Source organism: Perognathus longimembris, chromosome 3 (genome assembly GCF_023159225.1).
Source record: "Perognathus longimembris pacificus isolate PPM17 chromosome 3, ASM2315922v1, whole genome shotgun sequence".
Lineage (NCBI taxonomy): Eukaryota > Metazoa > Chordata > Mammalia > Rodentia > Heteromyidae > Perognathus > Perognathus longimembris.
The window spans coordinates 83,889,684-83,960,992 of NC_063163.1; positions in this window are offsets into that span (position 1 = coordinate 83,889,684).

The following is a 71,309-nucleotide window of genomic DNA, read 5'->3' on the forward strand; positions in this document are numbered from 1 at the left end:
GTTAATACTCCACGGACATTTCACACTGGGCTGGTCACTGCTAAACACTCGGACCGTTTCCAGCTCTCTCTGCTCTCGAATGATGCTGGTATAAACTTCTACATAAAGGTCTCGTGGATATAGGCCTTGTTGCTCATGGATTATGCCACCAAATAGATTTGCCCAGTAGCCTGGTAGCTCACCTATGGAACAAAACTACCAGCCAAATGCTGATGCACATGCCTGTAGCTGCTTAGGAGGTTGAGGTCTGAAGATTGCGATTTGAAGTCAGCCCGTGCAGATGAATCTCTTAGTTCCTATTAACCACCAACTAGTCAGAGGTGAAGGTATGGCTTAAGTGGAAGAGTCCCATCTTTGTGTGAACAAAGTTAAGGGGCAGTGCCCAGAACCTGCCCCCAAACCCTGAGGTCAAGTCCCTGAGGCCATTTTGCCTTCTTAACCCACAGTGTAGGAAAGCTCTCATTTTCTCTACATCCTTGACAGCAATGGATGTGTCAACTTCTTTTCTTTTTGACATTTTCCCCTTTCTAGTGGCTATGTACTGGTAATTCCTTTCTGGTTTCAATTGGAATTTCCTACTGACTACTTGTGGTGAGCCTCTTCAATGGGCCTCTCTACCAAGCCGCCTTCTTGGGGGAGCTTTGTGTTTGGTGATGAGGGAATTGCAGGAGTGAGGACACAGTTTGGGGGAGCCCCCTGCCCGTGTGCTTAGCTAGGTCTGGAGTTGCACGGGTCTGTTCTGTTTCGGGAGTCAGGTGAACATGCACGGTGGAAGAAGCCGGAAGGACCCAGGTTGGCGTTGGCTCTGTTGTTTCTGTTTCTTTCCGTGTCTTCATTCTGTCCTTGGCTGGATGGTGCTGCGATGGGGCTCAGTTGGGCTCCCCCGCTGAGGAAAGGTGGGGTGCCAGCTGCAGGGAGCTCTCTCTTTCTGAGCCCAGGACCACGGGGTGTTCTACTTGCTTCTCTCCTGGATTCTCTACCTGGAGCTTTCTGTACCCCATCTCTGTGGCCAGGAGCAGGGGGACAGGTGAATGGAATACCTCTGCTGTATGTTTGCGCCGGAGCTGGGATCCCAGTGGCTCATGGACTGGGGGTGGGGGGACATCTTGTGCCAGGGACAGTTCCAAACCTGCCCTTTTTTTGCTCCCTCTGGATTGTGTCCCTTTCTGGTGGAAGGGAATCCATGGGGCCCTAGAGGAAGACTTCACTGTAGATGCCAGGATCTGAGGGTCTGAGTAGCTGGGATTATAGGCATGAGCCACCAGTGCCAGGAACTCGCCTGGGGATTGTGCTAAAGTGTAGGCAGGGAATGGAACAGGAATGGAGGTTGACACATGGGAGGCCACTGGGGCAGTAAGGAGAGAGAGACAGAGACAGAGACAGAGACAGAGAGAGACAGAGAGACACAGAGAGACACAGAGAGACACAGAGAGACAGACAGAGAGAGAGAGAGAGAGAGAGAGAGAGAGAGAGAGAGAGAGAGCGAAAGAGCAAGAGCGCCTGCCAGGGCCCAGAACAGATGTTTTAGCTACAACAGTCAGCATTTTGCCCTGTAGAGCCTTGGGGAACTCATTTACCCATCCTCCCCAAAACAAGATGGCTTCTGCAGAGTCCTTGCCAACGTAGGAACAATGAAGGGACACACGCTGGTGGCACGGGTGGAGGCGGGTGTGGGGAGAACCGGGCCAGCTGGGACGGAAGCGATCATTGGCTGGGAAGTCTCTGGGCTTAAACAGGATGCAGGCTAGGAGCCCCAGCCTGGCTCCACGGCGGCCTTGAGCCCCTGTACAGGGAGGATGGGAGGAAAGTGACCACCGGAGGCCGGGCCTCTCTCCGGGCCACTGCACTTTCCATTACAGGAAGCCCTGGCTGGGGGCCAGCCATGCCTGGAGGCTCACACGGCACCCCAGCGCGTGTAACTTCCGCCATGTTTGTTTCCTATGGCTGCTCTTACACACTGGTCAGCTTCAAAGCACAGACGCTTCTTGTCCCAGCTCTGAAGGGGCAGAGCCTGAAATCAAATGTCTCTCGGTCTCTATGGAAGGCATGGGTGCATCCCTCCCCTGGGGACCCCTGGGGACCCCTGGGGACCTCTGTCTTTATCTATGGCAGATCCTGGTGGGTGCCCACATTCATGTCAGCACCAACAGAGTCCAGCAGGCTGGATGAAGCCTTCAAATCTCTCTGGATTTCCCTCTGCACTCACCTCTTCCTCTCCGCCTGTTGCATCTCTCTGGCTCTTTCTCCAGCAAGCTATGGCCACCCAGATACCCCAGCAGGGCTGCTGAGCTTTAAGACCCTTTCTTACATTAGCAAAGTACTGTGTTTTGTTTTTCTTATCCAGGCAAGGCGCTGGAGTTGTAGATAGCATTGTGGCTGATTTCTTCTCTCTCTGCCACAGGACCTGCCCTCATCCCTGCTAGGATCTGTGTCCCAGGATGGCGGATTTTATCCGTCCTTCCACTTAGGACGTGGGCATCTTTGTTCTCACAAAGCCCTGTGGAAGGCCAAGACTGGGAGGTTGTGGTTCTGGGCTACCTTGGGCAGAAAAAAAAAAAGTCCCCAGGATCTCTATCCCCATAAAGGGAGCTGGATGCTGTGACGCACATCTGCCATCCCAGCAAGGGGAAACCTCGAGTATCAGTTATGCAACCAGTTATGCCAGTAACAAGAAACCCGGAGCCCATGCAAGACGGGGCTGGGAGGTGACTCTGTGGTTTTACAAGGCCCTGGGGTTCAAGCCCGCAGTACTGCCACACGAAAGTAAAAGACAAAGCAAATGAAAAGAAAGCAAAAGAAGTCAGGCGATGTGCTGGTTGAGGAAGAAGATGTCCCTACAGCTAGTGTTAAAACTTTGGGGGCTTGGGCAATGCCTGCACCCAGGGGCGATGACCAGATCAGTGGGTGAACCTTTAGGGGGTCACTGTGGGGTGGCATTATTGGGGGGGGGCGTAGCAGAGGCATGGCTGGAGGAAGTAGGGACACCAGCAGCAGTGTGCCCTGCAAAGGCGTGTCATGTTCTCTGTCTCTTCTCTCTCTGCTTCTCTCTCTCTCTTCCATAACAAGGATTCCAGAAGACGATGGATGCTGAAATTAACTGCTCATTCCACCTGCACCTCTGTGACGTTATTTCACAGTTGGCCCCGCTTCTTATTTAATGCCTCGGGGTGTCTAGTAGGCTGCTGTGTCTCTGAGCGGCACATCACCTTTCCAGGTTAGCCGGAGAGGGAAGATTCGGGAAGATCTCCACGGGGCCGCCTCCAACCCCATGTGCACCAGGAAAGGGAATGCTTTTCTAGAACCTTTTTGAGCAGAGGTCTGTTTGTGTTTCTTTTCCCAAACAGGGAAAGGTTGGAAATCCAAGTATTTGCTTTTTTAGAATAAAGCTAAACGTGTGTAGAAAGCCTGTGTGATAGGAGGGTTTGAAATAGGTATTGGAAATCAAAAGGAGGACAGGATTGGACGTGATGTCCAAGAGAGATGACTAAGTGATATGGAGACTGGATGAATCCCAAGTCTGCTTGGCAGGTTCTTATCACAGCCTGTCTCCTGACACCCAGCAAAGATGGCATGGATCCCAGAGCAAGGAGGACCCCTGGACACCACCAACACATAGAGCGCTGGTGCTGATGTGAATAAACACACTCATTCCTTCACAGCTGGCTCCCTCTTAGAGCACGCATCCCTTTTTCAACATGGACCAGCGAGTCTTGCTTTAGAACACGTGCGCTCTCTCAAAGATGCCACTGGGGCCGGGTGGGGGGCGGGCGGTGGTATCTGCAGAGAAAGAGATGAGTGCAAGATTCCTCGGGTCTCTGAAGTGCACGGAGGTTGTGCTTGAGGTCTGTGCCTTGCTTTCAATCTTAATTAGCTCTCCCCGTCCTTGCCCCAGCTTTCTGGTTGGACCAGTGTTTTGCCCTTGAGCCCCGAGTCCTTTAGAAGCGGGACGGAAGTTCAACTGGATTGAATTGGGACACGCTCTGGCCCCCAGCTCCATCTCCCAGGCCCTTGGGGATGCATCCTCAGCCAAGACCTCATGAGGCCAGGGCATCGTGGTCCAGCAGCCCTTGTGGAGAGCAGCCCAGGAGCAGAAGAGCCTGACAACTCGTCTGCAAGGGGAAATAGCCAAGTACAACCTTGGCCAAGTTCATGAACTTCTCTGAGCCTCCATTTTGTTTTTCTCCTCTGCCTCGGCACTAATAGAAAATGTGGGTCCCCTTTCTCTTTCTCCTCCTTCTCTTCCTCCTCCTTTATGACATGTGATAGCAAGATCTGGTTCTGAATATTCAGTCGCTTGCTTGTTCTTTAGCTATAATTTTCTCCCACATGTAACAAAGCAGGGAGGGGGTAGTGATAGATCTCCCCAATGTTTGAGAGAAGGGAGTTAGAAATCTCGTTGGCTGGCATTGGATGGCTTGAGTTCAAATCTAAGTTCTGCCTCCTACCTGCTGTGTGACCATGGGCCAGTGACCTCCCTCTCTATGAGTCAGCTTCCTCCCAGCTAAACAGAGAGGTAGATACTAGCAGCCTTGTAGTGACATGAGAATTACATGACTTACAACCTCCCCAGGGCTTGCAGCTGCCCCGGCCCATGGTCAGCGCTTGATAACCGGTTGTTATTGCTGTTTACTCAGTTGTATTGTTAGGATTGCCCAAGAGATGTGATCAGAGTCCACGTCATGCCGGCAGACTCGGGCCACAAGGATGACCCTGACTCCAGGAGTAAAGGAACAGGGGATTTCGCAGGGAAGCTAGGATACCTGGGAAAGGTCATACAGCTTGGCAGAGGCAGATGCAGGACAGACCCTCAGGTCCCTGGGCTCTGAGCTCTGTCTGCTGGGTCACTTCCCTTCACCAGGATGTGAGCTGGGTGTGGTGGTACACACCTGCAATCCCAGCTACTGAGAAGACTGGGCTGGAGGATTGTGAGTTGGAGCCCAGCCTGGGTAAAAGTCAGACAGACCTGTCAGGAAGTCCTAGTGGCTGTGCCAAGAAATAGACCCCAAATCTCCTTCACCCTGAACTGTGTTTCCACCTATCTTCCCCCAGATGACTTCTTAGGGAGAGCAGGGCTCAGGAATCACAGCGCCCAATCAGATGCTCAGGAATCACAGCGCCCAATCAGATGCTCAGGAATCACAGCGCCCAATCAGATGCTCAGGAATCACAGCGCCCAATCAGATGCTCCGGAATCCCAGTGCCCAATCAGACGCTCAGGAATCACAGTGCCCAATCAGATGCTCAGAATTACAGTGCTGTTTCTGTGTCCATAAAACTTTACTGGCACAGGTTCATGTGCACTCACACATGCTCTCTCATTTGCATTATGTCCATACCTTTGTGTGCACGTGCTCATTTGCATATGCAGCCCACACATTTGTATATGTGTCCCCTCCTTTACATGTTGCATATGGCTGCTGTACTCCTCCCCCAGCCCCCTCTTCCCTTCCAGAATGGAGCTAGTGAGACTGGTTTCCTGGCTCTGGCTCCCATGATGGGAATACTTGCCAGGACCAATGGTCCTTCTGCCTGTTTTCTGTGTAGCTAGGATGGCAGGTACACACCACAAAGCCTAGCTTTTCCTATTGAGATGGAGTGTGGCTGACTTTTGGCTTGAACTGGCACTGAACCGTAGTCCTCCTGATTTCAGGCTCCTGTGGAGGTTTGGTGGTGGGTGTGGGCCACGGTGCCTGGGTTCTGGGTGGCTATTGCTATGTGCCTCTGATCGTTCACTCTTCTGCTGTTAGACTTCCAGTGGGGCCCTGGGTCCTCAGATTGAAAGCCAGGATCCTCACCGTGGCCCGGAGCCCCTATCACATCCACCCTTTCTGCCACAGGGGTCCCTTGGATCTTCTTTGAACAAGGCAGATAGATAGGTCTGTGTCACAGGACCTTTGCGCTGGCTGCTTCTGATGCCTGAAGGCTCTTCTTCCAAAAGAAGTCTCCCTCTCTCCCTCTCTTCCCCATCCTTGTGACCTCTACTCAAGTTCCCGCCCCCCGCCTTTCACGGAGACCACTGCTAACCACGCCAGTTTAATCCTGGGCCCTGCCCTCTCCCTGCTGACCTCCTGACCCCTCTTTGCTCTGCTCTCCCATGTGGAATGTTGTGGAATGTTTCACCTTCTTGAGAAGCAACTACTTCACCAGCCCTTCTGTAGATCCTTGTTGCCTGTCTTCCTAATAAAATTCCAGGTCCCCAGCACCAGCCCCCCCGCCTCCACCCTGGCCCCTCCCCACCTGCCCCCCAGATCAGACATCACAAATGCCCAACGTCTGCCTGCCATACATACAAGGTCCCCCTTGGCTCAGGCGGGGGATGAGCCATTCAGCGACCACCACGGTGGAACAGTAGATGGAATCAGTATTGAGCCATGAGTCCCCTCATTTTCAGCCTGGACGAGACCTGTGCTGCCCATGGATGTGTGCCACGGGGGCCAGCCAGCCAGTCCTCTGTGGATATTGGTGCAGTGCATCCTAGGATGCGTCTCGTGGCTCGGCTCCACTGCTACTTAACTTCCTGGCTCTCTGGACAGGGCACTCCTAACTCCCCCCCACCCCGCCCAGCACCCCGCGCCGTCCGTTTTGAGGACATATGTATTGATGGGAGTGGACAGGAGAAGGAGCCAGTCTAGGGATGAAGGAGCCAGGCGAAGATTGCCCGCAGCAACGCAGAAGACAGAATTACTCCAGCAACTGTCCACCCAGCCGAAGCTCAGCTCGGAGCCCCTACTTAATGTAATTGAGTGTGAAGGCCGGCTGGAGACAGAGGCGCCCCGCAGACCCCTCTCCATAATCTAGACACTATTGGCTGCTAATTGGCGCCAGTGGGCTGGCGCTAATTGTCCTAATGCACTGGGTTGATGGAGGGCGAGCTGCGGCGGGGGTGGGGCTCCTTGGGAGATGGGGCGGCGGGCTGGGGCTGGGGCTGGGGCTGGGTGGGGGGCGGGCGGCATAGGCGCCCAGCACTGGCAGACACAGTTAGAATGGGCTTTGATTGTGCATCAAATATTTAAGCGGGTTTGGGATGGGCGTTGGGGGGTGGAGGACGATCCAGCTCTGTTTGCGGTAACCCACAGGGGCCTGGGGAATAGACCCCCGCCATTCTTATCAGTTACTCAGACCGGCTGTGTCCCCAGCACTGGCTAATTAATTGTGTGAATTTCTAATGACCCTTTTAGCTCTGCTCCCCCAACGCTCCACCCCCCCCTTCCCTTCTGCCCTCTCTCCCTCCCTCCCTCCCTCCCTCCCCTCATTCTGAGACTGGCCTCTCTCCTTCTAGCTGTTTCTGGCCCCTGCACTTCTGGGATGCAACTTGATGGCTTCCACAGAAGGAGGCGGCATGGAGCAGAGAATGGCAAAGGGGAGCCAGCGTCAGTGGCCTTGAACTCGTCACTGGGGCTCAGGGCTGACCTCCCTTCGGGCCTCGGTTTCCCTAACAAATGGCGGCCTGGCTAGCGAGTTGTTGAAGGGGGTACACACAGATAGATAGAGGAGGTTTGCATTTGTGCAGCCCTGGGAAGCGGATATCCATCTGCAATCCCAGGAAGCAGGGGCAGGAGGATGGTGGTCTCAGGCCAGGACCAACCCCCCCCCACCCCCACATGAAGTAGCCGCACATGGTGTTTGTTCCCGAATGACTCTGATCTGAAATGCTGGGGTGCAGAAGCGTGTCTGATTTCAGAATCTGGAACATCTGTGCAGACCTATTCAGTGAGATGTTACAGCTACAGGACTGAGTTGAAGCACCAAGTGCCACATTGTCACCAGCCTCCCTGATGCCCCCCCCACCCCCAGCCTGGTAGGGTCTCATACGGCACCTCTAGTGCCCCCTGCATGGTGCCCACGACCTGTCACACACGAGGTCCGCGTGGCGTTGTGAGAGCAATGGTCACTGAAAACGTTTTAGGTTTGGGGTGTTGTTTGCTCAGTCCGAGGTGGCCCAGGCACTTTGCTTCTGCAGTAGTGATCACGAGGCTGCGTCTCACAGGAGCGTGACTCGTGGCGAGCACTTCGGGGGCAGCGCTCGAGCTGCAGCGTGCAGCCACCAGGCCTTCCTTGCTGGAGGCGCGGGGTGACCGCTTCCGGCTCCTTGCTGCCGGGCTTGGCGTTGCTCTTTTACTGTCTCATTCATTCTTTCTGAGGTGCTGTCCTTAGCACTGGGCTGGTCAGCGTGGCTGGTGGCCCTGGTGGCACTTGGTGGCCCTGTGTCCTCAGTGTCTCCCCGGGGGATGTGTCCTGGGGAGAAAGCCTGGGGTGGGAAGGAAATGGAGGGTGCTGTCCACCCAGAACGCCACCCAGAGACCTGGGCCTGCCACTAGGGACCTCAGGCGGCTGTTACTTGTCACTTACAAATATGGGTTGGGGGTTTGCAGACTCAAGGGTCCATAAAGTGCAGGCAGGCACCGAAGATGCGGGAGGCCAAGGGGCAGGGAAACAGGGAGTCCACACGCCTTGCAAAGGGCTCAGAGGTCAGAAGTCCTCCAGTGTCCCTCCTCTTCCTCTCCCCCCTCCCTCCCCTCCCCTCCTCTCTTTTTCTCCCCTCCCCCACACCGTGCTTCCTGACTGCCGTGATGTGAGCCGCTCTGCTCCACAACCCTCCCAGCCATGCTGGACCAAGACCTCAGAACCGGGGATCCGGATGGATCTTTCCTCTGTTCTTTGATTTCTCAGGCCCTCTGTCATTCTAAGTTGTGTGGAAAAGAAGCGTGGGAGGAGAGTGCCTTCAATTTCCTGGTCCTTCAGCTAGTCAGATGTCAGTTCCTGGCAGAAACTCTCCCCTGGCCGGGTGTGTACTGTCCCTGAAGCTGCGTCGTCCCTCGCAGCTGTATCAAGGACCTGCTGAGTGCTCTGCCCGTGTAATTGAGAGTCCAGCACCCGGCCTGGGGCCTTCACTCACCGGTCAGGTATATTCTCATTCTGCTCTTATTACTGCAGCAGAAAAGCAAATATAACATAAACAGGGCCATCAGATGAATGTGGGCTTAGTGACTGCTGCTGTTATTATCACCCACTGGGCTCTGATGAGCCCAGCCAGGGGGAGAATTTTCCAGACTAGCTGGGGCTAGGAACCTGGGATGGGGGAGGTGGGGCTGGCAAGTACAGCAATAAAAAGTAGGAACAAACAAGGAGGGGACTACCACCACCAGGGTCCAGTTACAAGCAGAGCTGGAAGAGACAAACAATCTGATCCGGCTTGGAACCCATCTCTGTCTCTGTCCTAGCGGGGATTACAGATAGCTACCACCATGCCCAACATTCTATTACACACCGAGGAACCCATCTAGCTTAGTTTTTTTTGTTGTTGTTGTTTTGTTTGCTCAGATATGGACACTAAGCTACAGAGAGGCAAAGGAACTTGACACCCAAAAGGAGGGAGGAAGGTAGAGACAATTCAGGCTTCACTGAGGACAGAGTTGTGGGTGGGGTGGATTTGGTCCTGGGGTGGTGAGTCCGTTAGGGGGCTAATGGGCTAAGCATCCGCACTCCCATTGTTTGGGAAGAGAATGTGTGACGGAAGAGCCCAGCATCGGCCTCCCTGTCTGTCCCTGGACCGGGCCCGGGGCCACAATAACTGCCGGAGGAAGAGGCGGAAGTCAGAGGAGTCGCCCCAGCGCTGGAAGTTGGTGCTGACGCCTTGAAGGCAGGATCAAGTGGGCGGCCCAGGTGTCTCCTGGCCGGGCAGCTGGACAGCCGGACAGCTTTGCCAGAATGTGCCAGGATGTCTCAGCACCTGGGAGGGGGCATGACAACAGACAAAGGGTATCCCCACTGCCCCCTGCCTCCCTCCCCAGCATCCCCCACCCACCGCCCTGCTGAGGCAGATGCTCCGATGAACCAGCTTGGGGTGGGGGGAGCCTTTGAAATGACAGAGGGGTGCTCTGACCCCCACTTTACAATAAGAGCAAGCACCGGAGAGCCCGGGGCTCCTCCTAAGCACTTGAATTGCTTCTTGCCTGTCTTTCACAGCTCAGGCTTCTAACCCATCACAGCAGGCTGCTTCCCAGACCTGGGTGGGGGGAGCTGGTTCTGTGTTTTGGGGGCCACACCGGCTGGCCTTGGGTTCTAGATTGGGAGACAAGTTGTTGTACTGGGTTGATCCACAAAAGGGCAGGCCTCTCAGCTTACAGTGCGAAAATGGGGGACCGTGGACAGCAGCTTAGGACAGTGGGGTCCCCTAGCTCCTGGCCCTGCTGCTCCCATATCCTCATCTGTAAAATGAGGACAGTGAAGGGAGGGCTCTGTATGTCCACCATTGCAAAGCTGAGCCGAGGGGGCCGTGCCTGGCCGTGCTGGCTGGGAGCTGCCGGTGAAGAGGTGGTTTGGAAGCCGTGGTTAGAGACGTGCTGGCTGCTGACAGGCCTGCTGGGGGCGCCTGTTTCCTCTTGGGCTGGCTACGTGGCCTCAGAGTGGCGTGGCTCTGCCCTCTCCAGCAGCTGACATGCAGGCCGAGACCTGGGTCCAGCGTGCTTGCTTTCGGCTAGCATGGAGGTGCCGGTGCTCCCAGGCTAAGAGGCCCATCTGGTTTTGCCCTGGCTATTTGAGAAAGGGATTAGGGAGCTGCATTCTGGAAACGCCTAGACCTGCGGGCGAAGATTATGTTAATTCTCCATTTGGGGGCCTAATGGAAGTGGATCTCCTTCAGGACTAGCAAGGGGCCTTCCAGCCCCCGGGAGGTTAGTGTCTCCGTGGGAGTTGTTCATTAATTCATTTTCTCATTCAATCCCTCATTTTCATTCACTCATTTACTCAAGTCATTCATTCATTCACTCACTGGCCCAGTTACTCATCCCCCTCCCCCATGTGCCAGCCTTGCAGAGAGGCTCAGGGATTGGGGCAGATGAGATCCTTTCTACTTCACCACCATCTCCGAAGCTACTTTGAATGCCCTAGTTCCTAAGGCTACGGAGAAGAAACAATCGGTGTCTCAAGACAGGATTCAGGGTGCTCATTAGTCATAGAAAAACAACCTTTCAAAGCAGTTCTATGTAAAAATAGCACATTTATCTGAAAACATTCACCTCCCAACATTTCCAAAGCCTGTTTTCTTCCCAGCGCTTCCCAGAGCCTTCACTTTGGCGTCTTCTGTGGCTGGGATGGCTTTCCAGGCTGGGCAGCAGGCCTGGGGCCCATCGCCTTCCATTCCATCGGTGGTGTTGTTGAACTAATTCTGTTTGTTACTTTTCTCATTCTGTCCTCTCCACAAACCAAGGAGGCATGGTCTCAATTAAGCAAATGGTGGCAGCCAAGTTCAGAGAGGTGCAGCAACTTGCAAAGGACCACACAGCGCAAGTAGGGTGGAGCTCAGGCTCTGGGTCCCTCTGCTACACACCCTGTTTAGAGTGAAAAGAAGCCAGGAAAATACAGGCTTTGCTCCTGAATGTGTCTGGCTCCGCCCCTGGAGGTGAGTGGGTGGAGCCAGAGAAAACAGCCTCTTTGTTCCATCTAAAAGGCAAGTATCTTGGAGTTCCCAAATGTGGGCCAGTCAGGGCAAATTTATTCTGGCCATGTCACAGGAGGTTTAGTGGTTTGCCTGGGTCGGGGGCGGGGGTAGAGACGCAATGGGCACGAACCCCCAGAGTAGCTCAGGAGCATCCTAGTTGTGGCTCTACCATGGGTTTACACAGCTTTGAAAGTCCAGCAGGCACCAAGAGGAAACGGGAGAAAGGGGAGCATTGAAAATTCATTCCGGAAGCTAACTGCTTCTGTCACGCAGGAATCTGAGCCCTCCCCTCCACCCCACCCCCCATGCCCGAGTCCTTTGCACATGGCTCCTCTGCTCTCTAGAAGCCAGGTCCTGGCCAGGTCACACCTCGTGGGAACAGGGAAGCAAATTGCTGAGGATGAAGAGCCTTGTTTGGGGAAGTGCTGGTGGTTTCCAGGTGGGGGTGGGGAGGGTGTTGGAGCTGGTCCTGGGCAGTCTGTCCTGGAAGAAAGCATGTCTCCAGAAATCTCTGGTGCCCCAAGCAGGCCTATTTGCCCCCCTTTTATAAGGACAGGGCCTTGGGCATCTTGTGTCACAGGCTGGCCAGCACCTATGGCCAGAAGTTGGCCTGACTTGGACAGAGGAGAATACCAAATCCAACTTGGATAAACTAGATTGGTTGAAAACAAGAAGTTTGTGAGAACGGAATGGCAAGACCGGGACAGCTGAGACAGAGTCAGGTTTGCAAGTTAGAATGTTTCCATGGATCGGGACATGGGAGCTAGATGGACAGAGACCGTCGCCCTTACGCCCCCTTCAATCATCCATGTGAAGCAAGATGGCACCCAAAGTGGGGGAGGAGGGGAGAGGATGAACATTCTGGGGATTTTCAGGAGGCCAGAGAAGCAAAACAGAGCAGGTAGATGGAGGCAGGTAAGTGAGGGGGCAGGAGGGACGACGGGCGAGTCCTCCGGCTCTGAATGGGGTCGTCCCAGACACACTGGTACTCTTCCTTTGACGTGAGGGCCCATGGACAGGGCGTGACTTGGGGTAAAGAGGTGATGATGAGCTTGATCTTGGGCATGCTACATGCAAAGGATCTGGGGCACATCCAAAAGGAGGAAACTAATAAGTTAATGGGTTCCTTGTTTTGAGAGCAGACGAGAGGTCTGGATTGAATAAAGACTTGAGAGTCACCAGCAGCCCGTCACTGAATAAAGCCATGGGGTGCACAAGGTCTCTCTCGAAGAACAATTCACCTTCAAGAGAGGCCCAGACAGTGGACAGGAGGCCCCAGAAGAGGGCCACGGGAACCACCATGCCAAGGTGTTGGGGAGACGGACTGGAGGTCCCCTGCTGAAAGACAAATGTCAGTGCCCGTGACTCTTGGACCTTCCTTGTCTTTGATGTCTTCTGCCCCCACTTCCACTCTGCGGCCTTGTTTTCTGAATTACACCATCACCGATTACTTTCAGATGGCGGGTTGAGGAGAGAACTCTAGTTTCCATGGTCCCACTTCTCATGTCTGTGGGAAGATGGGGAAGAGCGGCACAGGCTAGGACGACAGGCCTCTCCTCTGTTCTGAGCGCCCCACACGCTGGTCCCAAGGCTGCTGGCAATCCTTGAACCTTGGATCTTGAAAGGCTTTGAGGAGCTGCTAGTTCATGGCCGTGGTTCACTGGTTCTTAAACTTGAGAAGGAATCTAGCCCATCACTGTGGTGAAAGCATGAGTCTTGGGGTTGCACGGGGTAGGTTTGGATCCCAGCTTTGGCATTCCCCTGCTGAAAAATTAACATCTCATCTACAAAAGGGGTAATACTAGAGGCTAAGACTTGGCCTTGTGTTGTGTAACACTTTTAAAATAAAAAGTAGACCAAGACCAAGCACAGTAAATGGCACCTTTTCAACTGACTGCCTGGCCCATAAACTTCCTTTGGAGAGCAGCTCTTCTTCTACTCTGTGGGGCCTTAGCAACCATGCTGGTGTCATGTGATCTTCCCTCGTTGGGCCAGGCGTAAGCTCTGGAACCTTGGTAAGCCAATAGTATTCTTTTTTCCAGAATCATTAGCTATTACCTGTTGGGAATCATTGTGTTCTATTTCCGTGGCAAAGTCTGGTCCGGAGTGATTTGAACAGTGCTTGCCTTTGCTCTCCCCTCTATTATCCTCTCAACGTCTTAAGGACACTACATCCCTCTGTACATTTGAATTCCCACCCAACAGTTCTATCTTCTGTACATTTCAAAGTGCAATATTTCCAAGAATTCCTTGAATGGAAAGTTGTTTGTTTGTTTGTTTTTACTGGCGTCACTTTCTCTGGCAAATTTTTGTCTTCTTTGTTCCTTTCTCCATTGATGTCTATAGTTTGCCTCCTCCAGTTCCTCTTGATGTCTGTCTAAAGTCTCTCACATATGGTGGCAATGCCCTTGTGCCCACAGCCAGCTGCTTCTTCTACTGTTCCATATACATTTATGCAAATGTCACTAACAGCATTGTTGGCCTTTCTTTCTTTCGTTCTTTCTTTCTTTCTTTCCTTCCTTCCTTCCTTCTTTCCTTCCTTCCTTTCCTTTCCTACCATCTTTCTTTCTTTCTTTCTTTCTTTCTTTCTTTCTTTCTTTCTTTCTTTCTTTCTTTCTTTCTTTCTTTCTTTCTTTCTTTCTTTCTTTCTTTCTCTCTCTCTCTTAAGCACATTTGTCTTTCTTGGCCAGTTTCTCCCTTTGACTGCTCTGTGGTGTAAAATGGCACATGGGTTTTACGCATGGCTTCGCTGCCCGTGTACAAGCAGAGTCGCAGGCCCACCGTGGCCAGCCACACCTCTGGAGTTGGAAGGAAGCAGCGACATGGGTCGTGATCGATGTGGCTTTTTCCACAGTGACTAAAAAGCGAGCAGCGAGGTTTGTATTTCCCCCAATTACATGCAATTAATATGCTGTGGTTACTGAAATCGGAAGCATGCGGTGGGGGCCTGGTGCTATTTAAGAGGTTCTGCCAGTCGCGTCTGCGCGGCTGGGACTGGTGCATCTGGAGCCATGCGTGCTGGAACTAACAACCACTTCCGTGCCCTAATTGATGCTCACTTGTTTGTTCCACTAAATTAGCATCTCCTTGAAGGCAGAGACATGCCTCCTTCCCCCCCTCCCCCACGGCCCCTCATTGGTTTCGTACAGTCATCTTCCAATGCAGAAGGAAGCCCAGAGATGCTGCCTTGGAGATCTCTGTTGAGTGAATGAATGACCTAAGCATTTGCCAGTAACCTCCTATATCCTCAGATCTGTGCGGGGACAGGATCCCAGCCAGGAGTCAGGAAACCTGGACTTTACTACCCAGTGTGCTATCCGTGTGAATCTTTCTATGCTGGGTCCCAATCTGTGTGACTGAGTACTACGGATTCCTTCTACTGGCTGTTTGTTTCTCTCCCCCCTCCCCAGATGATTCCCTGGAGAGCTTTCCCAAATGCTGTATCTCAGAAAAGATTCCTAGCCCAAGTCAGTTTAGTCTGCCATCCCCAAAGTGATTTGACTTGAAATATGCTTAGACACACCTATGCCCCCTCCCAGGTTCACTTCCAGGATTGAGGGTAGCTGGGGAGGTGGGAGAGGACAAGGGGGGCAGTCAGATGGAGTTAGTAGGAAGAGGGCAAGGATGGATTGATGGATCAAGACTGAGTACGTGAGCCAGTCATGTAACGCATCTGTAACCCCAGCACTCGGGAAGCTGAGGCAGGAGGATCTTGAGTTTAAGGCCACCTCGGGCCTTGTCAGTTAATCACGTAATCTTAATGAATTTAGTTTAGGTACAGAAGTTGAGTGTGAACAAGGAATGGGGGGTATGGTGAACGATGATGGAGTCTGCCTGCTGTTACCTGTGCTCCCCTCTGATTCCTACAGAGGGGAACGGGCCAGGTCTGGGAGACTGCAGCTGGAGAGACACAGGTTACAGTTGGGTTGACTTTTGCGTGGCTCATGTGGCTCTCATGTGTGGGTGCAGAATAGGCCACACTCGGATGCCTTCTGCCTGTGTGTGCATATGCAAGCATGTGTGCAAATTCACACATTTGGTCTGTGGTTCTTTGATCCTTGAGCTTGCACTTGAGCGCTCCTCACATATACGTTTCAGGATAAATTTTTCCCAGACTTTTCCAGCAAGCCACATCTCCATGCTGGCCACAGCTTGGAGACAGTGACTTTCAAGGTCTGGCAGTGGAGGCAAATGGTTTCTCAAGAGAAGGCTGGGGCTGAAGTAAATAGGAGTTGCAAAGGATCAGGATTGCATTGGCGTTGAGATCCAGCAGGGAAAGGCGAGCCAGAGCAGCTGCCAGCTCAGCTCAGACCCAGTATGGACCAGCCAGCAGCCACCAGCGCCTTCTACCTGCAAGGAGCCCCAGGCCCCCTGGGCTTCCCATGGCTGTCTTCAGGGGTGGACCTGGAGGTCAGCCTCCCCAGGGCCTGGCGAAGCCGATCAGGAGTCCATACTGCCCAAGCCTTCTAGGTTTTCTACCCCGGCCCGGTGAATCATACGATGACTCGGCCTTAGTCAGGATCAAGGGAAGAAAGGCACACCACACCCCTCATGGCCAGGAATAACCGGGGTCTCTCTGGGGATCGTTGAAAGTGAGGTCTGGGTTTCATCATCTAGGCTGGCGGCTTTGGGGGCCAGGCACGCTGTCCTGTCCTCCTCTCCTCTCTTTACATCTGTCTGGTCAGGCTCTTGTGGGCCCCCTTTGAAGCTGCTCCCCTGCCCTGGAATGTCCAGGGTCTGTACCAGAAGGGGGTATGAGGCAAAGGAGGCCGCAGGAGCGGTCGGCTTCAACCTGAGTCTGTCTAGACACCAAGCGGAGAGCGCAAGTTTCAGATGGGGTGGGGTGGGGAGCCACCCAGCCCAGGTGACTCCCCAGAGCTCCATCTCAGGATTTAGCACCCAGACCTCAGTAGATGACACCGTGTGGTTCCTGCCTTGTCTTCCTTTGCCTGGCAGTTTTCTGCGATGACATCTTGTCGGCAATGGAGGCCTGTCAGGGGACACAGGATATCTGATTCTTTGCCTGAGAAATATTTTCCAAATTTGCCTCCCAGGTCTACCAGCACTTCCGATAAAAAGGACACAGAGTGTGGATTTAGAAAGAAGAGGGAAACATTTGAGGACCTACTATGTGTTGGACACTTTCACCCCTCATTGCCTTCTGGCCTTCACTGTAAGCTTCTAAAGTTAGCATTTTTGTTTTGTTTGTGTGTTTATGGTTGTACTAAGGATGGAACTCAGGCCTTGCATTTGCACTGTTTTTTTTTTTAACATCGGGTTGCATTTATTAATTATTATTTATTTATTTATTCATTCATTCATTCATTTTTGGCCTGTCCTGGGGTTTGAACTCAGGGCCTGGACACTGTCCCTGAGCCTCTCTGTGCTCAAGGTTAGCACTCTACTTCCTGAGACACAGTGCTACTTTCAGCTTTTTCTGAGTAGTTTTTTGGAGATGAGAGTCTCACAGGCTTTCCTGCTCGGGCTGGCTTGGAACTGGCTCCTCACTTCTTAGTCTTCTGAGTAGCTACAGCTAAAGATGTGAGCCCCCCAGGCCCAGCTTGCACTGGTTATTTTTGAGGTGGACTCTTGCTTCATACCTTGGCCAGCTTGGTCTGTAATCCGCCTATTTGTGCCTTCCCTGGTAACTGGGATAATGGGCCCAGCCCAGCTGTTGGCTGCGATGGAGTCTCAGCAAGTCCTCTTTGCCTGGGCTGGCCTCCCAACTTTGATCATCTGACCTCTATATTCCAAACATTGCAAGTGTGGGACTCTGCCCTTCCTAGGTTAGTTAGCATTTTACTCTTGTTTCTAGAGGCAGGATCTTAAAAAATATTGGCTTTCAGGCTGGGAATGTGGCTTAGTGGTAGAGTGCTTACTTAGCATGCACGAAGCCCTGGGTTTGATTCCTCAGTACCACATTTATAAGAAAAAGCCAGAAGTGGTGCTGTGGCTCAAGTGGTAGAGTGCTAGCCTTGAGCAAAGAAAGAAGCTCAGGGACAGCATCTAGGCCCTGAGTTCAAGCCCCAGGATCCTTTCCTGGAGGGTTGGCAAATGGTGGAGGAGATGGGACTCTTGCCTAAAGAAAGTGGGGAGGGTCTCCTACATGCCCATTGCTCCCTGGACAAAACCCTCCTTCTTGGGGCCCGGCGGGGGATGGGAGCCTCAAGTCGGTGCCTAGCAAAGTGTGGTGAAGGGAGACAGAAACAGGGTGTGGCTCCGGTGCTGGGTTAAGTCTCACCACGACGGTTATGGCACGCTTGGCAAGGCTCTTCTCTCCATCCTCCTGCAGCCCAGCGTCTGAAAGTCGGATTAACCAGACCGCAAACTGACTCACGGAGGAATTTTTTGCAAGGGTGGAACAAAGAGTGTCCCACATGGCACAATGTCACCTGGTGTGGATACAAGATCTCCTCATCAGGAGCTGGGGGGCACCTGCTGTGGGCCGGCGGCTTGGGGGAGCTCTGGGAGGTGCTTGGGAATGTGGGTTTGGCTGGCGATGGCAGGATCTGGGTGCGGTAAGGGAGTGGGGTCACCTCCGGGCTATTGGAGTGTTTTTGAGTTCAAAGGCTGCTATTGTATTGTTGGTTTTTCTAGTTCTTTCTTCTCCAAGATCTTCCCAAGATGTAAGAATGCCTTTCGGCTCCTCTCCTCCCCAGTCAGGTAGGATGTGTGGATGTTTCTAGAAGGGCGTTAGGAGTCCTCTCAATGCTGGGAGAACCAGGAAGAGGTGGAGCTATCCCCGCCTTTGAGGATGTTGCTTTGGAAACCACCACAAACATCAAAGACCCATGGAACCATTTTGCCCGAGTGATTAAGAACTTGTGTTCTAACATGGCGCCCTTCCATAGAACCTTCTAGGGTGATGGGTCCAAGCTCTTTCTTCACTCCTCAGCAGGGCAGTTCCAGCCCGCTTACCAGCTCGTAGTAGGTCCTCTGGGATCCGGCTTGCGTTCTGCTGTGGTCCGGTCCTACCTCATTCCCCCTCCCTCTCGCCTGTCGTCTCTCCCCATGGTGGTCGTGAAATGTACTTTGCCCACGGGCATCTCAGGCCATGATCGGTCTCCCTTAGGATTGGAGGGGGTCCCTGCAGTCTTGCTGCTCTTCTGCTTAACAGCAAGGCAAGAATTGTCTATAGAATCATAAAAATGGGTTCCAGCCCCTCACAGGCCCCTGACTAGTTACCTAGGACTCTGGTTCCCCAAGGATGTCTGCAGCTGAGATGTCCCGTTCCTGCAGGCACAGGGTGGAGAGGACCCGGATATAAACCCCCCAGTGATGCAAGGAACATGCATTTCCCATCACACCTTCTCCTAAATCTCTCTATCTGGGTATTAAACTACAACAGCCTTGAATATCGATTAAACAGTATCCGGGCCCATAACTTAATACCGTGACACAATTTCTCCTGGTACCTTAGGGGGACATAATTTATTATTATTTTTTCTTTAGCACTCATACAAGGGGGAAATGATTTAATATGCGGAGTAGCAGTCAATTATTATTATTTTGAAGCGGCCGGTTTTCAGGATGTTTAAGATGACGCTGCCGTGTCTCACCTGGTCCCAATATCCTTTAGCACTCTGGAAAGGCTCTGGGCAATGTGACCGTGGAGAATGGCCCTGGGCCCCCGGTCCCACGCCATGTTTCCAGCACATCTGGGTTCCCGGGAGACTTGCGAAGCTGTGCCCCTCACTTCTGGGCCCTCTCACGGTCCATCCCAGAAACCACGCGGCCTGAAGCTCAGGGCCAGGTTTCACAGGAAAGCCCTTCCCACGTCACCCCATTCAGTACAGTTCTGTGTGACACGTTCAGCCCATTTTGCCACACTCCACGGGGAATAGACGTGACACGCAACACCCAGCGTGCCACAGGTGGGCACACAGACAGAGGGATTCTCAGCACCTTGCAAAGATTTTTTTTTTTTTAACATGTAGCCACTCATGTTCTGATAATTCAGCCTCGTGCAAGAAGAACTGTGAGGTCCTCATTCTGTAAAAACAAAACAAAACAAAAACAAAAACAAAATTAAAAAGGTACACTGAAGGAAATCAGCTACTGTTCTCAAGACCAGTAATAAAGCTTACTGTCTGGACATTGCTCAGGAGTGTGGCTGACGAAGAAAAGAGACAAACTCAGGATGGTTTTTGCAAACTCACTTTAAACCAGGAATCTTTTTTTATTATTATTATTATTATTATTATTATTATTATTATTATTATTATTATTATTATTATTTTACTGTGCCAGATCCACAGGTGGCCAGATAAAAAGGAAATCTATTTTAAAGAGCTTCCTGGCTCCTCCAGGTTGGGAATTTCTCCTCACTTTGGGCGGAAGGCTGTAAGATTTGCAGAGAGGCCTGACTGTGAGCTGCTGCTTACAGAGCTGTTTCGTAGATGCAGCTGAGCGAGGGGTCACTGCGGGGAGGTGGGTGGGGGTGAGGGGGTGGGTGGTGGTGGAGCCCAGGGCTTCATGGAAAAGACAGAGCCACCCAGGAATGAGGGGGTCAGACTTCTTCAGGGAAAGCAGCCTCCATCTGCCTCCGCCAGGGTCTTGCCAAACGGTGATGGAGTCCACGTAGCACATGGTGGCGCAGGCCTATAACTCCAGCGCGTGGGGGGGGGGAGGGGGATGGGGGAGAGGAGGGAAGATCACAAGTTCCAGGCCAGCCAGGCTGCATAGCATAATCCTGTCTCCAAGGACAAAACGAAATGAGACAAAACAAAGGTGGCTTTCACCAGCCCGAGGATACAAGTTAGGATTAAAGGCCCCGTACACAACAACAACAAAGGTAAAGTTAACCATGGGAGGAGCTTTCTCTTCTGTCCCTGCAGGAAGGGCTAAGGACATTAGCCACCGGAGATCTGACAGATCATTACTGCCATGCGGGGTGCTGGGACAGGCACAGGTGTTCATTCTGCACATTCCTGAGCACCTGCCTTCTATCAGTATGGGGCTGATACACTTATCCACTCTTTTTAAAAAATGTTTGGTCCAAAATTGAGTCTTGAACTCAGTACCTGGTGCTTTTACTCACTGGCCAACACTCTACCAACTAAGCCACGCCTCCAACCCCCATTTATCCATTCTTTTAACAATAACCTGCAGGGCCCGACATCTGAGACTCAGCATAGGGTCTCTCGTAAGCCCAGAGTTGCACTCTGGGAGACAGAAGCAACGACTGACTGCCTCACGACTTTTTGTTTTGTTGTTTTGTTGGTCCTGGGGCTTGAACTCTGGGCCTGGGCCCTGAGCTTTTGTACTCAAGGCTAGCGCTCTACCACTTTGAGCCACAGCACCACTTCTGGTTTTCTGGTGCTTAAATGGAGATAAGAGTCTCATGGACTTTCCTGCCTGGGCTGGTTTTGAACAGCGATTGTCAGATCTCCGCCTTCTGAGTAGCTAGGATTACAGGCGTAAGCCACCTGTGCCAGGCTGGTGTTCATAACTTTTTCAGTTTTCTTATTTCACTCAAGGTAACAAGAAGCCAGGCTCAAGAGAACAACCACAACGTGTTTGCCTCAATAGCAGAACAGCTGTCTCCTTGAGCCAGAGATAATACTGAGAGGGCATTATCCGAGTCACATGTGGCCAAGATGATGGAAGCAGAATTTTGATAAAGGCCTTCTGCAGAGATCTTGTACTCTAATGAAAGAAGTTTGTGGGGACCAAACCCCTTTCCATTGCCCTCCTTCTCCCTTTGCCCCTCCCCCCCGCCTCCCATAGGGATTCACCTTGTGAGGATTTACTGTGAAGAGTGACAGCAGCCTTTTTGGGGCCATGAGGACCAGTCCAGGAAAATATGGGTGAGGCCCTAATTTTGCCATCACAGACCCCTTCCAACAACCCTGGAGCTGCCTTTGATGGGATTGTTGTCCCACCAGAAGAGTAATCTCTTACTTTAGCAATCATCCACTAGATATTATTATTTTTTTTCCCCGGTGACTCCAAAGACTCTCAATTCCTGGAGGAGAACACATTTTTACTTGGACCCCCATGACCAACTGAAAACCCAACCCAATCTTGCCCCTCCGGAGATGGGCCTTCGAGACGTCCTGTCCCGGCTTCCTTTTCTGCGGCCTCAGCGACGTCTCAAAGAACATTCTTTTGTCGACCCCACTCCAATGTGGCTTAACAGTTCAGAATAAAACAAGGCAGAGCACAAGCCAGTGGGCTACAGCCTGGGAAAGCTTCAAAAGGAGAGAGGTCTGCTTCCCATTTACACCTCGGCACCTCGCGGGGAGCCGGGAGAGCCGGGCAGACCCAGGGGCTCCAGGCACGGGGGGGAGACCTGCAGGGCGGAGGCGGGAGCAAGGCCCGGTGATGCTGGGTGTGAAGCAATGATATCTGCTTGCTTCCTCCATCACTCTGTCACTAGGGAGGCATGCAGGCGTGGCCGGGCTTCTGTGTGCCTGCCGGAGCTCCTGGAGGGGGAGGAAATTGCCACTACTGCAGCTCCGCAAGGTGACGAAGGGCTGGTTGTGTGCAGAGCCGGGGCTCAGTGGGCATCGGGTGGCGGGAAGGCCGCCGTATTCCTCGCTCACCACAGGGACGCCTGATGGGGGAGGAAACGGGAGCTCCTGGCTGCAGCCATGATGATAGGAAGTGAGCAAGGTCACAGGAAGTGAGCGAGGTCACAGCACCATGGCGGCTATATGTCGTGCATGTAGCTCCTGCCACACACTGCTACAATCTCCCAAGGGAGTGGCGGGATCCTCCCACTATAGGGGACCCTAAGTTTTAGAGAGATGAAGGGGTGCCTGCCATTCACCCTGTGTTCATACATCTCCCGGCCAGCCATTTTCTTCTCCGACTCACGTGCAAGTTCACCCCCATACTCCTTTGCTTTGCCCTCAACGTAGATGCCAACTGGGCATGGGCATGGGTGTGTGGGTGCCAGCCTGCCCCTGTTTGCTCTTCCACGTGTGTCGTGTGCTTGGTGTGCTTTTGGGGTTCAGATGGGGGGAGGAGCTGAAGGTGCCTGGGGAGGAGAGAAGGGCCTTTCTAGAAGCCCATGTTAAGTGTGGTGAGACAAGAGGTCAAGTGCTTTCAGCCATCTACACCGGCTCAGCCGCTCTGCCCAGGGCTGAGGATTCGTAGCTGGGGATTTTTCTTTCCCCTTCTTCTAGGGAAAAGCCATGGGAAGGGGGAGTTGACGTTTGAAAGGAAAATGACAAAACAAAACCAAAAGACACAACCCTCAGGCCTCTGTGGTACCCTGCGCCGGCCCACCCTGCTCTTGGGGCAAGAAGAGTCTTGAACAGAGCCTGCTGCTCCTGAGGTCTAATTGTTCCTAAGTGAGGCGGGAACTCATCCTTACACATTGGGCTCTAGCGTCTTCCCCTCCCCGCCCCCAAATCATTGCTAAGGTTCCAGCTCCTTCTTTGTGTGTGCTTGAGAAAGTAGCTGTCTAGCTCCGAGCCAGTCGGGAGAGGGGGAGAAGGATGCAGCCCTCTTTCCATGGCTTTGCTGATTGGAAGGAGACTTGAAGTTGATGTCGTGTGGACGCCCTGACACACAGTAGGCACTCAGGTCAAGGCGGCTGCCCTGTGGTTGCACACTCGGGGGGAGAGAGGATCGTCTTATTGGCTGCCGTGGGGACCGGCTTCCGTTCATCTGGACCCTAGAGGAGTCCTGTGCACAGATCAAGATCTTGGTGTGGGCAGGATGTAAAGAAATGGCTGTGCATCGATTGGCATCGATTAGCATGGGTACCATCCAGCGCGGCAGAGGACAGAGGGACAATCATATAGGAGGAACAACAGCTCATATTCTGCCCCATAGTAGGGCAACTATGGCTGGCGGTCAATCAAATATTTTTAAATAGAAGGTAGAAGCTGGGGGGGGGGGTGGCCGGTGGCGTGGCTGTCACCTGTCATCCTAGCTACTCAGGAGACTGAGATCTGAGGATCACGGTTCAAAGCCAGCCCAGGCGGGAAAAGTCTGTGAGACTCTCATTTCGGATGAATCACCAAGAAACAGGAAGTGGCACGGGGGCTCAAACTGGTAGAGCATTCGCCTTGAGGGGGAAAAAAGCTCAGGGACAGCGCCCAGGCCCTGAGTTCAAGCCCTAGGATGGGCACACAAAATAAATAAATCAATCAAACTAGCAAGCCTGCTACTGGCCACGCTTGGGAAAGGTACAGATTGCAAGAAACATTTAATCCCTCCCTTCCTGTTGGGTCCGCCTTTAATGCATGAGTTGCCAAACGTTTTCCGCAAAGGGCCAGATAGACATCTCTCCTGCATTCCATCTGCTCTGGGTAGCAATGGCCCAGCTCTACCCTTGAAGGCATCCATGGATAAGATACAGAGGAATAAGAGCAGTTGCATGCCAATAAAATATAATTCTTTTAAGGTTTGAACACTGAAATTTCAATTTCATATCATTTTTCATGGATCATGAAACAGTATCCTTTTGGTTTTTTTTTTTTCTCATCCAGTCATTAAAAAAGAATGTAGCAAAGCGCTCATCATTCACAGGACATTGAAAGCCCTCAGAACCCCAGGCGGCCTAAACCCAGGGGTGTGTGGCCATGCGTGGAACACGTGAGACACTAACTGTGAGCACAACTCCTACAGTCTGGTGCCTGACACACTTTGTCTAGAAGGACCTGCCCATTGCCACCAAATCTGTAAAACCCTCCTTCTAATTGCTGCCCAGTATGACAGAATAGAAATGTTTTCATGGTGTATTTTGTCAAACAACAGCAACAGCAATGATTCTCTTGGGTTGAGCGTAGTGGCCCATGCTTGCAATCCTAGCTACTTGGGAGACAGAGATCAAGAGGCTTCCAGCTCAAAGCCAGCCTCCCACCTCAGTGTGCACTGCAGATCATCTTGGATCTTGGTTCAAGGCCAGCCAGATTGGAAAGTGTGCAACCCAAAATTAAAAAATAACCAAAGCAAGAAGGGACTGAGCTGCGGCTAAAGGGGCAGAGCCATCTATCCTGGAAGCAGAAGGCTCTGAGTTAAACCCTAGTACCACTAAAAAATAAAAAGTAACAAGTGACAAGTAGTCTCTTTAGTTTGCAATTTCAGTGATTTCCATTTCTCTGACTATTAGAAATAGACCTGAGGTAAAATGTAGCATGTCTTTTAAATGCAAAAAAAAAAAAAAAAAAAAAAAACACATCGATTTCAGATTCCCAGGAATAGTACAACATTTTCTTCATCAAACTCCAGAACAACACTCCATCTTGGCATAGCCAGGCCCGAGAGGGCTCTTCAGGCTGTACCTCCGTCCCCAGCTGACCTACCGAGTTTCTGGATGAGCCCAGGCGCGGGCCTGCAGGTCTGGACAACTGAGTCCTCCCAGCAAACACCTTGAGCCTTACCCAGCCTGACCTGCACACACTAACTCACCATCAGAGGCCACTGTGGGAAACTGAGGCTCATAGGGATGGAGAAATCTACCTAAGGTCTACTGATAAGCTAGTGGTGACCATAGAATTAAAGCTCATAGTGTGGGTGCCGGTGGCTCACGCCTGTAATCCTAGCTACTCAGAAGGCTCAGATCTGAGGATGGTTGTTTAATGCCAGCCAGGGCAGGAAACTCTATGATACCCTTAACACCAGCGACCCACCAGAAAACCGGAAATGGACCTGTGCTCAAAGTAGTAGAGTGCTAGCCTCAAGCAAAATTTTAAAAAGCTCAGGACTGGGCTCCTGGCCCTTAGTTCAAGCCCTATGACCACCACCAACAACAAAAAAGAATTAAAACTCATGATATCTTAGTTACGGAGTAGTTTTGGTCAAGTGCTTTGAAGAGAGAAATTCTATTAGTAGGAAAAAACAAGAAGAAACAATAACACGTATACATTCACATATACATGCAGACAACACACACAACACACAGACATACAGACACACATGTACATGCATACACAGGTACATACCTACACACACACACATGCACAATGCACACATGCATAAGCAGATACACATATATAACACGCCCATGCATGCATGCGTGTGCACACACACACAATGCCCACATCCCCACAGCACACACACACACACACACACACACACACACACGCGCGCGCGCGCGCACGAGAAGAAGGTAAAATGACGCCCAGCCCCGTGCGGCTTTCCCCTGTTGGGATTTAGCTTACTGCAGCCTTTCTGTTTGCTCACCTTGTCTGACAATTTCCTTCTTCCCTGGGAACAAATCGCGGTGTCTCCTGAACTCGTGGGACCCTCACGCCCCTCACCTTCCCGTTTAATGCTTTCCACATGTGGGCAGGCCTCGGGGGGGGGGGGACAGCAGCCCCTGTTTCCTGAGATATCCGATGCCTGGGGGAATGTTCTGGAGTGTTTAAACTTCAGCAGCATGAAAAGTCGCCCTCTCTCTTTCCCTTCTGCCCTTTCATAAACGAAGGTATTGCCTAGCAGTCTCATTTCCTTTGTGTGTGTGTGTGAGACCGATTCTTTTTTTTATTATTATCACACCTACGGCCGACAGCTCATTTGTGGGTCTCTGAAATGGCTCCATCTCTGGTGTGGGGTGGGGGTGGGGGGTGGAGGGAGAAAGAGAGAGAGAGAGAACATGCCACGGAACACCAGGGAACCCCCAAACACACAGGAATCTGGAGCTAAGGCTGGCAGGAAGTGGAGAAGCTGTCGATGGCAGAAGGAAGCATGTGAGACGGCTATAACCTCAGCAAGCCGGGAACTGGAGGCCCCCAGAGGTCACAGGGCAGGTCCTGGGTTGCATCGCGTTGCTGGGGTGTAAATAGCAAGGACCCGAGCCTCCCCCATAAGTCCACAACTGGCCATCTATGAGCGTTAGCAACCATAGCCTTGACCTTCGCAGTACCCATTTTACTAGCACTCTTCAACTTGGTGTTTTCTTGTGCGGAAGGCTAATAGTGGGTTTTATTTGGGAGGGGGGGTATTTATTAATCTCTTTATCTGTCCATATACTTATTTGTCTATATTGCTCTTGCACACATGAGCTTGGGGAGCCGTTTCATGTTCAAAGCATAATATGTGTCTACCTCCTCCCTACCCGTCTAAGTGATTCCTGTATTATTACCATTAACTCATCATAATTACCGACTAGGCTCATAGATTAATATGTTCTGTATCTGACATATTTGTTTATAAGAACAAGTAGTGAGTTAAAAAAGGAGATCAATGAGCATTAACTTTTCATACTTGAAGTTAAAAATAAACGATTTATCCTTACATTATCTATTGGGCCGGGGAAGTCGTGAATTAAATATTTGCATTACAAGGACTGTTGCTTTTCCAGGCTTGCATAGACACCCACCGGGCCTTGTTTGGGGGTGGAGCTCAGGCCTGGCCTCGTGACTTCTGCGACGAGCCCGGGGTGTCTTTGAGCTCCTGTGGGGTTTCCTCTGCACTTGGCTCTCTGTTACCCTTCGGGGAATCCACAGGCCCTAACTGATCCACCCCCTCCCCCACCCATGGGTCCTTCCATTCTCCTACTTATTTGTTTTCAGCATCATCTACTGTAAACGTGTCTTTGGGCAAAGACGGGGAGAGTGCTATGGCTCCCCGTTTCTGATGGCGCCTTGACTCCAAGAGGTGAAAGAAGTGAAGTCCCACTGGGAGCCCCACGGCGGGAGAGGAGGCACCACCGGGCGGCTGTCAAGGGCGAAGCCAATGACAACATCGACCATTCCCGTCTTCCCCAGCCAGACATTTCCACTGGCCACAGAACGACCCTCGGGGGCCTGGCCCGGACTTCCTTGGTACACCACTCCCTCCCCCGCCCTCATGTCCAGGTTCACCATCGTGGCTTGTGGAGCTTTTATTCTAGATACTTCCATGGGCCCCACGGACACTCCGCTGAGGCTCTGAGCCTCGGAACTGCAGCATCCTGTGCTTTGTGCTAGAGTTTGGCCAACGGTTGCGATGAAAACGGAAGAAACAAAACCTGCTGTCACTGGCAAACACCCATGCACGCACATGCACACGCACACACATGCATGTGTATGCATGCACACAACCCCAAGCCTTTGGACCTTAATGAAAACATGGAATTCACCAGGTTTGGCTGCAAAAATAAGCTCCCCTTCCTGCCACCCCATCCGGCCCCCTCCCAGGAGGTGATAATTGCCGTGGGCTTAGCGCCTCTCCAACAAGGCTCTGGGTGTAAGGCTGAATCCTGGCCCTGCAGGGCTGGAGTTCTTCATCACCAAGGGGTGGTGGTGGTGGTTGTGGTGGTGGGATGGACACCGCCGCTCCCAACCCGTGTCCACCATGGCTCCAGAATAGATGTCTGTGTTCTCGTGGGAAGCAACAATGTCCACCACGGTCGGTTGGTCAGTGTCTCTCCTTTCAGACAGCATCTGGAGCCCTGCTTTGCTCCAAGCAACTGCCACAAGTTATTCCTCTCAAAGTCATGGGCCTCAGGGCCTTTGCCTATGCTGTTGTGTAGAGCCAGACTCTAGAAAACAAAGCAGGGGACAAATAGTTCCTCATTTTTCCCATAACCTACCCACACTTGCAGAGACTAAGAGACTGGCCAAACAGTGACATACCTGGAGCCTGGTGCAATTGCAGATGACTTCTTTTTTTCTTCCTTTAGTACTCTGCTGGGTTTTCCCTCCTACCCCATTGAGCATATATTTTGTAATCTGAAACAAATCCCAGCAAAGCTCACTAAAACAAATCTTACCCTGCCAGTCAAGGGCACAGGTCCCGTGGCACATCAGGAGTCGGTTAGAACCCTAGCTGTACTCTTCCCTGGCTGGGTGACTTTGGGCAAATGTCTCAGCTTCTCTGTGCCTTCATCAGTAAAATGGAAGTAAGCGACCCACTGTGGCGTGTGGTAGCTCCCAGGGTTAGTGTGAGGACTGGAAGAATTTGCACATGTGTGCGTGCAAGAGCACCCTTTAAGTACAACAGCACTTGTTGGCTCTCATTCATTAGTTTTCAAAGAATGCAATGCGGCGTGCTACCCATGAATATGTGAACCAGCAATCCACGAAAGATGTGGACTAAGGTGAAATGCAAGAGCGCGTCTTGATGCTGATGAAAGTGCACTGTACAACTCGTGGGTGGAGACGGGACAGAGGGAATGGGAGGCGGGGAGCAGATGACGCGGCAGGAAAGGAAATGTACTCATTACCTGACTGATGGGCACGTGACTCCTCTGTGTACCACTTCTATAATAACAGTCAAGTCAAAAACTTTTAAGAAAAATACATCTTGAAATGGTTTAAAAAAAATAGCTACTATGTACACACAGATGACACCCGTGCAACCCGACTTCTCCTCCCCTCCCCCCCTCTCCATCCTGGCCTCTCTAGGCGGGGGGCGGCGGGGGGGAGCAGGCTCCATGCCCCCCAAAGCGTTTCATCCCATGCCTCTGGGCCAGAGGGGACCCCCCTCCCGGCACCCCAGGCACCGCGATGCTGAGAAAGGTCAGGCGCTGCAGTGCGCAAGCCAGCGAGCGCCCTGGATTCACAGTGCGGCTGACGGCCTGGGACGGGTGGGTGTCGGCGGCGGCGTGGGGGAGGTGGGGGGCGGCCCATGCACGCTGCCCCGGCCTCCTCTCCCCGAGGGAGCCTGGGTGCACTGACGCAGGGTGACAACTGGCTGAGCAGCTTTGATTAATTCAATATTTCACCCCGAATTTGCAAGCCGGCGTCTCCAGCAGGCGTGTGCGTGGTCACGCCTGTAACTCGGGACTAATTAACCCAGCAGGTCTCCCGGCTGGTGTGGAGAGAGAGGGTAGAACTCCTGGGCAGGCGGGAAGACACCGGCTTCCGGAGGGGGTGGAAGGGCGTAGCCATCAGGCTAAGGGTGGGTGTCACGGTGCCAGGCACCAAGTAGGAGACTTCCTTCCGGTCACCGTGAAAATACCAACGATGCCCGGCTAGGTGTGTGGTAAGGCTTAGCATCTCATTTTATTTCTGCCCTGTGAGTGATGGAATCATCAGTTCTGAGAGATGGCTTGTGGCAACAAGGAGCCATTGAAAATCGTGGCACTGTCCCCTGTAATTTGGCTTCAGGCTTTGAAACGGCGTGGGGCGACCCAGCTTCAGGAATGAGTGGATCCAGGATCTGGCTGATGACTTCAGACCCTGCCTGATTTTGTCCATCTACTGTGCTGGCCCTGTTTCATTGGTGATAAGAGTCTCCTCGTGGGGATGTTTTCTGCCCAGGGCTGACTTCAAATCAGGATCCTCAGATCTCAGCCTCCTGAGTAGCTGGGATGACAGGAGTGAGCCACCGGCATCTGCCTGGCTCCGCTCTTGGGTCTTGAGCGCGGCCTTGATCTGCTTTCTGATCTCACAATGCCATCTATGATGTCATCGACCCCTCACTTCTATCCTCTGCTTCCTCCTGTGGTTCTGGTGCAAGAACCCCGCTGGGAAGGGTTTCCATGGGCTGCCTTTGCCCTGCCAGTGGCCCGAACTTCACAGAGGGTCCTGGCTACTGTGACGAAGCAGTTCAGTCTGCTTCCAGCTGGAGACCTGAGGCACGAAGCCCATCTGCAGACAGAGGCAGAGGCAAGAAGAGGGGCCCCGCGGCCTGCCGTCCTGTTCCCGTGCTGATGGCCGTGTGGCCGGCGCTTTGTGATGACTGTCAGAGACCTGGGGAGGGTTTCTGCCGCTCACAGCACACTCTCTGCACTGTGCACCCGTCTCGGCCTCCGACGCCCAGCTCCTCTGCCCAGAGGGGGGCTCAGGAGAATGGGGCAGGAGAACGTTCCGGACTCCCATCGGAGCAGGCTTGGCCTCTGCCCCTAAGGCTCAGGGGCGCTGTGGTTTCTGGGCTCCCACAGAAGCCTTTACCAAGGAGCCAGCTGAATCCAGAGGTTCCTCTGCCTGCCCTCCCCCCACAAGGTCACGAAACCTGGCCTGGTGTTTTCCCTGCCCAAGCGATGCGGACAGCAAGCCGGCCTGGGAGAAGTCTGCCTCTGTTCCCAGAGGCCCTGGGGCCTTGTGAAGTCCACTCTGCAGCTGGAGGCAATGTCCAGTCTGAGCAACGGCCCGATCTCTCTCTCTCTCTCTTTCTCTCTCTCTCTCTCTCTCTCTCTCTCACACACACACACACACACACACACACACACACACACACACACACACACACACGGCAGGCCATGCTGACATCCCTGGTGGCCTCTGCGGAGTCTCGCTGTCTCTCGTCAAGGCTGATGGTTAAAAATTCATGGTGATTTTCAAAGGAGGGGGGAAAAATGCTTAAACTGCTTTCCTATTTGCAAACGTCCACTTCCTCCCCCCCACCCCCCGCACTTTTTTTTTTTAAATTCAAAATCAAACTTTCGTCTAGACAGGAGAGGGCGTTTTGCTGACATATCTTGAAGATTCAGAAACCTTGAGGTTTCCCAAATACCATCGTCCTGCCTCCCCTAAACCCTCCCCGGTGGAGCTGCTCAGGACTGAGCACCTTCCCCATACATAGAGTAGTCGCTCAGCCACTCTGGGCTCAGCTCATGGGGCAGGGAGATCCAAGATGGGCCCTGACCAGGGCCAATGGGTTCCATCGCTCTGGGAACACGGGGCCCACACTGGCAGCTAAGCCTGGCTTCGTTCCCATGTGTAAAGCAGCAAGTACAAGGTGCTCATTACCACTCTGCTGCTACCATGCTATTTCTCCTGGTACCATTCCTTTTTCTTCCCTGTCTTCTATTCCAGATAATTGTCAGTCGTGGAACAATGAGACATTGAATGATCATCAGGAAGAAAGTAAATACCTCTTCAAAAATCTTATCCTTCTATAAATTCTCTTTTCCACATGTAATTAGATATATAAGACTAATGTATGTGTGTATATCTATGCTATATATACAGATACAAAATAGATCTATCTATCATCTATATTTACGTATCTATGTATCTATCTACGTTTCTATGTATCTATCTGGGCTCATATTGGATACTTATGTGTGTATATATATTCATGCAAATGGACTGTACTTTTATGCGTATCTTAAAAAAATCCCTCACACTTTCCAGTTTAATAACATTCATTTTCTCACTGCTTCTGTGGGTGGGGACTGGAGGCCAGGGGACTGCGAAGCTCAGGGTCATGGGTGTCAATTGCCACTGGCAATGTCATGGCTGAGTTCTCATCTGCGGGTCTGACAGGGCTGGAGGATGTGTTTCCGAGATGGCCCTCTCAGATGGCTGGTGCCCTGGGCTGCTTGGGTGTGGCCTGGTGGGGGGCGGGGGGAGGCCCTGCTTTCTAGCCGGGTAGACCTCTGTCTTCTTACTCTGCTGGGATGTCCTCACACCACACAGTGGCTGGCAGTGTGCAAAGGAAACCACTTGAGAGTGAGCAGCGCAAAAGCAGGCATGGTTTTGATGTCGCCTCAAAGCCCTATCCAGCATTTCTGGTCTCTGTTATGCTCAGGGTTGAATGCTCAGCCCTAGACGGTGGTGTCATTTCAGGAAGTGGTGGTGATGCCATTTCAGGATGTGATGGTGATGTGATTTCAGGAAGTGTTAGGAAGTGATGGTGATGCAATTTCAGGAAGTAGTGGTGATGCCATTACAGGAAGTGATGGTGATGCGATTTCAGGAAGTGGTGGTGATGCCATTTAAGGAAGTGATGGTGATGCAATTTCAGGAAGTAGTGGTGATGCCATTACAGGAAGTGATGGTGATGTGATTTCAGGAAGTAGTGGTGATGCCATTACAGGAAGTGATGGTGATACGGTTTCAGGAAGTGATGGCAATGCGATTTCAGGAAGTGGTGGTGATGCTATTACAGGAAGTGATGGTGATGCGATTTCAGGAAGTAGTGGTGATGCCATTACAGGAAGTGATGGTGATACGGTTTCAGGAAGTGATGGCAATGCGATTTCAGGAAGTGGTGGTGATGCTATTACAGGAAGTGATGGTGATGCAATTTCAGGAAGTGGTGGTGATGCCATTTAAGGAAGTGTTAGTGATGCGATTTCAGGAAGTGGTGGTGATGCCATTACAGGAAGTGATGGTGGTGTGATTCCAGGAAGTGGTGGTAATGCCGTTTAAGGAAGTGATGGTGATACGGTTTCAGGAAGTGATGGCAATGCGATTTCAGGAAGTGGTGGTGATGCTATTACAGGAAGTGATGGTGATGCGATTTCAGGAAGTGGTGGTGATGCCATTATAGGAAGTGATGGTGATGTGATTTCAGGAAGTGATGGTGATGCAATTTCAGGAAGTGATGGTCATGCTATCTTAGGAAGTTGTAGGGACTTCTGGAGGTTGGGAAAGTAGGTTACTGGATGTATCCTTGATGATTGGCCCCTTCCTGCATTCTCATTGTCATTCTCTCTCCCTCCTCTCTCTCCTTCCTGGCCACCATGAGGTGACCTGCTCTTCCATGCCTACCCCACCACCATGGGCTAAACCCTTGGAAACTGTGAGCTCAACGAATCTCTCCTCCCTTAAAATGTGTCTGCCAGGAACATCACATTGGAATACTTTTCAGAGAGGGCATGAAAGAAAGGCTTGATCATTTTGCAAGTGTATCTCCTGCAGCGTCCCAGGCTTCCTGAAAGGCTCTCTTGCTGCGGCTCTGCTTCACCATCTTGGCTGTTGTGAATGAGTTGAATGACCGTGGGGAGAAATGGAAGTGGCTCCAAGGTGCGGACTGTCAGGATGTGGCCGCAGACTGTGAAGTCAAATGCATGCCAACCTTCCAGCTTTTTTAAATGGGTGAGAATTTTCTGGGGCAAATAAGGAAAAGCTTGAAACCACCATTAATGAATTAGTATAACCACATTTTCTGGAAAACATTACCAGTCAGCTGTTTGAAAACTTGTAATTTTTTAAAAATTTACAAAAGTATGATGTATGGAGACTATATATCCAACTACTGATTATAAATGACAATAAAATATTCTACCCTAAAAAAGGTGTCTGCCAGGCAGTTTGCCACATCCATGAGAAATGTAGTTTGTACTATCACTCAGACCCACCAGGGGCCGTGTGGAAGTGTAGAGAGGGCCATGCAAGGGTCAGCAGGGTGTGTGGGGGCGTCTGGTTACTATCATTCATCCCTGTGATAGCCATTTTACCTATCTATCAGCCTATCTATCTATCTACCTACCTACCTATCTAATTTATAAAACTAAAATGGCCCTACCGCACATGTACCCACTTGCCGGTCCTGTGAGTGAGTCATGTTGGAGCAGATTCCCCAGTCTGGGCCACCTGCAGGTGACACCTGACCCGACACCTCTAGGCTGAACTTCCAAGAGGACCTGAGCTGCCTCTGCCTGGTCACTGCCATGCAGTCCCACAGAGGCTCTGACGTGGTAACCGTACTGGCGTAAGAGGCTAAGTGTCTGACTTGACGTTTTCATGGTCCATGTTTTGGGATCCTCTTTTACTGTGAATGAGCACAGCATCCCTCCCAATGTGTCCCAGGGCAGTGTGTGTGGGGGGGAACATATGGAATCCACCCTGTGAGGTGGGGCTGAGGTCACCATGATCACTGGGAGACACTCTGGAACTGGGTAGGAGCATGGGCACGGGTGACAGGTGAGAAGGGGTTCTCACTCGGGATGAATCGTGACCAGCAAGTACAGGGAAGCGACAGAACTCATTCCTAAATGGAGGCATTGGCATGCAAGCAGTCAGCGCTCTGATGCATCTGGTCTCCCCCCAGGCAGGAACCTGCCATGTCTCTTCCCTCCTCTGCCTGCCAAGTGCTGGAGATTGTGTGTGGAGTACGCTGATGCCCAAGGCGGGTTTTCTCAGCTGGGGTGCCGTGGGCCAGGTCATCCTTGGTTGTGAGAATCCTCATGTACTACAGTTCACAGCACCCCCTGAACTTTGCTCTCAAGATAACCAAAAACACTACCAGACACGGCTAGATGTGCTGGCAGAGCTGGCTCAGAGAACTCAGGCTTGCTTATCACAGCAGCTTAACCTACCCTAATATGTCACTCCTATCTAGACCTCCTTGGGTCTGCCCTAGACTCTAGGCTTCAGAATGATCAGTCAAGGCTATGACAAAGAATGAAGCAGCCAAGAGGACCTGAGTGCTAGGAAAGGAACATAGGAGAGAGGAGGAGAGAACCCCCAAGGAGGCTGATGGTAGGAGGTTGGAGGCTGGCAGAGAGGCCAGGCTGCTGGGGAGGTTGGTAGCAGAAAGAAGAGGAAGCCAGAAGGGATGGTGTTCAACGGGAGCAATTTGAATCTGCTAGCTCTTAGGTGAATAGAGCCAAAGCCACAGAGTTCCAAATCAGATAAATAACGATCAGCATGGAACACAACATGGAAGGGCTCAGCTGGCTTCCAGTTGGGGCTGGTGTGAGCTCTCTCTCTCTCTCTCTCTCTCTCTCTCTCTCTCTCAGCTTTGTGTCTTTGTCTACTAAAGATAGTCATTTCCAGCTTTGCAGGCTAAAGGAAGCCAAATCTACATAAGGCTTTCATCTGGCTCCCCCGCCTTAGTACAATCCCAGAAGAAAGGTGTCATGTAAACAAAAAACACCATCCTTCCAGTGTTCTGGACAAGTGTTTGATAAAGATCAGAGACAGGCCGGGACCCCTTGGGGGCCATGCAGTGGGGGGTCAGGCACGACTTGCTCCTTGCCTCTCTGGAGAACACATTTGTAGAGGAAGCACAGACCAGAGATTCTCTGGGATGGTTTAAAAAGTGAAGGAAATTCCCCATTTCCTGGTTGTAAGAAACTCAGGGTGGGAGAAGTCTTAAAGAGAGCTGCACACAGCTCTGACTTTGATGTGGGATGAATGACAACGATCTCCAGGTCGGGTACACAATGTAATGAACTCGCCCTGGCTTCTCCATGCAAAACAAAAATCACCAGGGCCTTGGGCTAGAAAACAAAGGCTCTCTGACTTGCAGGTTCTGGGGAGGAAGGCTGGGTGTGTATGTGGAGGGGTCCCTCTTAGGGGGGCTGAATGAGTTGAAGGTGGAGGGCCCCTTGGGCCAAAGTGATGGGTACAGGCTGTTGGTTCTTGCTGATGCTATTGCTGTTGGATTTAGCTGTCACTTATAAAAGACCCACAATGTGTCCAGGTGTGTGACTGACAAGGCCTTTCAATAAGAAACCTTACAGTGAGATGGAGGAGTGGGAACATTGGATTGCTTTCTCCATTTCTTCTTTCTTCCTTTGTCGCCCCATCTACTGCCATAGAGTTTATTGAGGACCTACTGTGCACCAGTCATTGCTAGGCAACGGAATGATAAGAAGTATAAGGTAGATCTGTGTCTGTCTTTGAGGAGACCAAAGCTGGAAGGCAAAGTGATGTGAGCTACGATGGTGAGCACGTGAAGAATGGCTGACCTCGCAGGCACTGATTAAAAATTAAAAGGGCAGAGGAAGGCCCAGAGCTGGTGGGTCACACCTGTAATCCTAGCTACTCAGCTCCTCAGGCTGCGATCTGAGAGTGGAGGTTCAAAGCCAGCCTGTGCAGACTCTTATCAGAGCTCCCAGAAGTGGAGCTGTGGCTCAAGTGGTAGAGCTGAGGCCTTGAGGGAGTAAGCAATTGTGCCTAGGCTCTATGTTCAAGCCCCAGGACTAGGCACACAAAATAAATACACATGTAATGTTGAAAAGGCAGAGTTAAACAGCGGCGACGTAGTCAGGGCTACCCACTCCTCCTACTTTTGGTAATAACACCCCTTCCCAACTTCCCCTCTTTGACCGTCAAGGGGAATGGGTCTCCTTCCCCAGGGCCAGGCATGGTCACGTGACCACGGTGACAGTCCCTTGGGAATTGGGATTCCTGGGACTTTGGCTGGGAGCTAAGAGGAAAGACAGCTGTCCATGCCACCGGGGTTGCTAAGCCGGGTGAACGCTTGCTGGCCAATCTTCGTGGGCATGGTGCCATGGAGATGGGCCCACTGAGGAGAGGATGAAGATGGAGAGGCTCAATCTGAATTGGTGCTCTCTCTGCTTCCATCATCCTGCCTCAGTACCGGGCTCAGTGGTGGCAAAGGAACAAAGATGTGGGGGACAGAGAGGGCAGAGGTTTGCTCCACAGTCCTCGTCCCGGTGGAGGCTGTTCCTCCTTGCACTGATCCTGGTAAAATAAAGACCTGAAGCCAGCAGATGTGGCCGGAGTCAGAAAGCGCATGGCCCTGCTCCACCCAGACCTTAGTGTGGACCTCCAGTTTTCTTTGTTTTCCCCCCTTTAAAGCCGGTATGTCTGCGCCCCGCAGCCCCCTGGGTGGGCAGCATGCTCGTTTCTGTCCTTGACCTGCCTATCCCTGACTCCTGTGAAGTTTCAGTCTCTGCATAATGAAACAGGAGCCCATGGGTGGGAGCCCTCAGTGCCAACTGAGGTCCTAAGCTTAGCTCACCTTGAAAGCTCAGGGCCCTCCACCGTTCAGGGGCGCACTGGCCAGCTCCATGTGCCTGGGGACACTGGCCTTAGGGATCTGGGGAGGGCTCATGGGCTTCCGCATGGAGGTGAACCAGGGCTGGATTGTGTGTGTGCCTGTGTGCGTGTGCGTGTGTGCATGTGTGCGTATGTGTGTGCATGCACGCCAGTACTGGGGCTGGAACTCAGGCCTGGACACTGTGCCTTGGTGTTTTTGCTCAAAGCTGTCGTTCTACCACTTGAACCTCAGCTCTACCTTCAACTTTTCTTGTTTTTTTTTTTTTTTTTTTTTTTTTTTGACAGTTGGAGCTAAGTCTCATGGACTGTCCCACCTAGGCTGGCTTCCAACGGTGATCCTCAGGCCTCAGCCTCCAGAGTAGTAAAGATTACAGGTGTGAGCCACTGAGCCTGGCCGAGAGCTGGCGTTTTTCATGAGATCTTGCCTTCCGGTTGGCACAGCTGCACACATCTCCTCATCCGACTCCGGGGAACTAACTGCTTTGCCCTTTCCCCACTAGACAAGACACAGAAACAGGCTTCCACCCAGGAACAGAGAAGGTACACAAAGCCCCCCAGAACCTAGCTATATTATAAGAGGGAGGTGTGGTTAGTATGTCCATTTCACAGAGGGGAAACTGAGGCTTACCGAATGGAGTCATTTAGCCCAAGTGACACAACAGATCATCCTAGAGTAAAGATTGTGGCCAGCCGAGGGAGGTGGAGAAGCCAGGCCCCAGTGAGGGGAGGGGAGGGCAGGGCAGAGGAGAGCTCACCCCCGCCAGCCAGCCGGCCCCAGCCCAGCCCTTTGTTCTGCACTTGGCAGCCCCCAGCGTTCAGGTAAATAGAGGAGATTCCGTCATTGTTTGTCCCGCTCCTAATGACTTTCGTCTTGTGTCTCTGGAGCCAGGCCTCACCCCCGGGAAGCCGGCCTGGGGCCTGACAGGCACCAGCCGCCTCGGGAACAATGGTCTTTGTTCTTGACACTTTCCCTATCAAAGCCTTGCAGCGGGAGATGGCCTTCGGGGGGCCAGGGGGCGACTGGAGATTCCTGTTCCAGGAGGGAGGGGGAGGGCTCAGGAAAGGAAGGTCAAGTGCAACTTTGACCCAGTTAAGTTACTCTGGGTCACAGACTCGCAAGGTGAGATGAAGCCCTTTGGGAGGCCATGAATCCTTTGGGTTCTTTGGCTCCTCTCTCCACCCTCCCCTCCCCCCCGCCCCATGGTTTTTGAGGGTAGACAGTGTGGAAAAAATCCGGGTGAACTGACAGGTGCCAATAATGCAACAACAATGGTACTGAGGGGGTCGGAGTGAGTATTATCATACTCTGTGACACGGAGCGCTCATGACAGCCATTATCTATGTTGCGGATGTGATGTGAAGCAAGCTCTCCAGCACGGAGCTCTGCCTTGTTCAAGGTTTTTCGGATAAGCACGGCTGGGGGTCAGGTGGGGTAAGAACTCGATAACTTGGTCATCTTTAGTCACTCAGTAGTCCTTGGAGCCAGATCTGGCAGACTCCAAAGTCTGTGTTCCTACTATGTGCTTCGCGGGGGGGGGGGGGGGGGCACTAGCAATGAGTGGGCACTGGAGGCTGGAACACCGGGGTCCTCTGCTTAGCAGAGACCCCACGTCTTGCTGTAGCTTGAACTGGGTTCCCGAGCCATATTGTTCAAGGCTAGCTAGCCCCCGTTCTACCACCTTCACCACTTCTGGTGTTCTGGGGGTTCATTGGAGATGACAGTCTCAGAGACCTTCTTGCCCAGGGCTGGCTTTGAATTGAGATCCTCAGATCTCAGCCTCCTGGGTACCTAGGATTATAGGCCCGGCTGGAAGGAAGTACCTTGATGCTGGCAAACTGGTGAGGCTCTCTGTGCAGGGAACAGAAGAGCCCCCTGGATTATTCCAACAATGAGCTCGAAGCCAGGAGCAGTTCAGAGAGGGTAGGTGGGGTCCTGCAAATAAACAGAGGTGGTTGGGGGCAGATTCTGGACACCCCCAGCCCAGCCTGGGGCAGTGGCTCCAGGGAGAACCCAGAGAGGTGGTTTCCAGAGGCTGGGGTGGCTGTGGAGCGGAGCCCCTGGCTCAGTGGAACGTAGCTTGCCAGGAACGTGTGGCTCTGAATAAGGAAGGAAATCATGGAGACGTACCTCAGCTTCTCCTGCCCCCTTTGGCTCTCCCTGCCTGGGCTCACCATGGGACGAATCCCAGCAGGAGGCAGGCTGAGGGAGAGGTTCTGGAGGATACTGCACAGGTACAGCTCTGGGGAGGGGGGGGGGGGACTGGCAACTCACAGAACCACGGAGAACAGGGAGAAGGCACCTGGCCCACTGGGGCCCTCCCTAGGGGCCCCACCAAGATCCCGACTTCAAGAATGACTATAGACAGGTGAGCTTAGCGCAGTACAGGCTGTGGAGATGGGAGGCCAGGAAGCAGGGGCAGGAAGGCCGCTTCAGTCATGAGGGTTGAAGGCCTCTCTGTACTGAGACCCAGGCCTGGCGGGGTGGGGGGTGGGGGGAACCCTGGCCAAGGAGGGGCAGATGCAAAGGCTGTGAGGTAGAAACCAACTTGAGATGTCCAAGGAACAAGCATGGCCCCGGGGATGAGGTTGGTAGATGAGGTTGCAGGAGTGCGCTGGCCCTTGGAATCTGATTTTAGTTCTAGAGGGACCAGAACCTCCAAGAGGAGAGTTACACCGTGAGGAGACAGGACCGTCCCCGCGCCCCCCCTCCCCCCGGACTAATGTGGGAGAAGCATAGGCTAACGGCGTTGTCGAGTAAAGGTTTTATTGGAGAGCATAAGGGTTTTATCCGTCGGGGTCCATATGTTGTCTGACTCCCTTGAATGAGAGAGGCAAAGCCTCTGCCGCAGATCCCGGGATGCCTCGGGGCCCTGCGCTGGCTCAGGAGTCCACAACTTGCAGAGATGACATGTTCTAATCCTGTTGCCATTTTTTCCCACCATGGTGGAAATGACTCCCCATGCATTCGAGGGCCTGCGAGCCTGCCGGCCCAGCCCCCGGCTCCTGACCCCCCCCCCCGCCCCCCGCTCTGTCCATCTGCAGTGTGCATTTCTCACGTCGCCTTCCCGCCCTGGCTTGCATCTTGCACACAATACCAGGGTACGTCCAAGGTTAGCCAGGCATAGTGGATCACTCTTATACTCCTGGCTACCCAGCAAGTGGAGGTCAGGAGGTTCAGCAAGGCCAGGCCTCCCCTATCTCTGTGGAAAAACCTAGTGTGGCTGCATGAATCTGTCATTCTCGCTATTCAGGAGGCCATAAATAGGAGGATCAAGGTCTGAGGCCAGCCCCAGGCCATTCCCCCCACCCCTTCAAATGCAATATATATATATATCACTAAAGCAAAAACCAAAATTCTGGGGTCATACTCAAGTGGTAAAAGACCTGCCTAGCATGTTCAAACACTAGTACTACTGTCATGAAGAAGGAGGAGGAGGGCGGGGAGGGGTGGAAGGGGAGGAGGAGGAAGAAAAGGAGGAAGAAAGAGGAGGGAGGAGGGGGAAGGGAGAGGGGGAGGGGGAGGAGGAGGAGGACACTTTGGCTGGGGAGGTGGACAAGAGGCTCAGCTCCATGACCCTCTCCAGGGGCTGCTTGGGAAACCCCAGATGAACTTGGGGGAGGGGTGGGGGTGGGTTGGGGGAGGCCAGACAGAGACATAGTGAGTCAGGCACAGCCCGGCTCCATCCGCACACGGGGCCCCACCTTCTGACACCCCACAAATCCCTTGTCTCCTGGGAGGAAGCCAGGCCTGTAGCCTGACTTCCTGCCATTATGCCGTTTGTACAGCCTGGAATGGATGTAGGTGTTACCTCTTGCTAAGAATATGCCTTGTCACTTGAAAGGAACCTTTATTATTGTCCTAATTTGTGAAGAATTAGTTGTTGCCTTTTTTCCCCTTTCCCTGGTCCCCTTCCTCCCCACAGCAGGGTCAGGCTGCAGCCAGGTTGTCGATGTTAAATTTAGATCTGAAACTATATCGGGCGTGGGCCGGTGTCTCCAGCTTTCACTTCTTAGAACGGGAAGGGAGGCCCTGCTGGGGACCTGCACACAGCCGAGACGCTGCCCAGAGGGCTCAGGACAACATGGTGCTGGGGGAACTCACGAGGGATGAGGTTCGAGGGAAGGAACCCTGTCTTCCAGCTCTCTGGGTGCCTGCGTGTCAGGGACACACCTGGAGGTGAGAACGTGGTAGGCATGGCCCCCCCTCCCAGACCTGCCACTTTCTGGAGCAGGGAATGAAGCTCAGTTTCCCCCTTGCCTCAGTTTCCCCATCTAAAAGGTGGAGGCGCTATTGATGGTCAGTGATGACTGGTGGAAAGTGAATGGAAACAGAACACATGGTATGTATGGGGGTGGGGGAAGGAGGAGGCTAATGCACGAATAAGCATTTAATATTGCATCTGCTCTTCTTAGCAGGGCTTTCGGCTCCACTCTGAAATCTGAAATGTTCCAAAATCCAAAAAAAAAAAATTGTTTTTTGAGTCTACAGATGGAAAATTCCTACATCATGCAAATTTTGTTTGTTCCCTTCAGGCACAAAATTGTGAGAAGAGGCTACCTACCAATTACCTTTGGTCCTCGGTTATGAGGTGTAAGAAGCAAGTAGATTTCATGCTTCCAAGATAGGATGTAGAAGCAAATCCCCTGAAATCCGGGACAACCTAACCTTAGACCACACTCGTGGCCCCAGGCATTTTACAGTATGTGGAAGGGAGGTCTTACAGATATAAAAGGTCCCCACCCTTGGTTGCCTACTGGTAAATATTTGGTGAGGTCGGGTAAGATTGGAGTGTGGCACCGTGTTTTCCTACATGCTACTACTCTGAGCTACATTAAAATGAGTCCAAACCTGGTCATCGGAAGAAACAAGCTGGGTGGGAGGGAGTATCGGGGGGGGGGGGGGAGGCTTGAATTTTTGCCATATACCAATTAGCCGAGTCATTTCATTGGCTGACATGGTCTCTGGAGTTCAGCTTTAGCCCTGTGGTTAGTTTGGAGGTCTTACCTTAGTGATGGTCTTCGGCTCTGTACCTTCGATTCCTGTTTCTCCAGCCCCCACTTATCCCCAGCCATAGACCCCCTCTGTGCTGAACGGCACAGCTGGGAGGCTGGGATGCCTGGAAGGGATGAAGTGTGAGTCCTCCTGGTGCATCCTGGGAAGCCACATACAGGAAGCAGCAGACTCTGGCTGGGTGCTGAGAGGCAAAGCAAAGCACTTCAGGGAGGAGGAGGGCGGCCTGCTCGTAAGTCTGTTAGTCTGTCAGACCTAGGGTTTGAACTCAGGGCCTGAGCACCGTCCTTGAGCTTTGATGCTAAAGGCTAGCGCTCTACTACCTAAGCCACAGCTCCATACTCCTGGCGCTTTTTTTTTTTTTTTTTTTTTTTTTTTGCTGGGTTCACTGGAGAAAAAGAGTCTCATAGACTCCCACTCAGATCTCAGCCTCCCGAGGAGCCAGGGTGACAGGCGGGAGGGGCCCGCACCTGGCATGGCTCTCAATGCTTTTTGTGACCTGCCAGACCCAAGGTGCAGAGAATGGCCTCTGTTTTAGCCGTAAGAAACTCATTGGTAGAGGAGATAGAAAAAGATGGAGAAGCTCAACGGGCCCCAAAGGGAGCAAGTTCCTTGTCCGCTGCATTTCCATACACCACGAAGAGGGGCCTCGGCTGGAGAGAGAGGTGTCAAGATGGAGACAGAGAACTTGCTGTTCCGGACTCCAGAGTCCAGGTGGAACGAGTGATTCTGAGCACAGGGCCTTCTCCACGACGTGGATTCCTTCACACCGGGAATTCCGCCTGCATTTGCGTGCACTATAATCCACTTAGAAGGCCTCGCGTCTGTGACTGTTTGATGGCACAGATCCGGCTCCGGGGTCTTTGAAATCCTCCAGATGGGCTGGAAATTGACTGTGATGGATGATGGCGCCGAATAGGGGAGAAATAATCCGTTCTCTGCCAGCCCTCCGGGTGACGCACAAACGCCAAGGGCTGGTGTTCTGCCTGTCTCCCTCCTCATCCACTTCCTCTATCCTCCCAGCAGGTGCTCATAACCATTCCGGTCACGCATCCGTGTAAGCAGGGCAGGAAAGGGGGTGCGTGGTGTCCCCCGCGGCCCGTGGCTGGCAAAGGGCGGAGCTTTTTAGTTCACTTCGAAAAGACTCATACACAGGTTGGGTGTGGGCCCCAAATCTCTCTCATCGGCTTTGCAGGTCTGAGATATTCCCGAAGGGGAGGGGCCCCTGCTTGCTCTTGGTTTGGAGTCTGGGTTCTGAGAGTCTGCCACAGCTCCGTGAGACTTAGGGAGGTTTGTGACATGTACAGAACGAAAGGACCAGAAGTCTTTCATCTCTCCAGGACCCGGGAGGGTAGCCGTGCAGACGACCTGGCTAGAAATGGTGGGATGGTGGAAGCAAGGTGCGTCTAACCTCACATGCCCGTGTAGTACTCAGTGGCTCTCTGGTAGTATTCCACGTATCCCGCAACATGACTGAAAGAGTGCAGGAGGCCCACACCCGGCAAAATATGTCGGCCTTACAAACAAAACATGGATGGGAGCCCACATTTCACGTTTTACTTTGCCCTGAGATTTTCTGAGTGTGGTGTAGGAGGGAATCTTCTAAATCTGCACAGGATTTCTGTCTTCTTCAATACCCCAGGAGACGTGATCCAGGAAATCTCGGGTTTTTGGCTGTCGTCGGGTGAAGAGTGGTTCTTCTAAGTAATGGCCTTGGTTTTGTGTAGACATTTGGGATCTACAATGTTCTGATTGCTCATTTCACATTGGCTGCCAGGGATCTCAGAGGGGCGTTAGAGAGTTCTTTCACCCTGGGCAAAGAAAAAGACATGAGAGGGACTTCAGTTGCCTTCTCTGCTGTTTTGCAGCTTTCTTACTGATGCTGCTTTTTTTGTGTGTGGGGGTGAGGGTGGGGCATTGGGGGCCTGGGGGAAGTGGAGGGTAGGCACGACCAGTTTTATCTCTGGTTGTTTTGTTATGTGTCATTTAGAAGTAGTCTCAAGCTCTTCCAAGATTTCATTGTATTCCATTTTCTTTATGCTACTGTAACAAAATCATCACAAACCCAGTGGCTTAAATCAACAGAAATTTACTACATTACAGATGAGAGCATGAAAATGGGTTTGGGGAGGTTGGGGGGGGGTACTAGTATCAAGATGTCAGGAGATCTACATTTGTTCCGGAAGTTCTAAGGAACAGTAGGTAGATTTCCTGTCTTTCCTGCCTTTTAGAGGCTGCCCGCAGGCCGTAATGCCAGTCCCTACTTCCTGCCACCCTCTGGCTTGCCTGTGGTCTTCCCTTCCCACTTCCCTCTCATCGGGACTCCTGCGCACTCTCCATGTTATGGTGCTTAACTTAATCAGATCAACCAAGTCTCTTTACCACGGGGAGTAAGGTGAGTGTGTGTGCGTGCGCGTGTGTGCACGCACATGCACAGGCGTGTCAGCCACACCAGTCCACCAAGCTCCCACTGATTTTTCACAATAGAAGGCAGTGCCATCCAACTGCCATCTGCACCCCAAGCTGTGTAGGAATCAACCCTCCAGACCATCTGCAGGGAGATGGAGTTCTTGGTTTCTTGCTCCTTTCTTTGCAGGGAAAATGGAAGGTAATAAACGGGCATGGGGTGGACTCAGCCTTTCCTATTGCCTGAACCTCCTGACTCTCCACCTCCTCACCCACCCTTCCCTGCAACTGCATAAAAGGCAAAACTCAGCCCATCTCTTAGCAAGCCCATCTCTCCCAGACGGGAAGGCCCCAAGGTACCTCTTCTGGGGTGGGTTTGAGGTTCGGCTGGCATCCAGTGTTACTGAGCCAGCAGGACATCATTGTTCTCTTTGTGGAAAAGTGGAAAGCATTTGGAAATGGGCTTGTGACAGCTCCGCTCTGACAACAACACCCATCTTGCCTTTCTTCTGCTCTTCCTCACAAGGCTCCAAGAGTCTCTGGGCCTGGCAGGCAGGAAGCTTGGAAACAATTTCTCCTTTTCCACCTAGTGATTTCTTCACAGTCATCCATCCTACCTGGGGCTGGGCACCGGCTGTCCTGGTCCCGCCGAGAACAGTTGACCCCAGGAAGCATTCCTGTGTCTTATCTTGTCCCGAGGAGAATGAAGTCTGGGGACAGAGTCTAGCTTGAATCTCTTGCTTTCATTGTGAGTTGCATTAACCACAGCAGATGGCCTGAACTTACTGATGTTTGTTCTTCTGGGTGAGGGTTGGGGTGAAGGTGCAGGTGCACACACAGGAAAAAAACATTAAGACAACAAAAATATGCTCCTAAACTTGACTCCTGCTCTCAAATCCATACCAAAAAACATGGTCTCGTAGAGGAGGAGGCGCAGGCAGGGGAAGAGTAGGGGTCAGCCAGTTGTTCTACTTTTTTTTTTTTTTTGCCAATCCTGGGGTTTAAATTCAGGGCCTGGGTTCTATCCCTGAGCCTCTCTGTGCTCAAGGCTAGAGCTCTACCACTTGAGCCACAGCACCACTTCCAGCCTTTTCTGAGTAGTTTATTGGAGACAAGAGTCTCATGGACTTTCCTGCAATCCTCAGAACTCAGCCTTCTGAGTAGCTAGGATTACAGGCGTGAGCTACCAGTGCCCGGCTAGCGTCAGCCAGTTCTGCTGTTACTAAGCAGCTCTGGCTGGCTGCAATTTCTCTACCCTCAACTTCCCCATCAGCAAAATGTTTGGCTGTGCGTTGGGATTAAAAGTGAAATGAAGAGTGTCACAGTCCTTGTGGGAAAGTTGACCCAGAAGGCTCCAGTTGGCTGGTCCATGTGGCAGAAAGGCCCAGAAACAGCAAGAGGGGAAGAGTCCTCCTGTTCCCAGAAACCTTCAGGCACAGAGTTGCTTTGCTGTCAGGATGGAGGAGCTGAACAAGAGCTAAACAAAGCCAAATTCATCTTCTACATTTCAACTCTGCCCCGACAGAAGACAAATGACACAAATAACTAAAGGGGAAAAAAAAGAGCTCATGGGAACTTTTTTTTTTTTTTTTTTCCTTTTAGCTTATGACAACTTAGTAGCTGCTTCCCATTGCTCAATATTGTTTTCCTGGCTGGAGCAAATGGGAGTCGATACCTACTTCCTATCGTTCATCATCTATTTTTCTGTTACACCACACGTAAGTGGCCTGCACACACACCGGCACCTACGCATTCATAGCTATATCAATAGGAAAAAAATCAACAATCATCATTTATTTTTAATGGTCATCACCACCGAATCATCAACAGTGCAATACGCCCAAGACAGAGAGGAACACTTAGCGTGGGGCATGCCTGTGGATAATTGATCTCGGTTAACAGCTTCCTCTCCTAATGGTGCTAATTGTGTTAATCAACGGGCTGATTTCATCAGAGGCTTTCCAAGGCCCTTTCTGGAAGCTGCCAGCTCTTTTCTCTGGTGGATCAGTTTTGTTCTCCAGGTGAAACACCCAGTCTCAATTCATCACCATCAGCACAACGGCTTTAGTGCTGACTTAAGGTCCCTTGGATCACCCTGTTCCACTCTCTGAGAATTCATGGGGTGATTCACAGCATGGGTCAGGGCTGGCCCAGGGTCTCCTCAAGGTGGGGCTTGTGGTTTTTTTTTGGGGGGGGGGGCCGTTCCACACAATTCTGTTTCCCCAGTCTCCCAGCTTTGCTCTGAGATGATATACTGAACAGTGAGCCAATAGACACTCCTTTGGAGCAGAGGAAAAATGGTTTCCCTAGAGGTGAGCTACTTTTCAACCTAGGACATCTTGGTGCTTGCGCCCCAGGAAATTTCTGACTTGTAAAACTTTGCTCTAGTTCAGTGACCGGTTTTCTAACCCCACTGCCTCCCCTGCCCTTTTATTCTGGAGCCAGTCCTAGGTCTTTCTTGAATTCAAGGTCTGAGCTTTTGTGCTCACGGCTGGTGCTCTACCACTTGAGCTACCACTCACCTTCCAGCTTTCTGCTGGTTCTTTAGCGATGAGAGTCTCGGGCTGGGAATAAGGCTTAGTGGTAGAGTGCTTGCCTTGCATGCACGAAGCCCTGGGTTCGATAACCTCAGTACCATGTACACAGAAAAAAGCTGGAAGTGGCGCTGTGGCTCAAGTAGTAGAGTGCTAGCCTTAAGCGAAAAAAAAAGCCAGGGACAGTGCTCAGGCCCTGAGTCTAAGCCCCAGGACTGGCAACAAAACAAAAAAATCAGTAGAGATGAGAGTCTCATGGACATTCCTCCCTGGGTTGGCTTTGAACCTTGATCCTCAGAGCTCAGCTTGGTCAGGATCCTGGGGTTCATCCAAAGACTGCTGAAAGCTCACGGGCTTCAATGGGCAGAACCTGCCAGTGAGTGAGTCTTCACTTGGAGCATGGACATGGGGCTCAGAGGGAGCTCGGCAGCCAGCGGGTCTCAGGGTGCCGGCCCTCCTCGCCAACTTCTTGGCTCCATGATCCTAGACTCCTCACAGAGCTCCGTGCCTCAGTTTCCTTGCCCGCAGCGTGAGGCTACACAGAACCCTTTCAGGGTTGCTTATGAGAATGAATGAATCAGTAGCAGCCACACTTTCCTGGGACGGCAAGGTCAGGAGCCATCTGCACATACGCACTGGGCCATTCCACCCGGATGGAGGGCGGGAAGAGCACCGAGTGGATCTGTTACTGCTCTGTCTGCAGTGAAATGCGGGTATGGGATAAATTCAGGGGTGGCTGACACCAGTCACAGCCTTAACCTGGCTTTGGGTATTCCCTTTCTGTCAGGCACTCGTAGGTCACTTGGGTCCCTTTCATTCCTTTAAGTTTTCTGTAGGAGGTGAAATGAGAAGTTGCTCCCCGAGGAGGGCTTTCTCCCGCACCTTCCTGCACCCTTCTCTTGGCCAGAATTCCTACTGAGCATCTGCTGTAGGTCTTTCTTTAAATAGGTCACCTCAACAATGCTTGTTTCTAGCCATTTCCTTTGGTCATTATTGATGTGGGTCATAGTTGCTATTTAGTGACTTGTTTTAGTCTTTGTAAGGCAAAGGTGGTAAGCTAGTTTTCTAGGTGTGTGTGTGTGTGTGTGTGTGTGTGTGTGTGTGTGTGTGTGTTTTAAGGCATCTCTCTGGAACATTACACTGATTCTTCTTTTCATGTGGAAACAAGGGTTTGAACTCAGGCCTCTTGTGCACGTAGCTTTCTTACTCAAGGCTGACAGTCTACCACTTGAGCCACATCTCCACTTCTGGCCTTGTATTTTATTTTGTTTTGCTGGATGATTGGAAGAGTCTCACAGAGTTGTTGGAGGGTTGAACTGCAATCCTATTGAGTAGCTAAGATTCCAGGCGTGAGCCACCAGCACTGGATACCTTAACACATTCTGATCCTGTCCCAGAACATACTAGACATACACATATCTCACAGCTAGTATCTACCCACCTCTAGTATTTATTTCATCAGCTGAGATTAGTTCCCTTCTCACAGGAGCCCCACAGTTACCTAGGAGAATATTGCTCTGCCCTACTTCACACAGGAGAAAAGTCAAGCTTTTGCTTGGTTTTTGTTGGTGGTAGTGGTGGGTTGCTTTTTAAATATTTTTTTTTCAAATCCCAGCCAGGTATTAGTGGCTCATGACTGTAATCCTAGCACTGAGGAGCCTAGATCTGAGGATGGCCATTCAAAGCCAAACTTGGCAGGAAAGTCCATGAAACTTTTATTTCCAATCAACTACCAAAAAACAAAAAACAAAACCCCAAAACAGCTGGAAGTGGCACTGTGGCTCAAGTAGTAGAGTGCTTCCCTTGAGCCAAAAAAGCTCAGGGACAGTGCCCAGGCCCTGATTTCAAGCCCCAGGACACACACACACACACACACACACACACACACACACACACACACACACACATGTGCGTGCACACATACTTCCTCCCAGAGCAAAAGTTCTGGGTTCCCTTTCCCACTGTCCCTTGTCTTTCTAATTTCTTTCTTAGCTATTCTTCATCCTTGGGTCAAATCTGCAAGCCTTCTGAGCCTCTGTCAGCCAGGGAGCTGGGGGCTGGGGCTAACATTGGTAGCACCTTTCTTTACTAATGGGTCCTCAAACTTATCACAGTAATAGAATTGTACCTTGTTCCCTGCCTCTCATCCTACTGTCAGACACATTTCTCTTTTTTTTTTCCTGCCAGAAAAAACTCTTTAAATATCTTTCATCGTCACTTAATAGCTATTTAACCATTTCCCTATTAATGGGCCTTCCAGGTCTTTCAAATATTTTATATTACAAGGAACACATGTCTGACACATTGTTAATGGAGGTGGAATATTTATGCAAATGAGGTTATGGCTTTGTGTTGTCTGTGTCTCCTGTTCGTTTTTTATTTCAGTTAGGTGAACGTAATTGTGGGGTCCAGAATGGATCTTGGAGGCTGTGGCTCTGGGTACCTCATTTGACAACAGTGTTCACTAGCAATTTTTCCAATCCTGGGTACTAGAGGCAGGGAGGTGGGCAGAACAAACAAGAATCCATCTTTGAATTTATCCTTCTATCTGTCCCAAATTGATTTCTCACAGCTGGGATCATGAAGATACTTCATGTGCTTCCCCCCACAACCTCACTTCCACACACACATTGCCTGAGTTTTTATTTCCCAGTATTCAACAATTGTAACGAGGTCTGGAAACATTTGCAGTTTGGACAAAGTCATCTGTGGACCCAGAGAGCTGATACGTCCAAGTGTCAAATCTTCATATCTTTGAGGACTAACTTTGGGATGTGTCATGTAAATTAGAGCAGCAAGTTGGCCTTGCAAAATGCACTCAACTAATAAAGACAGTGATCTTGCACTCTTCAGCTATTTAATGGCATATAATTTGCTTTGTCACAAAGCAAACCCATGTAGGGGGTTGGGTTCAAACCCCACTCGCTGTTTTCCCCACAATGCAATTTGTTATTGTCACTTTTCTGTAGCTTGGACTGTTCTTGACTACATCAGGAATTTCAGCAAGGCACTGGTGGCTCACACCTGTCATCCTTGCAACTCAGGAGGCTGAGATCTGAGGATCACAGTTCAAAGCCAGCCCGGGCAGACTCTCATCTCAAATGAACCACCAGAGAACTGGAAGTGGTGCTGTGACTCAAAGTGATAAAGTTGCAGCCTTGAGTGATAAAGTTTCAGAGACAGTGCTTAAATCCTGAATTCAAGTCCCATAACTGGCATTTGTTTTAAGTCCATAGATCTTCTCATCTCCAATTAACCAGCAGAAAGCTGAAAGTGGAGTTGTGGCTCAAGTGGTAGAGTAGCAGCCTTGAGCAGTAAAGCTAAGGGGCAGTGCCCAAGCTCTGAGTTCAAGCTCTAATGCCAATAAATTTAAAAAAAAAAAAAGGAATTTCATGCAGTCATGAATGTATAACTGGTAGAAGACAGCGTTCTCAGAGTTCACAACCCAGTGCCTGGTACGTGGGGGACTTCAGGCCCTGGGTTGGTATATTCATTCAGAAAGCCGATCGCTCTGTTACAGCAGCATTAATTCTTGTCCGCTCTGAAGGGAGGTTCGTTGGGCTCTCGGAGCTGTGCCATGCCACACGGAGCGCATGGGATGAGCCCTTCCCTGTCCCTTCTCCGTCCTGTCTCCTTGTTTATTCCCTGTGCATCCAGATACCACCCATGGGCCGTCATAGACACAGTTGGCTGTCTGCCTCAGGCCCCTTGCCTACTTGGCAGGGGACAATCTCGGGGCCCCTCTTCCTATTCTGATGGCATTGCTGGGTGCTGGCTGTGTCACCTTTGGTTTTCCTGGACTGCCCGATGGCTCTGTTTCTTCCCTCTTCCTCTTGGCTAGAGAGGACAGGAATTCCTGATGAATTCCCTCCACTGAGGGACGCATGGGTTAATAGCCTCTCGTGCTTCATTTGCCTCCTTTACCTTTGGTCTCCGGTGTTTACAGCACAGGTTTGAACTTGAGGCAGGGGGAGGTCAGGTGAGGAAGAAGGTAATTAAAAGGCTCCCAGCTGCCTGCCGACCTCTGAGGATCAAGTAAGACTTGTCCAGGTGTGGACGGGGCGGGGGGTGGGGGTTGGGGAGGGCTTCACCTAGAATCCTATCTCTACAAGGGAAATACATTCACAGTTAATAAAGATAAGGGTTCTGGAGAAATAAATACCATGAGCTAGGGCGCAGAGTGAGCCCAGCCCAGCCCAGCCCAGCCCAGCAGACATCTGTGACTAATTCTCAGTGGGGAATCCCAGGGGTCAGAGAAGGTTCCAGGCTGACGAGGAAGCGCCAGCCTAGGCAGAAATGGCTTTGAACACCCATTTATTTTGTCTCTGAGTGACTTGACTGCCTATAGGGGAGCTTCTTCTGTCTTGGGGTACACACACACACACACACCTTTTTCTTTCTCTGTGGCTTTGATGAATGTGGGTGGCTGTCACCAATTCACTTGTTCAGTAATCATCATCTCACGCAGCCAGGCTGGGAAGCACCCACCATGTGTGCAGCCTGGGTTGGGCACAGGGGGACAGCACCATGCAGAAGGGCCACCCTCGAAATCCTCGATCGAGAGAGGGAGGAAAGTATCAACGCTGCCAGGAGTGGCCGTGGAATGACCATTCACTCTGTCTACGATTGTTCTTGTATCTGCCCCTCGAACCCTTATACTATCTCTCCAAGGTAGAGAGAGAGAGAACGCTGCGATTCTGTTTAACTGGCAGGGAACAGAGGCACGAGCCATCAAGAAACTTACCCCCAAATGCTCATGGAAATGTACACAGTAGCCCTTGTGTAGGGAAGAGAGCAGGCATTTGACCTTGTGGCTCAGGGAGAGTTACTCAGGAGGGAGCGGGTGGTGGCATTTCGCGGATCCAGTTGTGCCCTCCCTGGAGAATTCACAGCAGGGATCATCCCGGGACCCCTCAGCTGACTGCTCCTAGGGGCTGGCTAGAAATACAGAATCTCAGGCCTCACCCCAGGCCTGCAGTCGGTCCACTCTCATTTTGACAAGGATTCCCCAGCAAATGCACATTTCCTTGTATCTGTCAGCTGTCAGAGCCCATCGGCTTCCCTTGGCTTGTGGCCCTATCCACTTTTCTCCACTTACCGCCCCTTCCTTTCCTTGAAGCCAGCAAGTGCCCTGGTCCAACCTGGCTCATTCACACATCTCCTTAAGGCTGATTCGCTCACTGACATTGGACCCCTCCTGGGAAATCCCCGAGCTTCCTCCTCCTCCTCCTCCGAACTTTGACTTAACCTTATCCACACACGCAAGGCCATGTGTTCACCAGTGCCAGGGACTCCAACCTGGGGGTGGGGGGGGGTGCTGTCTCTGGGGGAGAACAGAGCTCAGCCTATCATTCTTCCTGTCCCTCCTTGAATCCTAGGAGTTGAACTCAGGGCCTCAAAGCTTGCTCAGAAGGTGTTTGAGCCACACTTCCAACCCGCTTTAACATTTGTATTTTCAGATTGGGTCTTGCACTTTTGCCCAAGTCAGCCACAGACCACAACCATTCTACTACTTCCACCTCCTGAGTACCCAGGATTACAGGTGAGAGGTACCACCTCCTGAGTGATGACAGGTGAGAGGTACTACCTCCTGAGTGATTACAGGTGAGAGTACTACGTTTGGTTTCCAGCTGAGGTTTCCTTAGAGCTGGTGTCTATTCTCTGGGTTACACACCAGAGAGGCCTTCCAGGAGACATGATGCCCCCAGGCTCCTCTGTTTCATTGTCCTCCATTCTTCCTGCCTGACTGGGTCGCCTTTCTTTAACTTTTTCCTACCACAAGACATTTGAATAAACTGAAGAGGATCACCAAGCTAGACCATATGATCACAGAATAGCGGAGGATAAACATGGAATCAGATGAGTCCCATCCATTTGGTGAGGAAACAATGCCTTTCATCCTAAGCTCACAAGATGGAAGCTAGGGATGAAACAGGAAGAAGCCTGAAGAAAACAAACGAGGCTTAGTGCCCACTCTCCCCTCCACCAATGCCAAGAGGGCACAGACTGGCCTGTGGGAAATAGATCTTGGTGGGCACCATTTTCTCTAGAGTCCAAAAGGGTGGACTACAATCCTAACCCGATTCAATAAAGAGTGTAGAACTAAAGAGAAACACCAAGACGTTGCTGTCCGCGTGGCATCTCTCGGAGTTTCCAGAACTTTCTTTACATAGGAAACACAGGTAGTGTTGTCAGGCCGAGGTTTCCAAGGAGCCAGATGGGATCCGTGGAGAAGTTCATGCTTATCCCTCTCTCACATCTTGCCCTAATTTGCAAGATCCCTGGCTCTGGAGGGCTGTGTCAGGGAGGGCGTGGGGCCTGTCAGGTCTCCACCCTTTTCCTGCTGATGGGGGTTATTGCACACTGATTAGTATTAATAATTGATTTATATGGCCCCTTTTACAAGCCCGTGAGTGCCCCGGGTACAGTTGGACACACGCATCGCTTCACCCTCACATGATAAGCTGGCACCCGGGGAGGGGGCATGGCGGGAGGTGGCGTTGGCGCCAGCCACTTGGGTGGCGCCAACAACGAGACAAGAACACGACAGTGCCATTCAGATAGGGGCGGGTGAATGCTCTCCTGCGGCCGGCTAGAGGGCTGTCCTGGTCTGGCTTTTAATTAGTCGTTGGGTTCAACCTTGAAGGAGCAGCTTGCTCAGCTTGGGGAACAGCGTGTTTGCATCATGGGGGCATTGGAGCTTTCCCTTTGTAGAGGTTTAAGAAGCGAAGAAAACCCACAGGGAAGGCAGAATAAGAGATTGTCACGGCAGAGGATGAGGTGAATCCCAGCAACATGTAACATGGGGCGGGTTTCCTCAGCAGGATGGTCCAACATCATTCTTTCTAATGGATGAGTAAAATTCCGTTGTGTATACATACACCAGCATTTCTTGATCCACTCTTCCACTGAGGGGCATCTGGGCTGATGAGATCTGAGAAGTTTTTTAGGGGCCTTGCATGCAATACTTTTTGAGGGATTCTACCTGATGAAACTCATTTAAGTTTTGTTTTGTTTTTTAACTTTCTTTTTTGCGGGTCCTGGGACTTGAACTCTGAAACTGGGCGCTGTCCCTGAGCCTCTCTGCGCTTAAGGCTAGTGCTCTACCACTTGGGCCACTGCTTCCAGTTGTTTTTTCTTTTTTTAAAGTTGGAGATAAAGAGTCTCACAGACTTTCCTACTTGGGCTGCCTTCGAACCGTGATCCTCACCCTCCTGAGTAGCTAGGATGACAGGTGTGAGCCACGGGTGCCCAGCTGCATGGGACACTTTTAATTGCTTTAACTTTCTTTGAAGAGTCAGTATCATGCAGTTTAAGAGCCTGAATTCCAGTTCCAGTCCATTTTCTGGAGAACTTGCAGGTGAACATTCGTAAAGAGACAGGGTTGGGATCCTCCTCTGGCCTCAGTTTCCCCGTTTGTAACAGCACCCACTTCTCATGGGGTGACGCCGCGGTGCCAAGCTCACGGTCAGTGCTCTGTCGACGTACGCTGTGTCATGACCAACATGGGCACCAGCATGGCCGTCATCTTCACAAAATAACAAGGCCTCAGCAGAAGAAATGACATGTCATACTTCAAAATAAATTAGGCGACTTTCCAGAAGGGAAGGCTGGGATGCAGGGAGAGGCCTCCAGGCTGTGGAGGGCCCCGTGTCTCCTTCCCAGAGAGGTCAGTGCCGAGGGCGCAGGCGGGCATATCCGGGAGTCAAGGTCCAGCTTGGAAGTGAGTCAGAACACTTGAGTGGCAAAGTAGGAAAGCTCAGTGTCCAGGCAGAATGTACCCGCTCCAGGGGAGCTAGGATGTGGGGTGGACATCTAGAGCTCTGCCATGACATCTGCACGGGGCCTCTCCCAGCTCCGGTCCTCCTGGCCTCTGCCCTCGGGTCCATGTTCCAGGCGCAAAGGGCAGAGCAGTACACTGCCAAGTAAGAGTGTATGAATATGGAGTGTGTGTGTGTGTGTGCGCACGCGTGCGTGCATGTGAACATGTGGATACAGCAGCCTGCCCCACCATCCATGCCAGTTACAAAAACGTCCCAGAGAGAAACCCATTAGATTAAGCTCAGCTCAGCAGTTCCCAGGCTATACCAACTCATTTATCTTCTCCTTTTCTTTTCTTTTTTCTTTAAATTCTCCTAGATGTAACACACCGTCTTCCTAAACATCCTGGGGGAAATACCGACTTAGACCTAGAGAATTTGTAAGAATTGCCACTGCCTGGGTAATAAAAATACATAGATTAAAAACAACAACCCTATTCTACGTGTTTTTAATATGTCCTCCCTGAGCATCTGGGTTCGTTCTTTTTTTTTTTTAATCATGAAAACACCCACCACCAATTCTAAGCGGTGGCTATTGTTCTTGGAGGTGAGGGTCTCAGATTTGGTAGCTGTTCTATTATATTTGCTTAATTAACAATTGTTATTTTTGTGCTGGTCCTGGGGCTTGAACTCAGGGCCTGGGCACTCTCATTTTATTTGTTGGTTGGTTTTGTTTTCTCAAGGCTGGCACTCTAGGCTGGGTACCAGTGGCTCACACCTGTAATCCTTGCTACTCAGGAGGCTGAGATCTGAGGATTGCAGTTTGAAGCCAGCCTGGCAGGGAAGTCCATGAAACTCTTATCTCCAATAAACTACCAAAAGAAAAATGAAGCCAGAAGTGGAGCTGTGGTTCAAGTGGTGGAGGGCTAGCCTTGAGCAAGAGAAGCTCAGGGACAGTGCCCAGGCCCTAACTTTTATAACATAAACCTTAGCTCTACTTTTGGCTTTTCGGTAGTTAATTGCAGATAAGAGTCTCACAGACTTTCCTGCTTGAGCTGGCTTTGAACTGTGATCCTAAGATCTCAGACCCCTTCGTAGCTAGGATTACAGGCATGAGCCACCAGGATCTGGCTCCATTTTAGAACTCAGAAACACTGTGTAGACAGAACTGCACAGTTCCCTAGAAGTGTCACCACCCAATTTTGAAGCGACGCAAAGCCTTTGCCGAAACTGACAGTTTTTGTGGGATGTTGGTGACCCCAGCCATGATTGGAAATCATGTTCCAATACTCATTTCCCCAGAGGAAAAACGACTCACATACTCTCGTCCCTTGTCTCTGAGCCATTAGTGACTTTTCCAGTCAGGCCCATGGGGCTGAGGTTTGGGACACAGGGCCTAGGAGAAGACCAATAAATCATGGCTGATCATAGCTGCAGGGCACATCGCCTCCCCAGCCCGGCCCTCCTCTGAGGTGTTAGGTGTCATGAAACCCCATGTACATGGCCTTCCACAAGAAGAGGAAGATTCACCACGTTACGGACTTCGCCAGAGGTCCCATATCGTGTTAGTTCCAGTCTTGTCTTGAACCACAGTCCTGAGCCTGGAAGTTATCTTCCACAAGCCACCGAGGCAGGGAGAGGCAGAGGGTTGTGTGGCCATTGCTACCACCGACTGCTGGTCCCGAGGAAAAGAAGGGCTTTCCCATGTGGCACGGACATATTAGTAACAGTAGACGCTGATGGCGAAGGCTACCAAGCTCCCACTGAGCCTCAGACACTGCATGGGGCGTTGTTCGTGGGGACACAGCCGAGGCAGGCATCTTGCATTTTGTCAGCTCTGTTTGACAGATGGGGAAACTGAGGCTGAGCCAGAAACAACTTCTCCAGGGCCAACCTAGCATTTTCTGGAACGCTCATCTTGTTAGGCCTCATCTTCCCCCTCATCATTGTCCTCGCTGCGTTTACTACTTTCTGGGGTGGGCTTGGGGGTGAGAGAGGACCCCATTCTCTCCTTCCAGCTGCTCTCGCTCCTCCACCCTGCCTCCTTCCTGACCCCGGATTCTGTGTCCTATCACCCATTGTTTAACACCTCACGTCTTGCCAGTTCCAGATGAAAGCGTTTGCTTTGTACCGCGGACACCACTGGTGGGCTTCGTCCAAAGGTAGCCACTCAAACCCATCCAGCGACAGGAGGCGGGAGCAGGGGGAAACAGATCCGGAAGTTTCATTCACATTTTGCTGTGACCTCGAGGGTTGTGGGGATCTGCCAGGAAGCCGGGTGTGTGTCACCCCGCGCCGGCCCCAGTGGTGGCTTTGAGCCCAGTGTGGCCGCAGAGACAGACTTGCTCAGGCGCTGTTGTCAGGATGGGCCAAGGGCTTTCTGGTGAGAGATTCGCCCACGTGTGGCTGGGGCTGAGGGGCAATGTCACGGTGGGCCCGGGCCCCTGCGGGCAGGCACCATGGTGAGAGAGCATAAGAGCTCAAGGACAGTTCAGAAGACAGCACCACCACACCGAAGGGCCCTGGGTCCCTAGGCACTGGGGACAGAGGGCTGTTGTGGCCCCTGTGTGGGGAAGCAAGCTTTCTCCATGGGTAGCTACTGGGGAAACTGAGGAAATGGCTCTAGTGCCGCGAGGATGTCCACAGCCTCCACATGACTCAGAGTGGGGTGATCTGTGATACCAGGATGGGGGGGAGTGGGGGTGTCCTCCTGTCACCCAGCTGGGGGAGGGCTCTCCTGGACATCGTGTGTATGAAACACTTTGCATGTAGTATAGTTCATGGAATCTGTGTGTGTGTGTGTGTGTGTGTGTGTGTGTGTGTGTGTGTGTGTGTGTGTGTGTTGGAGTTGCTATAGTAGGTCTTAAAAAAATCTACCTGTGAAAGGGTAGGGCAATCAAAGTCTGTACCTCGGAGAGGCTTTTTTATTTTTTATTTTTTGCAAAGATTAAATGAGACGATGCTTTTAAAGCACTTAGCACGGAGGCTATCCAATAATATGGAGCCTGGCTCTTATTGATGCGATTACGGTAAAGACAGAGGGACTGGAGGGGAGGTGGTTTTTAGGAGCTGGTAGCTGGGTGGGGGTCACACAAGCAATGAGACAGGACAGGAGCCAGTGGGACCCACAAGAGCTGCTCCTGGAGACAGGGCTGGGAGATGTTTGCCATGCCCTTTGAGGCATGGAAGGGGGAGGGACGGGAGGGAAGGGTGAGTGGAGAGGGAGGGGAGGAGGGAGGGCAGAACCAGGCTAGGTAGAGCCTGGAAAGGCTCCACTTCCAGCCCTGGGGTCTGGGCCTGTGACCCAGGCGGAACCGGGTCATCCCTCTGGCCAACCAGGTGCGCGTCTGTGGTTTACCATCCCGCGGCCCTCTTGTATCTCAGCAGGGATGTCCAAGAAGCTCAAAGAGTTTTCTGGAAGTTATCTGGACCCCACAGACTTGTGCTGTCTCGTCTATCTCACAGATAAGTGGACAGGATGTGCTACGTGCTAAAACTACTCACCCAAGATCAGAGCATGAGACCGAGGCCCCAGCACGAATCAGATTCTAGATTTCTCCACCATAGGCCCCGCCTGGGCTCCTCCGGGCTCGGGGCCAGAGGCTGCCTTCCTCCCTTCCCAGCACCCTCCCGAAATCTCCTTATTAGATAGATCTCCATCTTTGATGAGGGGACATTTGATTTATAGACACAATATTCTCTTCGGCCGTCCTATTCTTCTGTTCCCAGCTTTCATGATAAAAATGTTCAAACAGAAAACGTTGGAAGACTCATAGTGAATATTTGTCTACCCGGGGGCCTAGACTTGACAGCACATACTTTTTTTCTTTTATTTTATTAGCTGGCGTCCTTTGAACAAAGGGAGGATTCCCCGGCCCCTCCACCTCAATGATAGCCAACCTAAGTGATGTTGTTACAAAGCTCTTTTAAGGATCTGTCAATGATTTTTTTTTTTAATGGCCACAAAAATAAAATATCACGGTATTTCATGATCTTTGTCTGTTTTCTTAGAAAAGAACCCCTCTCCCCCTCTAAAAGGGAAAGAAACAGGACTCGGTGTCTTTTGTGATGTCTTGAGATCCAGAATAAAGAAATACTGAGGTTGGTCCTCTAGTGAAGAATGTACAAGTCCAAGAAAAGGGGCAGAGCCTCACCAGAGGCTGAAACCAATAGGTGCTTTTTGTTTTTATTTTTAATGGGTAAAGCTCAGAGAGGGTGAGTTGGTGGGAGTCACAGAGCAAAGGCCTTTCAGTGATGACATTAGACACACACACACACACACACACACACACACACACAAACACACACACACCCATTACCGGCAGAGTTGGTGGGAAGGTGCTGACATAGACACAGCGTTTTATGGTTTTCTCCCCTCCTGACCATCTATCTTGTAGGCACACGCCCTGTCTGTCTGTATAGGGAGATAGGTACCTGAGCAATGAGCCTTGCTTGTGACTGCTGCCCCCAGAGAAGCTTCCAGAACAATCCCCGGTGGAGTGTCTGGGGAAAGAAAAAGTCCCCTGGGCAAACGGGCCTGACTGTGGGGGTGAACAGCCCACCGGGGTGTCACCTCTGCCAGCGGCTTTGCCCCAGCCAGCTCCTGCGCTGTCCCTGCAGGCAGCTCTGAGATGCAGAGTCACACTCTCTGGACAGGGTGCCCTGGGGGAAATGAATGCACCCCTGCTCGCTTCCCCATGCCCCTGCACTCTCCTCCCCTCGTGCCCTGCCCGCCTCCCTGCACCCTTATCCACCTTCCCACACCCCTGCTTGTTTCCCAGTGCCCCTGATCACCACCCACCCCACGCCCCTGCTCACGTCCATGCATTCCTGACTGCCTCCTCACACCCCTGTCTCCATCTCCTGTGCAAGGTAGACCACCTGCCTGTAGAAAGAACGAAGCCTGCACTAAAGGAAGGAAGCCCAGGGCCCTGCACTATCAGTTTGTCATCTGTGGCCAGTGCAACCCTGGGGGACCTCAGTCTTGATTTTGTTCTTGGCACTAAGCTCATTTCAGGGAGGGGTGGCATATTAACAAGGACGATAACCAAACGGGGCAGGCTCCCACATCCCCTGCTCTGCACCCCCCCCGCCCCCCGCTGGTTTGGGAAGACAGAGCCTCATGTGAAAGGCACCTAGGTAATGGGAGCACCCTGCACCCTGACACTGCTGAGCTGAGCTCTGCCCAGCCCCCCACCCTCAGGGTCCAGCTGTCCCTTCCCGCTGGCTCTGGGGCCAGGCAGGGGCGAGGCGATGGTGAGGCCCCCGGAAGAGAGAAGGGGAAGGAATGGAAGGGGAAAACAGAGGCTATAGGGAGGGACTGGTGAGAGGGGAGAGAGAGGAAGGAGGAGGAGGAGGACAAGAGAGGAGGGGGGAGAGAAAGAAGGTGGGAGAAAAAAGAAGAGGAAGAACAAGGAAGACGAGGATAAGGAGGATAGAGAGAGAGGATCTGACTAGGAGATAAATGAAGATCAGAGAGACAGATGGGAAGCGAAGCCAGCCAGCCCGAGAAGAAGGGGCGGGACAGGCTCCTGGGCAATGCATCTCCCCCCTCCCCCTCCCTCTTCACTCTCCCTTCCCCCTCCCCCCTTATCAGCGGCACGGGGCCTTATTGCAGGTGCCTTGGCGCCACCGAGTCTGTGGCTGAGATGGCCGGGCCGGCAGGAGGGCGGGGTGGAGTCTGTGGCCCGCAAGGCTGGATCAGGGTGCAGGCTTGGGCTTCGCACGCGCCCCTGGCCACCTGTAAGCCCAGGGAGGCCGAGCTGGCATCTACAGCCGCCCTTGAGATCCCGACCACAGTCCGCTTGCCATCAAGAAAAACAGGAACAGTTTGCAAAGATGCTGCATTGGCGGGGCCTGACTCACCTGCCCTTCTGTTCCGGGAGGGGACCAGCCTGGCTTGGCAGGTCAGCTTTGCTGTGGCAGGCCGGGGGCCCTGGGGGAGGGTCTGTACCCCACTTCTCTGCACCCCTCCCCTCCCGAGGACAAGTAGAAATCGCTGCTGCTCGAGCCTGGGGCTGCTGGCTGGGTGGAGAGCGGTGTTGGGACTTCTGATCTGTCACTCAGGGCCTGGCCGTAGTGTCTCCATTGCTGAGGGCTGGGCAGGGTGGACAGAGGAGCAGAGGACAGTCCAGTCCTGCCTACCAGAGGCAGCTACAGACCTGGGCTGGGCTCCTCTTCCACTCTGCCTTCCATCTACATACAATAAACTCGGGGCCATCAGCCTCCAAACCAGGCCTCGCTGCCTCTCCCCAGAGGCCCTGCGTGTGTGTGTGTGTGTGTGTGTGTGTGTGTATGTTCTGTGTTGATTTAGATGCTTATGTTTCAGGTTTGGCCTCCACACAGGAGAGAAAGCTGACGCTGCTGTCCTGAGCCGGAGTTACTTCCCTTAATACAATGGTATCCAGATTCATCAGTGTGTGTCCCTGAAAGTGTATAATTTTAGTCCTTTTAATGGCTAAATAGTATTCCATGATATAGACCACATTTTCTTGATCCCTCCATGTGTTGTGGGTTTTCTGTTGTAGGGCATTGCATGTAGGGCTGTTTCCATAGCTTGACTATTATAAATATCATTTTATTGTCTCTGTGTGTCCATACTGGGGCTTCAAACTCAAGGCCTGGTGGCTGACCCTGAGCTCTTTTCCACTCAAGGCTGGTGCTCTACCACTTGAGCCACAGGTTCCCTCCTGGCTTTCTGGTGGTTAATTGGAAATAAGTATCACATAGACTTTTCTGCCCAGGCTGGCTTCGAACCTCAATCCTCAGATCTCAGCCTCCTGAGTAGCTAGGATGACAGACGTGAGCCCCTGGGGCCCAGCTTCATTTTCAATATTTTCTGAGGCGAGGTTTCACCATGTCACCCAGGCTGGCCTGAAAGTCAACGATCCTCAAGCAGAGTGCTTCCAGAAGCTTCAGAGGCAGCAGCAGTTCCCCGAGGCCTGAGCACTGCCTGCCATATCCCAGGGCCCACCATGGACCATCGGTCCCTCCTTTAATCCCTTCCCCAGCCTCCCCAGCCTCTCCTCTTTCCATCATCATTAGGACCAGGGCATCCTGACCGGCAGGCACACCCACATAAAGCAAAGCAAATCAAACAGAGAGACACACCCCCCCCCCCATACACACATCCTCTCAAGACAGCCAAAGGGAAGGGAAGGTCCCCCTCCCTCCCCAAATTAAGGCAGCGCCCTTGAGCAGAGCAGTCAGAAAGGAAACCTTTTAGCTTCAACCAGGAGCCTTTTCCTGGGAGGAATTTCATCAGAATAATAGTGTCTGTGGATGGGCAGTTTAGGAGAATGGTTCCTTCATGTTCCTTCGTGCCAGGGGGCTGCCACCGCCGCTGGATTGGGCTTCAATCTGAGGCGGGGGTGGGGGTGAGGGTGGGGGGACTGGATCCAAAAGTGGGAGCTTTGAGTGTGATATCTCTGGTTTTGAGGCCAATGAATCCCACAGAACCCTTGCTTTCAGGTTTCCAAAAGGAGGTTTTGGCAGATTAAACTCTGGTGGTGAGAGTCTTTGCTTATTCCCAACACCCAGTTAGTTAATTGCTGGGAAGTGAGGTGCTTACAGGGCTAGCCTCTCATGATGCCCTGGGGCACTATTCCTGTGGGGGAGGCCCCCCCCATTAGCAGTGAGATTGCGAGCTTTGGAAGTCCTGGCTGGGGTCCCTGTGAATCCAGCCACATGAGATCCATCACTGCTGAGTGGTGGTTCTGGGGCCTCCAAGGGAGCTGGTGGGGGGGGGGGTAGGGGGACAGGCCTTAGTGACAGTTTTCCAAGACACGCAGGTGTGGCAAAGCTAGTTTCTGAAGGCCTACTGCGTGTCCCACAAGAGTACAGCGGCAGGCAAAGGGGGAGTGCGTCATGCGTGTGTTTGCGCCGTCGATGCTTTCCTGGCCTAGCTAGGAGTCCTTCTCTTCCTCCACTCAAGAGCTGCCTGAGTCCCTCTCCTGACCCTCTCCCTGTGTGACGCCATCTCTTCTTGGAGGGATGCCACCCCATTGGGGGTTGCTTCTCACCGTGACGGCATCTGTAAAGACCCAATTCCCAAACGAGGTCCTATCAGCAGGCCCCAAGGTTACTGATGACCGGGCCTCTATTTCAAGTCAACCTGCAAGGGCCAGCCAAGCCTAAAAGAACGTGCCGGCGCATGCTGCCCCTGCGCGGAGTTGAGGAGAAGCAATGTGGCTGGAAGGTTCACAGCCAGGAAGACAAAGAGCCAGGAGTCGCACAGATTCCCCTGTCCCCAGCCCCTGCAAGTCTTCAAAACTTATGTGCAGTCTCACAACCGTGAAACAAAACAAACAAACAGCAGCAGCAAAAAATCTCACCTGAGTACACTTTCATTTGTTCCTAAGAAACTCCTTCACGGGAGGCGTGTTTTGGGTTGTAGGCTGGAGGTAAAGACATGAAAACCAACTAGATAAATGAAAATCCGGTCCATCCTGTGATTTGGGTAGTGTCAGGAAATAGGAGGAGAATGGAAAAGGAATAGGCCGGACTCGATCATCAACAGGCGAGGAGGACTGAGGAACAGCAAGGGGCACAGACCTTCCCGTGGGTTGGAGGTTGAGGGGAGAGTGAATTTTGAGACCAGGTTTACAAGGAGTCTGAGCCAGGAGGCAAAGGTGTAGGAAGTCGGGGCTTTTTCATTTGGCCCACAAAGGATGTTTACAGCTGGGCCTAGGTGAGATGTCCTGTCTGCATATCAAAGCAGGTTTCCATATTGAGGTTTTGCCTGGTGTCTGTCTGGGCCTGAGGCAATGGGGTAGGGGTCAGTCCTTCAGGTGGTACCCTGCTTGCAAGCCATGAGAAAAGGATTCTTGCTAAATGTAACAAGTGAATGGCTGAGCATGGTGGTGCACACCTGTGATCCCACCTAAGCGAGGGAGAGACAGAAACACAGCCTGAGGCCAGCCCAGATGAAAGCTAGTGAGACATTATCCCCCGACCCCAAATAATAATCAACTAAGCACATAGGGCTAGGGGCATGGTTCAAGTGAAAGAACACCTGTATAGGAAATAGGAAGCCCCAAGTTCAATTCCCAGTACCCCGCTCCCCTCAAACAAAAGAAATAGGTGGGTAGAGGTAAGAGAACAGGTTTAAAACATAGAGAAGTGTTACCCTTGCTGCTTCTGAGCTTCCGTGAGTTTGGCCACATATAATAACCCATGCATGCTGTAGTTCCTTGTGTGTGTGTGGTGTATGTGCTAGGGCTGGGGCTTGAACTCACTACCTTAGCTTTTTCGCTCAAGGCTAGAGCCACGGCTCCACTTCTGGCTTTTTGCTGGTTATTTGGAGATCAGAGTCTCCCGGAGTTTCTTGCCCCACGGGCTGTGAATTGTGATCCTCAGGCCTCAGCCTGCCAATGGAATGACAGGTGTGAGCCCCTGGCGCCTGCCCATGCTCTCATCCCTGATCAGCAAGATGAGCTTCTGATGCCCAGCTTTCTAACTTCTTGTCCAGAACAAGCCAGCTGGCTTCCCACCACTGGACAGCGAGACCCAGAGGCCCTGGTTAGAGAAGGAAGGACACCCATCTCCACAGAAGACACATAAATGCCTAACAGCTGCCAACCCAGGCCTCACCGGCCCAGACTCCATCCTCACCCACCGACACAGGAGAGAGGCCGTGTGTGTGTGTGTGTGTGTTGATGATTACAGACAAGGTGAACTTTCAGGGCCAGCAAAATTTGGTCCCGGGCATAGTGCAAGGGGAGAAGGTGGGGTGTTGCTATGGAAACAAGAGAGCAGGTAGAGAGCATTGCCATGGAGACCACGGGCGAATGGAGTTCTGGGCTGGATGAGGTTTGGGTGTGTTTTAAAAGTAATTGGTGGAGTAGTTTGAGTGGAAGCAGATAATCGACTTGAGAACTGAAATCCAGTCACCTGTGTTTGCACATTATCTTTTTTTTTTTTTTTGTTTTCCCCAGTGCTAGGGGTCAAACCCAGGGCCTTCCTTGTGCATGTGAGGCCGACTCTACCACTGAGCTACATCTCCAGTCCCGTTTGAAATGATTTTCTTTTAGGGCTTTAAAACACTCCTAAGGCATTCTTGGCTATTCCTCCTATCACAAGGACAATACTAATTTCTTTTCTTTTTCCTTTCTGGCTGGTCCTGAGGCTTGATCTCTAGGCCTGGGTGCTGTCTTGAGCTCCTTATGCTCAAGATTCAAGTGCTCTTACCACTTGAGCCACAGCACCACTTCTGGCCTTTTCTCTGATTAATTGGAAGTAAGAGTCTCACAGACTTTCCTGCCCCGGGCTGGCTTCGAACTGCCATTCTCAGATCTCAGCCTCCTTAGTAGCTGGGATTAGAGGCTTGACCCACTGTTGCCTAGCCGAAGATACTAATTTCTTTTCCCCTTCCGTCTGAGCGAGATCATAAAGGTGTCGGGAAATAAGCATCACACACGGTAGGTGTGGTTTGACTTCCACTGAGTTTAGGGTTGTTTGTTGACAACCAGAGCAGGCCTTGGGTGTGCCAATCAACAGGCAGCATATGGAGTTCAAGCCCCAGCCCGTGGGAGCCGGGAGGTGCTGGAGCTGTGAGCTCCAGCCAAGTAGTGCATTAGGCAGGCTAATCCGGGCTTCTGCGGGAGACACCTGCTAAGAGGTGTCTATTCTCTTCCTCCCCGAGTGTGCTGTCATCCCTAATCTGTCCCTAAGTCTTGCTGTGGCTGCCGGCCTGGGCAATTGTCTACAGGTAGAGCCCTGCCCACTGCGGGGGAGGGGGTGTGTGAGAATGGCCTCAGGGCAGGTGACAAGGAGCAAACAGAGGTGGGGACCAGGAACTGGAGGCTGTGTGAGGTCCCTGGGGAGGGTGGGGCCTGGCGAATCTTTTGTAGCCCCCAGCTTGGTGGGGTGGGGGAGGGATGGGGTGATGTAGGCTGGGGACTGGGGTGTTAGTGTCTTAAGTGAATTTCAGGATTAGAAGGTAAATCTTGGTGAAATCTCAAGTGTGTCATTTACCACATGAATCACCCTGGTGGAGTATTAACATGAAATTTACAGCCTGGGGTGGCAATTAGTGTAATTAAGCAACCTTAAGTTGCTTTGGAGTTAAGGCACCTGGGTATAGGGAGCTACTCGCATGGAAAGGGTAGGGAGCTGGAGGAGGGAAGGCTTGGGGCCTCTGTTCAGGGCTTTCTTCCAAAAGGGTCCATTCATTCATTCATTCTCTCATTTTTGAAATTGAGTCTCACGGTCCAAGCGCTCAAATTCGGGGCCTGGCGTTGGCTCCTTACTTTTTTTTTTTTTTGCTCAGGGCTGGCCCTCTACTACTTGAGGCACAGCTCCATGTTTGGCTTTTTGTTGGTTAGCTGGAAATAGTCTCTTGGATTTGTGTGCCCGGCCTAGCTTCAAACCGCCACCGTCCAATCTCTGCCTCCTCAGTTAGCAAGGATTACAGGCAGGAGCCGCTAGGGATCCCCCGCCAGGCTTGAAATGGGAGAAACCTGGTCAAGCAGTATTTTTAGAGGAAGTTCTTTTGGATTTTCTATCCTAGTTTGCAAATTAAAAAATGTTTTGTTTATTTTGCAAAAGAAAACAAAAACTCCATTTTGCTTTAATGTCAAAAGCAACGTTGGTTCAGTATAGCCAAAGAGGAAAATTTAGTCTGCCTTTAATAAGTACAGATGGGAGTGTCCTAGTGTGATTCACGTGGAAATGTTCCAGAAGGTTCCGCCTCGCAGGTGACAGCGCTGCCTACTCACGACCAGCGAGGCTAGTAAGGGTGTTTCCAGCCTGTCTCAATGGCTAAGCACCCACTAGGACCCCAAGATGCTTTCTGCAAAGCTGTGCATTGTTTTGTTTCTTGTTGGTTCTAGGGTTTGAACTCAGGACCTTGCGCTTGCTAGGCAGGAGCTCTACCACGTAAGCCACACGTGCCCCCTTCTTTTTTGCTCAATTATTATTTTTTGAATAGGGTCTTAACACTTTCCATTAGGCCAGCCGGGACCCCAGGTTTCCTATTTCTACCTCTTGTGGAGCTGGGATCTTGCCCCAACCTTCCCCTCTTCCCCTCAGCTCCAGCTCGGCTCGGAACCTGCCCCGGGGACACCCGGGCGATGTTTGATGAGAGCCCTGGGGTTGAATTTGCTGTGTTCCAGCCCCCTCTTCCCAGATGTCTTCACTGAGTGGTCCCGGTGGCCGGAGCCCCATGAAGGTGCAGCTAGTGTCTCCCGGCTGTGTCCCCGTCCTCCCAGCCCCCTGGCAGGCCCCTCCCCCCCACTGTCGCTGGCCCCCACCAGCCCTCTTGTTCAGGGCAGGCCCTGGAGAAGGGCTTTGTGCTCCAGGTGCTGAGGCCTGCTAGCATCCTAATCTCTGACCTGACTTTGGAGGACTACTCTGGGCTCCACCTTTCCCCACCGCCCACACCGACCCCTTCAACAACGATCTGTTCCAGGGGAGATAGAACTGAGGGGTCCAGTGGAGCCAGGACCCCCATCCACACCAGCCCCCCCACAACAGTGGGTGTGGAGGGGGAGGGGGACCCATCCCCCATTCAGTCTTGCCCATCAGCCCTGCTCACCCATGAGAAAACAATGGGAGTTTGAAGAGGAAGAGAGGACACAATGCAGGCGCTGGGGCCTCCACCCACCTTTGTCAGCCTCAGACCACTGACATTTGGGGCCTGGTGGTTATTTATGGGCAGGACTGTCCCCAAATGTCCTTCTTCCCCCAGGGGTGACAGCTGGCAGGGGAGATGGTTGAGGGGGGGAGAGCAACCATCAAGGTGCTTGTAGATCCTTTTGAGCCAGAGTTTCACGGGCGCAGCCTGGCGCTGGGACGTCCCTGTCTCCCGAGTGCTGCTGGGCTTCCAGGCTTGTGCCTCCACCCCGGGTGAGTGACGCCGGCAAGGTGCACTCCCCGGAGAGGAAGTCAGGTTCTGCATTGGAACCTCTTTGGCGCCCGCAAGTGCCTCGAGCGGACCAGCGGGACCTCGCACGGTCTTCACCGCCTGATGCTCAGGAGGTCTTGTTCCTTCTCCACCCCTGCGGGACTCTCTCCTGTCTCCCAGGCAGACCTGGTCAGGTCACCGCACACACCTGCCTTGTTTGTGGCCTGCGGCACTACCGCTTCCTTAAAATCACTCCCTTTGGACCTCCGGTCCTCCTCCGTCCCCTCTCGCCTACTTCTAGCTGCCTTGCTATTGGCCCAGTACATCCGGTGAACTCCCACCTCAGGGCCCTTGCACATGCCGTAGCCTCTGCCCGAAATGCCCTTCCTTGTGGTTTCTTCTCCCATCACCTGTACTTCTTTTTCTCCCTCTGGGAATATCTCTCTGGGCTACTCCACCCAGTCTCCCGCTCCATCTTTCTTAGTCTCTCTTCCTTGCTCTACTTTTTCTTTTCCCTGCCCAGTGTGTGTGAGGAGCCAGGCACCAGTGGCTCATGTCTGCAATTCCAGAAGCTTGGGAGGCAGAGATAGGAGGCTCCCAGGCCAAGGCCAGTGTAGGCAAAAAGTTACCGAGACCCTATCTCCAAGAAAATGTGGGGTGCCGTGAAGCACACTTGTTGTGCATCTATGTGAGAGGCAGAGGTGGGGAGAATAGCGGGGGAGGGGAGGACCGTCTCAGCCAAGACAAGTGGGGGTCCCTATCTGAAAACTGCAACAAAGGGCTGGGTGCGTGGCTCAAGGGTTAGAGAAGGCCTAGCTTGAGAAAGGCCTGAAGTTCAAACCCTGGAATGGAGGGGTAGGGGTGGGGGAGGGAGGAGGATGAGGTGGGGAAAAGGAAAAGAACGAGGCGGGATCTCCAGAACACTGCCCGAACTTAACATTCAGCTCCTGGTGAACGAGTGATGAGCACACTTCCTACCATCCGGCTACGAAAATCACATCACAGTGGGTGAAAGCCAGAGCCAGGCTCCTCCCCTCCGTTCCCACCAGCCTGGGGAGCTAATGGCCCATCCCAGGGGCCGAGCGCCCTGGCCTGGCCAGAGGAAGACAGGCCTGGAACAGGTGAAGTGTCACAGAATGAAAGAAGTGTGCACCACTTGTGATCTCAGGGGCTCAAGGAGAAGCCCCAGGGAGTGGAGCAGAGGGCAGTGGAGGGGAAGGGAAGGGAGGACTGATTCCGATGTTTGGGATCCCTTTAAAGATAGCTTTGTCTCTTTAATAAACAGGGGAGGAGGAAGCCTAGCTCTGCCATTGTCATCTTGGATCTGGTTGTTTTTTTTTTTTTTTTTTCCACAAAGGTCCAAAGGAAGCAAGGGAAAATCCCCCATCACTGAACTCTATTTATCCTCATTGTTTTCAGCCAGCTCTGTGGGGAGGGGAGGGAGGGTGGGGGTGGGGGATGCTCTGTTTTTTCAATATTCTTTCTGCAAAACAGCAATATCTGCAATATCTGCCTGCCACCCGCAGCCTCCCCAGCTCTTGGAGAATGAAAACCTCCATGAATAGGACTTGGGAAGTGATGGCTTGCCGGGCTGAAGGCACGGTAGACAGCACCACACTGGGTGCATGCGCGTGTGAACATGCACACATGCGTGCAGAGCAGGCACAGGTGGCAGCAGCTGAGAGCTGACCCATGACCTTTCACCCTGAAGGTGCCTGGTGCCCCGCCTGGCTGTCCCTGGCTGCCTTGTCCAGTGTGCTCTGAGGTCCTGGGGTGTCTCCCCAGCTCTGCCCCTCACAAGGAACCCCTTCACTGTGCTTCCACCGTGCCAGGCTCTGTTCCAAGCCCCCAGAGATGGTCCTTTTTCCACCTCTGTCCACATGTGCCAAATGAGAGTCCAAAGACAGGGAGCACTTTCTGGGTAGGGTGCTGGGAAGCAATCGGGCCAAACTCAGAGACTCTACCCAAGCCTGGGAGCCGGGCCTCCACTCTGTCTCCTCCCATCTTTCAAATGCAGATACCACAGCCAGGAGAAGGGAAGGACCCAAGGTCACAGAGCAGATGAAGGGTGAACAGAGACCTAGAACTCACAGATGGGGACCTATAACTCATGGGCAGAGACCTAGAACTCACAGAGAGATACCTAGAACTCACACACTGGGGCCTAGAAAACTCACAGATGAGGACCTAGGACTCACATATGGAGACCTAGAGCCCACAGAGGCCTAAAACTCACAAATGGGGATCTAGAACTCACAGATGGGGCCTAGAACTCAGATGGGGACCTAGAACTCATAGACAGAGACCTAGAACTCACAGACTGGGGCCTAGAACTCACAGACGGGGGCCTAGAAAACTCACAGACAGGGACCTAGGACTCACAGATGGAAACCTAGATCTCACAGAGACCTAGAACTCACAGATGGGGATCTAGAACACACAGGCAGGGACCCAGAACTTAGGCTCCCAGATTAGGCCTCTGGCATCCTTTACCAATTGGATGTTCCTCAGATCTGCTCTTGAGAACATCATGGAGCAGAAACCCTCTCTGTCTCTGTGTCTTTATGTCTCTGTTGGTCTTTCTGTGTCTCTCTCTGTGTGTCTCTCAGTCTCTCCTAACTTCTCCTTCCCCTCTCTGTCTCTGTCTCTGTCTCTGTGTGTGTCTCTCTCTTTGGCTCTCCTCTCTTCTCTTCTCCTTCTCTTTGCCCTCCCCCTCATTCTCCCACTTCTGTCCTCATTTTCTGTCTCTGACACCCTCAGGTCAGGAGAGCCAGCTGAGCTTGAGCTCCCTCCTCATGGCTGTGGCCCGGTGCAGCCAGGCTGCCCTGGTGTTGCGAGCATCTAGAATTCATCCACCAGGCCCGGCTGCTGTGCACATCCCCTGGGGTCGTGCTGAAGGGGCCTCCCTCATCTCCTGATGTTCTAAAGGCTAACCATTCTCCTTGTCTTTCATTAGTGGCATAAAAGGGAAGAACACACATACACACACACACACACACATGCATGCTCGCACATGTGTGTGTGTACATGCACAGTTTGCCCCAGTTACTCAATAAAGACACATCACAAAGATAGTGTTTGTTCATCTCTAGGCCTGGGGCCCTGTTGGTCTTCCTGTAATCGGCAGAGTAGCAATGATGACCTTGAGACCCTTCCTACTTGCCAGCGACCCCATGGCTCCCTGTCTCCCCCTCCTCCTTTCCCTCCTCCCTCCTCTCCTTCTCCCTCCTCTCCTCCTCCTCCTCTCCTTCTCCTCCTCCCCTCCTCCTTCCCCTCTTCCTCCTCCCCCCTCCTTCTCTCTTTCCCCCTCCCCCTTTCTCCCCTCCTCCCCCTCCTTCTCTCCCTCCTCCTCATCTCCTCTTCCTCCCCTCTTCTTTCTCCCCTCTTCCTCCTCCCTCTCCCCCTTCTCCTCTCCCTCCTCCTTCTCCTCTCCCTCCTCCTATTCTCCCTCCTCCTCCTCTTCTTCCTCCTCCTCCTTCTCCTCCCCCTCTCCCTGCACTCCTCCCTCCCTGTCCTCCTCCTCCCAGCCCTTTGGCTGCAGTAGCTTTGGTAGCATTGCAAATCAGCCTCTCTGCACTTCTGAACTCCCCAACCTCAGCAGGATCTCAAGGTAGGAGAAGGCCCCTCACCTGCTGAGGTCACTCCCACCCCATCTCTGGGTGCTCTGGAAAACAACGCTGAGCAATAGGCACCTCCATTCCCACTCTCTACTCCACTCTCACTACAGTGCCGGAATGGAGGCAGAGAGAGAAACTAAGTCATGGGTTCCAGCTGTATTCTGTTTAGTTATTACATGACACTAGGTGCCCCCCGACCAGGTGCTTCAAACCCTATTAACTCAGGTCCTTCTCTCAGCTCAGCTGGCTAGCTGGTAGGTCTTCTCATTAGCATTGTGGATAAGATGGGAACTGCCAGGAGGGGGACTCCATGCGTCACTGAGGCAGCACAGGGAGGAGGGGGCCCGGCTCCGTGCTTCCCCTCCATGGCGGTGACTTTCTGAGGAT